General features: G+C 36.9%; 4 protein-coding genes and 1 long non-coding RNA gene across 5 annotated transcripts; 1 reads left to right on the top strand and 4 right to left on the bottom strand.

Annotated features, from left to right (window-relative positions):
- Nucleotides 1-29,373: 29,373 nt before the first annotated feature.
- Nucleotides 29,374-29,709, bottom strand: LOC127143947 (pectinesterase inhibitor-like). Its single transcript, XM_051079254.1, has one exon. It carries the CDS (start codon nt 29,707-29,709, stop codon nt 29,374-29,376), a length of 336 nt encoding a protein of 111 aa, XP_050935211.1.
- A 14,727-nt stretch (nt 29,710-44,436) lies between these two features.
- Nucleotides 44,437-45,097, top strand: LOC127144068 (uncharacterized). Its single transcript, XR_007815687.1, has 2 exons — nt 44,437-44,521; nt 44,866-45,097. It is a non-coding gene; the product is annotated as an uncharacterized LOC127144068 (long non-coding RNA).
- Nucleotides 45,098-56,616: 11,519 nt separating this feature from the next.
- On the bottom strand, nt 56,617-57,408 carry LOC127143946 (uncharacterized). Its single transcript, XM_051079251.1, has one exon. The coding sequence runs from the start codon at nt 57,406-57,408 to the stop codon at nt 56,617-56,619; it is 792 nt and encodes a 263-aa protein (XP_050935208.1).
- A 1,419-nt stretch (nt 57,409-58,827) lies between these two features.
- LOC127143945 (uncharacterized mitochondrial protein AtMg00810-like) lies at nt 58,828-59,493 on the bottom strand. Its single transcript, XM_051079250.1, has one exon. It carries the CDS (start codon nt 59,491-59,493, stop codon nt 58,828-58,830), a length of 666 nt encoding a protein of 221 aa, XP_050935207.1.
- Nucleotides 59,494-70,265: 10,772 nt separating this feature from the next.
- LOC103496391 (pectinesterase inhibitor-like) lies at nt 70,266-70,784 on the bottom strand. Its single transcript, XM_008458226.3, has one exon. The coding sequence runs from the start codon at nt 70,782-70,784 to the stop codon at nt 70,266-70,268; it is 519 nt and encodes a 172-aa protein (XP_008456448.3).
- Between the last annotated feature and the right edge of the window lie 1,305 nt (nt 70,785-72,089).

The raw sequence follows: 72,089 nt of genomic DNA, 5'->3' as shown, positions 1-72,089 counted from the left end.
GTTGAATTAAATTAATTTTCTGAAAGGGGGCCGGTTGGACAAATTGGTGTTGGAGCATGGGATTCTTTCTCGACTTAAAGGGAGTTAGCGCAACCTTGATTTTGGGGTAAGTTGCTTCAAACGACTCTTGGATCTCTGTTCCTTGAAGGTTAGGTTTTAATTGTTGTTTCTAATCATTTAGGGCCCTGCTGCTTGGAAAGCACATCTTTTCTTACTTTTAGGACTCGACAACCAAATCTCCAGGTAAGAGATTTCTACTACTAGCTCTATGTTTAGAACTACAAGATCACATACACCTTAAGTTGTGCATGTTAAGGACTAGGTTGTATGATACGTGTAATTAATGAGAGCATGATGCGATTGATGACATGGTTACATTATGGCATGATATTGTGATGACGTGAATTGTTATGACTGTACGCCGGTTATTGAGGTGAAAAGTGAGATGATGATTAGTTTGTTCTGATTACATGATAATGCTACGTGCATGTATGTTATGGTTAGGGTACTTGTTAGCTTAACCTATTAGAGTCGTACTTGCATGGGTGTCCTTCGGGATCACCACCTATTTAGGACTGTGTGGCCCGACGAGGCACTAGTCTAGCATGGATATAGATATGACTCGAGTGACTCGACGGGGTCCACGCATCCCGATTGTCCTAGGTGCTCCTCCGGGACACCGAAGACCAGATTCGTGTTCGGGAACGTGCCAGAGATTGGGTACCATTTACAGGACTCTAATAGGAAGCTAACAGGCACCTAGTGGGACTAGTAGTGGGTCTCTTACTGAGTATTTTATACTCACTCTCTTCATGTCATGTTTTTCAGGTAGAGGCCGAGGCAAGGGCAAAGGCAAGCTGGCGAGCGACCAGAAGTGACCGTGGCGAGCCATAGGGATTCCTGCTTCCGCCTACACTTGTTTTTTTTTACGATTAGTGCCTGAGTTTTGTTTTCTTCACCATTTACTATTTCTTTTCCTTAAAAGTAGATAGGGCCCGAGTAGAACTTTAGTATTTGATCTTATTTCGCATATTACCTTGATTGATTTTCATAAATAAATTTCCCAAACTTTATTTGTTTTTACTAAATTTTATGACTTAAACCACGTGTTTTACATTCAGTAATGACTATGACTCAGTATAAGGAGTTGGGTTGTTACAGTTGGTATCAGAGCACAGTGTTTTAGGTTCTGTAGACTGACCTACGATGTAAGTCATTGTTTTATTTTGGTTTTACTTCACCCTATGGCTATACGGTCCTTCGGCACTTCACCCTAAAGCCTTGCTAATGTTAAGATTATAATTTTGCCTGAATAGACTAGACCTAGAGATAGGAGTGTTAAGTCCTTGTGGTGAAAAGTTTTGTTGGTGAATTTTAGGGAGAATGCCGCCACGTAGAGGTGCACGCCGAGGAGGTGGTAGGGGAGGCAGAGGAGCCGGTCGTGGCCAGCCGGAGGAGCAACCTGCTGTGCCAGCGGTCGACCCTAACGCACCGGTCACCCAGGCGGATCCCGCCGCGATGGAGCAGCGTTATCAGGACATGCTGCAAGCTGCTCTAGTGCCTTTCCTCGCTGCCCAGCAGAACCAGGCCGCTCTTGTCCAGGCCCAGACCGTCACTCCTCCAGCCCCTGTGGAAGCTCAACCCGTGCCAGTTCAACTATCGGCTGAGGCTAAACACTTAAGAGACTTTAGGAAGTATAATCCTAAGACCTTTGACGGATCCATGGACAACCCCACAAAGGCCCAAATGTGGTTGACGTCCATAGAGACTATCTTTCGGTACATGAAGTGCCCAGAAGACCAGAAGGTGCAGTGTGCAGTTTTCTTCTTGGAGGATAGGGGCACCGCCTGGTGGGAGACTGCTGAGAGAATGCTGGGGGGCAACGTCAGCAAGATAACTTGGGAGCAGTTCAAGGAGAACTTCTATGCTAAGTTCTTCTCTGCCAACATGAAGCACGCCAAGCTGCAAGAGTTCCTAAACTTGGAGCAAGGCGATATGACTGTGGAGCAGTACGACGCCGAGTTCGACATGCTGTCCCGTTTTGCTCCCGATGTGGTAAGAGATGAGGCTGCCAGGACGGAGAAATTCGTTAGAGGACTCAGGCTAGACCTTTAGGGCATTTTCCGAGCTCTCCGGCCAGCCACTCATGCTGATGCACTGCGTATAGCACTGGATTTGAGCCTGCATGAGAGAGCTGATTCATCTAAGGCTGCCGACAGAGGGTCAGCCTTGGGACAGAAGAGAAAGGTAGAGACGCAGCCTGACGTAATACCGCAGCGAACTCTGCGGTCAGGAGGTGTCTTTCAGAGACACCGACGGGAGCTTGTAGCAGCCGGGAGGACTTTGAGAGAGCTACCCGCTTGTACTACCTGTGGGAGAGTCCACGGAAGTCGTTGCTTGGCTGGGAGTGGAGTCTGCTTCAGGTGCAGACAGCCGGGGCACACTGCTGACGCGTGTCCTCGGAAACCCTTTGAGACGACACCGCACCAGCCTTCTGCTTCCCAGTAGGGGAGAGTTTTTGCCACTACCCGGCAGGAGGCCAAGCGAGCTGGTACCGTGGTGACAGGTACGCTCCAAATCTCGGGGCATTATGCTTTCGTACTATTTGACTCTGGGTCATCCCACTCGTTCAAATCCTCTGTATTCGTTCAGTATGTGGGTTTAGAAGTAGAACCTTTGGGTAGTGTTTTGTCTGTTTCTACTCCATCTGGGGAGGTCCTGTTGTCCAAAGAAAAAATAAAGACATGTCGGGTAGAGATAGCAAATCATATGTTAGACGTGACCTTACTAGTGTTAGACATGCAGAATTTTGACGTGATTTTAGGCATGGATTGGCTGTCAGCTAACCATGCAAATATAGACTGTTTTGGTAAGGAAGTTAAGTTGTCTTTAACCCTCCCTCCGGGGCTAGTTTCAAGTTTAGGGGCGCAGGCATGGTATGTGTACCCAAGGTCATCTCAGCCATGAAGGCTAGTAAACTACTCAGCCAGGGTACTTGGGGCATCTTGGCAAGCGTAGTAGATATTAGAGAGCTAGAAGTTTCCTTATCTTCCGAACCAGTGGTAAGGGAGTACCCTGATGTCTTTCCCAACGAGCTCCCAGGACTTCCGCCTCCCAGAGAGGTAGACTTCGCCATCGAGTTAGAACCGGGCACTGCTCCTATCTCGAGGGCACCTTACAGAATGGCTCCGGCCGAGCTAAAGGAGCTGAAAGTCCAGTTGCAGGAGTTGCTGGACAAGGGTTTCATCCGGCCCAGCGTGTCACCTTGGGGAGCCCCAGTGTTGTTCGTGAAGAAGAAAGATGGGTCGATGCGCCTTTGCATTGACTACCGAGAGCTGAACAAGGTGACAGTTAAAAACCGCTACCCCTTGCCCAGGATTGATGACTTGTTCGATCAGTTGCAGGGAGCCACTGTCTTTTCCACGATCGACCTGCGATCAGGCTATCACCAGTTGAGGATCAGGGACAGTGACATTCCCAAGACGGCCTTTCGATCCAGGTACGGACATTACGAGTTCATTGTGATGTCTTTTGGCTTGACTAATGCCCCTGGAGTGTTCATGGATTTGATGAACAGGGTGTTTAAGGACTTCCTAGAGTCGTTCGTCATAGTCTTCATTGATGACATCTTGATTTACTCTAAAACTGAGGCTGAGCACGAGGAGCACTTGCACCAGGTTTTGGAGACTCTTCGAGCCAACAAGTTGTATGCCAAGTTCTCCAAGTGTGAATTCTGGTTAAAGAAGCTGACGTTCCTTGGCCACGTGGTTTCCAGTGAGGGAGTTTCTGTGGATCCAGCAAAGATCGAAGCGGTGACCAACTGGCCTCGATCGTCCACAGTTAGTGAGATTCGAAGTTTTCTGGGCTTGGCAGGTTACTACAGGAGGTTCGTGGAAGACTTCTCACGTATAGCCAGCCCGTTGACCCAGTTGACCAGGAAGGGAATCCCTTTTGTCTGGAGCCCAGCATGCGAGAGTAGCTTCCAGGAGCTTAAGCAGAAGCTGGTGACTGCACCAGTCCTGACAGTGCCCGATGGGTCGGGAAGCTTTGTGATTTATAGTGATGCCTCCAAGAAGGAACTGGGCTGTGTTCTGGTGCAGCAAGGTAAGGTAGTTGCTTATGCCTCCCGTCAGTTGAAGAGTCATGAGCAGAACTACCCTACCCACGACTTAGAGCTGGCAGCTATAGTCTTTGATCTGAAGATATGGAGGCACTACCTGTACGGTGAGAAGATACAGATTTACACTGACCACAAGAGCTTGAAGTACTTCTTCACCCAGAAGGAGTTGAACATGAGGCAGAGGAGGTGGCTCGAGTTGATGAAAGACTATGACTGCGAGATTCTGTACCACCCAGGTAAAGCAAATGTAGTGGCTGACGCGCTGAGTAGGAAGGTTGCACATTCAGCAGCGCTGATCACCAAGCAAACCCCCTAACTCAGAGATTTTGAGAGAGCCGAGATTGCAGTCTCAGTAGGAGAGGTTACCTCACAGTTGGCTCAGTTGTCAGTTCAGCCAACCTTGAAGCAAAAGATTATCGTTGCTCAGCTGAATGATCCTTACTTGGTCGAGAAATATCGTTTGGTAGAGACAGGGCAAGGTGAGGACTTCTCCATATCCTCTGACGATGGTCTTATGTTTGAGGGACGCCTGTGTGTGCCGGAAGACAGCGCAGTCAAGACAGAACTTTTGACTCAGGCTCACAGTTCTCCATTTACCATGCAACCTGGAAGTACGAAGATGTACTAGGACTTGAGGAGTGTCTATTGGTGGAGGAACATGAAGAGGGAAGTGGCAGACTTTGTTAGTAGGTGCTTGGTGTGCCAGCAGGTGAAGGCACCTAGACAGCGTCCAGCCGGGTTGTTGCAACCCTTGAGTGTGCCAGGGTGGAAGTAGGAGAGTGTGTCGATGGATTTTATTACGGGACTGCCCAAGACCTTAAAGGGCTATACAGTGATCTGGGTTGTTGTTGACAGACTCACGAAGTCGGCCCATTTCGTGCCAGGGAAATCCCCTTACACTGCCAGTAAGTGGGGGCAGTTATATATGACGGAGATAGTGAGACTGCATGGAGTGCCTGTATCCATCATTTCAGACAGGGATGCCCGTTTCACATCGAAATTCTTGAAAGGACTTCAACTTGCGTTAGGTACGAGGTTAGACTTCAGCACGGTCTTCCACCCTCAGACTGATGGTCAGACAGAGAGATTGAACCAGGTTTTGGAAGTCATGCTGCGAGCCTGCGTGCTAGAGTTTTCAGGGAGTTGGAACTCCCATCTGCATCTGATGGAGTTCTCCTATAATAACAGTTACCAGGTTACTATCAGTATGGCACTGTTTGAGGCTCTGTACGGTAAGTGTTGCAGATCTCCCATCTGCTGGGGCGAGGTTGGTAAACAGAGGATGCTAGGCCCCGAGTTAGTGCAGACTACCAATGTAGCCATACAAAAGATCCGAGCTCGTATGCTGACAGCACAGAGCAGACAGAAGAGTTATGCTGATGTACGACGTAAGAATCTCGAGTTTGAGGTGGGAGACATGGTCTTTCTGAAGGTAACACCTATGAAGGGTATTCTGAGGTTCGTGAAGAAGGGGAAGCTGAGTCCACGCTTCGTAGGGCCGTTTGAGATACTGGAGCGCATTGGCCCCGTGGCCTATCGCTTGGCGTTGCCCCCATCTTTTTCTGCAGTGCATGACGTATTCCATGTCTTCATGCTGAGGAGGTATGTCGCAGACCCGACGCATGTAGTGGACTTCGAGCCACTGCAAGTCAGCGAGAACTTGAGCTATGAGGAGCAGCCTGTCGAGATCTTGGCAAGGGAGGTCAGGAAGCTTCGTAGTCGAGAAATTTCACTGGTCAAAGTCCTTTGGCAGAACCATGGAGTGGAAGAGGCCACGTGGGAGAGAGTAGAGGACATGAGGGCTCAGTACCCCGAGCTGTTCGAGGATTAGAACTTTCGAGAACGAAAATTTCCTAAGGAGGGAAGGTTGTAACGCCCCAACAGATTAGGGTTTTCATTTGTTCATCGCAAGAGTAAATTTGTAACTTCGAAATTGTTATGGAATTGGATTATTTTTTACCCTATACTTAATTAAGGTTAAAGAGTTACTTTGGTTGATTATTTAATTATTGAAGTTTAAGGATAAAATAAAATAATTAATTGTGAAGGTAACAAAATTAATTAATGTCTTGGAAAGGGTAAATTGTTGGGTTTAATGAAGAGAGAGAGTGGATGGTTGTTATTGGATTAAAGTAGAAAAAAAAAGAAGAAAAGGAAGTAATAATTGTTATTTTTTTTATTTATTGTTTCTTTTAAAAAGGGGCATTGGGGGGCGTGTAATTCATCACCTTCCCAAGAAAACCCTAGCCCAAATTTTTCTCCACCCTAGCCGCCGCCACCCTCCTCGCCGCCGCCGATCGATCGCCGCATGCCACCGAGCCGACGCCATCCTCCCAGCCGCGTCGAAGATTCGTCCAAGCCGATCCGCGCACGCCGAGCGTCCGCCGCACAGCCCGTCTCTCGCAGCCGTCGCCCGAAGCAGAACCACCCGCACGTCTGCAAGCCGAAGCCGTGTCGGCCAGCCGAAGCTGCGTCGCGCCGCTTCGATCCGACGCAGAGCAGCCGAAGCCTCCGTCTGCAGCCGTCACAGAGCGAAGCCGTGGTTTTAGCCGGACCATCGCAACCCGTCGCACCACCCGAGTCCGGAAGTCAGCGCCACGTTGCGCGAAGACCCGACCCGGCCGAAGCTCCCGCCCCGCGGACCGCCCCGCACAGCCGCTCCGCGTAGCCCAGCCGCGCCGTGTTCACCCGCAAGCCGAGCCGCACGCGTGCAACTCCTGCGCCTAGCCGAACCTCGACGCGTGCAGCTCCTGCGCCCGAGCCGAGCCACGCCTACTCCTGAGCCGAGCCGCGCCTGCGCACGAGCCGATCCTTGCTCTTCCAGCCAATCAAGCCGAGCCGATCTCTACCTTTTGTAGCCACACAAATTTTGGTCGTTTCCCACGTTCCTTGGTAAGTTTTGGAAGATAGTTGGGATTTGGTATACCCAACGAAGAGGAATTTTAGTTTCTTTAAATAATTTAATGGTTGAATTAAATTATTTTTCTGAATGGGGGCCGGTTGGACAAATTGGTGTTGGAGCGTGGGATTCTTTCTCGACTTAAAGGGAGTTAGCGCAACCTTGATTTTGGGGTAAGTTGCTTCAAACGACTCTTGGATCTCTGTTCCTTGAAGGTTAGGTTTTAATTGTTGTTTCTAATCATTTAGGGCCCTGCTGCTTGGAAAGCACATCTTTTCTTACTTTTAGGACTCGACAACCAAATCTCCAGGTAAGAGATTTCTACTACTAGCTCTATGTTTAGAACTACAAGATCACATACACCTTCAGTTGTGCATGTTAAGGACTAGGTTGTATGATACGTGTAATTAATGAGAGCATGATGCGATTGATGACATGGTTACATTATGGCATGATATTGTGATGACGTGAATTGTTATGACTGTACGCCGGTTATTGAGGTGAAAAGTGAGATGATGATTAGTTTGTTATGATTACATGATAATGCTACGTGCATGTATGTTATGGTTAGGGTACTTGTTAGCTTAGCCTATTAGAGTCGTACTTGCATGGGTGTCCTTCGGGATCACCACCTATTTAGGACTGTGTGGCCCGACGAGGCGCCAGTCTAGCATGGATATAGATATGACTCGAGTGACTCGACGGGGTCCTCGCATCCCGATTGTCCTAGGTACTCCCCCGGGACACCGAAGACCAGATTTTCGTTCCTACGGGAGCGCATGTTGCACGTGTCCGGGAACGTGCCAGAGATTGGGTACCATTTACAGGACTCTAATAGGAAGCTAACAGGCACCTAGTGGGACTAGTAGTGGGTCCCTTACTGAGTATTTTATACTCACTCTCTTCATGTCATGTTTTTCAGGTAGAGGCCGAGGCAAGGGCAAAGGCAAGCTGGCGAGCGACCAGAAGTGACCGTGGCGAGCCATAGGGATTCCTGCTTCCGCCTACACTTGTTTTTTTTTACGATTAGTGCCTGAGTTTTGTTTTCTTCACCATTTACTATTTCTTTTCCTTAAAAGTAGATAGGGCCCGAGTAGAACTTTAGTATTTGATCTTATTTTGCATATTACCTTGATTGATTTTCATAAATAAATTTCCCAAACTTTATTTGTTTTTACTAAATTTTATGACTTAAACCACGTGTTTTACATTCAGTAATGACTGCGACTCAATATAAGGAGTTGGGTTGTTACACCAAAAACTAGCCTCAGCCTTGATCCTTAACTCCAAAATCTGTAAACGAAACAAAAATCAAATCAATGGATTTTCTTCTTTTCTGTGATTGCAGAAGGGGAAGAGTCCCATTTCTTTTCTCTTCTTTTTTTTTTCAAATACACGTGTAAGGGATGTGTGGCCCACTGCATGCATTTCTTTTTTTTTCTTTCTCACTTTCTGGCCCACTACATGCATTTCTTTTTTTTCTTTCTCACTTTCTCATTTTCTTTTATGTTTTCTTTCGCTGGCTTATATTAAATTTTTATTTCTTTTTGTTACCACTTTTTTTTTCATTTTCCTTTCCCTTCCCGTCTTTGTTTTCGTTTTCTTTTTCTTTTCTTTTTGATTTTTTCTTTATTTCTTTATCTTCTTCTTTTTTCAATAATTTTTTTCACTTAAGACTTTTTTTTAGTTTCCTATTTTTTAAAGAAGTATTCTTTTCTCTTTCTTCTTTTAAACTATTTTGTTTCTAATATTTTTTTAAAATTTTTTTTTGCAATTTTTTTTTACCAAATTCTTTTTTCCTACTAACTTATCTATTTTATGAGCTTGAACAAATTTGAAGATGGAGCGGCGCATATATTTAACAAATTTGAAGCACAATTAACAAATTTGAAGATGGAGATGATGATGATTCTATTGAGATGATGATTCTATCGACTGCGCCGCATTGAAGATGGAGATGATGATGATTTTATCGAGATGATGATTCTATCGACTTCGCCACATTGAAGATAGAGATGATGATGATTTTATTGAGATGATGATTTTATTGACTGCGCCACATTGAAGATGTAGATGATGATGGAGATGCATTGAAGATGGAGATGATGATGATTCTATCGACTGCGCCGCATTGAAGATGGAGATGATGATGACTCTATCAACTACGCCGCATTGAAGATGGAGATGATGATGACTCTATCGACTGCGCCGCATTGAAGATGGAGATGATGATGATTCTCTTGACTGCACTGCATTGAAGATGGAGATGATGATAATTCTATCAACTACGCCGCATTGAAGATGAAGATGATGATGATTCTCTCGACTGCGCTGCATTGAAGATGAAGATGATGATGATTTTCTCGACTGCACTCTACTAAAGATGGAGATGATGATGATTCTATCAACTGCATCGCATTAAAGATGGAGATGATAATTATTCTATCAGTTGCGCCGTATTGAAGATGGAGATGATGATGATTCTATCAACTGCGTCGCATTGAAGATGGGGATGATAATGATTCTATCAACTACGCCGCATTGAAGATGGAGATGATGATGATTTATATATTGAAGATGGAGATGATGATGATTCTATCAACTGCACTGCATTGAAGATGGAGATGATGAAGATTTTATCGACTGCGCTGCATTGAAGATGGAGATGATGATGATTCTATCGACTACGCTACATTGAAGATGGAGATGATAATGACATATTGACTGTGCTGCATTGAAGATGGAGATGATGATGATTTATCGACTGCATCACATTTAAGATGGAAATGATGATGATTTATCGACTGCGTCACATTGAAGATGGAGATGATGATCACCTGCATCGCGCTGCCTTAAAGATGATGCTTGCCTCTACTGCCTTGAAGATGATCTTCGCATACGCCATATTGAAGATGATGCTCGCCTGCGCCCCATTGAAGATGATGATTCCTTGTGCCGCATGAAGATGATGATCGCTTGTGCTACATAAAGATGAAGATGATGATTGCCTCGGCTGCAACACATGTGGGAAAATGAAAATGATGATTATCTCAGCTGCAACAGATTTAAGTCGATGATCTTCTTTGCCGCAACATATTTAAGACAATGATCTTCTCGGCTGCGACATATTTAAAACGATGATCTTCTCGGCTACAATATATTTAAGACGACAATCTTCTCAACTACAACATATTTGAGACGACGACATTCTCGGCTGCAACATATTTGAGACAACGATATTCTCGGCTGTAACATGTTTGAGAGGATGACATTCTCGGCTGCAACATGTTTGAGATGATGACATTCTCGATTGCAACATGTTTAAGACAACAACATTCTCGGCTACAACATATTTGAGATAATGACATTCTGGAGTGCAACATATTTGAGACGACGAAATTCTCAGCTACAACATATTTGACACGATGACATTCTCAAATGTAACATATTTAAGATGACGACTTCTCGACTGCAACATATTTGAGACGACGACTTTTTCGGCTGCAACACATGTGAGAAGATGAAGATGTAAATTCTCCCGACCGCAACACATGTGAGAAGATGAAGATGAAGATCCTCTTGGTCGCAACACATGGGAAGATTCTTATCTGCAACATATTGGAGAAGAGTAGATTTTGCTGGTCAACATTTTGGAAAAAAGCGAAATCGCACCTAGGATGATGAAGTTTAGCCTTTGAACTTGAACTTGAAGAAGCAACGACAAAGTTTCTTGAGGAAGACAAAGCTAGCTATCTTAAGAAGGTAGATAATTAAACATCTCTGTTGTCACCAAAGAAGCCACCGAGGCCTTAGCTATGATTCATAAGAGCCTGGAGGCTGCATACGAAGAATTTAATAACTTCAAGGGAAAGCTTTAACTTTGTCCCCTTTGCCTCCATTCTTTTTTTTCTTCTTTGGTTGTATTCTTGTAAATGCAAGATTTTGTTGAATGGTAATGAAAATGTTCTTATTCCGCTTGATTACTTCTGAATTTCATTTTAGGTTGTTTATGCATTCTTTACTATGAGCTTACATCATCACAATGCATAATTTTATTTTAATTTTTTTGCGTGCGGTTGAACCTAAAGTAAACTTTAAGTTACCTATGTACCCTTTTTATAACATAAGGAATAAATCATAACGTAATTCAACTTTTTTATTTTTTATTTTTCCATTCACCTTTTAAGCTTTAGTGGGCTAGAAGCTCCATGCAGTTTAGGCTCTTACGATAAGGAGCTTTGTGTATTTAGCAGCTTTTATTTTCATCAAGAAGTTGCTCATCTCCTTTGTTTGTAAGATTGGTGAATACAATAAGTCTTGATTTCATGATCAACGAACCTTTTGTATTTATGTCAATAGACAACTTCCTTTTCATGCATGTTGGGGCATGATTGTGAATCTTATCGTGATTGTTTTCTTCATGAAACAGTTTTGCCTTCAAAGATTTCATCTCTATTTGTTGTTGATCGTTTATCATCTTTAGCCGATCAAAAGCAGATGTTGAAGGTCGATCTTTCTTTGATGTGGAGATACTTAGCCTTTTGAAAGCAGAAGTTCGAGGGAAATAGACGTTGTTTTCTTATTCTTTCGAGTCCATACTCAATCTTTGAAAGATAGAAGATCGAGTAGTTGAAGGCTTGATACAATCGAAGACAAAAGTCCTTTTCTTAATTTCATTTGAATTGTCGACTTCTTCTGAAGATCCATAAATGTTGTCGACTTCTACTATGCTTGCAGCATGACATGCAGTAACTTCAAATATTTCTTCTGGATGATCCTTAAGGAAGCTTCTTAGGAGAAATTTTGTCAAAGTTATCGACCGTCGAGATTGGAGGAAGTCCTCATCTTTTCCTTTGGTAGGCTTAGGCTTCCACATCTTCTGGTTCCTTCTTCCCTTCTTTTTATGGGAGATGCTTCCTTTTGCATACTTTTGATGGGATGGTGACTTCACCATCATCCTTACCATGCCGCTTGTCGATGTCGCTGAGAGCTTTGGAAGTGTTGCCTTGAGATGTCATGATTTTTTTTTTATGTTCTTTAAAAAGAGAGAGAGATGAACGGTAGAAATGGTCAAAGTAGAAGTATAATGTTAAGTTGGGGGCATTATGATCATTTCTCACTATTACTATCATTATTATCTAATTCTTCTTTCCTTTTAGTGGGGTTTTTTTTAAATAAAAAAAAAAAGATAACATTTCTTCTTCTTCTTCTCCAAAAACATCGTGAAGCCCCCTTCTCTCTCTAGAACTTCTCTTCCGCTCACCCTATCTCTCAGTCTCTCTCTCGCATGTCGACCACAGCACAACTTGCCGTCGACAACGCGGCCGAAAACCCGAAGACACCGATTCTCCCTCTGTCTCACTGATATTTCTCCCTTCTCTTATCGACCATCACCGTCCATTGATCGGAGCACGTTCGATGCATTTGCCACCGTCAAACTCGAGGTCGGAAGTTTTGGTTGGAATTTGGTAAGCTTGGTAGCATCTCATTGTTTAATTAGAAAAGTTTCGAATACCCATTAAGTTTCCACTTTATTTTCACAATACCCATTACATTTCATTGTTATATTTGGATTCTTGGACGATTTTACTGTTGTCCAGCGGAAGCTCAGAATTAGGCATTTTAGCACAACTTGGGTAAGATTATAGGCTCTATGGAGTGGGTCTTGAGTACCCATCTAATTTTAGTGATAATATTGAGAAATCCATGATGGTGGATACTTGATTTAGTTAGGATGTTGTCCATTGAAGTTGAATACTTTTCTTTCTTGGTAAAGTTTATTTGTTAAAATTAAACATCCATGATACTTGGGTCCTAGAGTTGAAGTTTAGAGGTTGAAAATGAGTTTTCCATTAACTTTGGAGTTCATTTTTGTGTTATTCTATAAGGTTCAGAACATAAAATGTTTTAGGTAATCTTAAGAAGTGTTTAAGGTTGTTTCACTCACATTAATATAACAGAAGTGTGGTAAACACAGACCACCTCTGATGTTCTAATCGGTTTGAGCTACACAAAAAGAATTAAGAGGTGAGGTTTAAACTTTCTGAAATCTAATTCATTTTTGAACAAATTGTATGAAGGAAGCTTAACCAAATTCTGAGGTTTATTGGGTGAATTCTCACACAAAAGACAGAGCGAGTGTTTTCACGCGAAATCAGAAGATCTCTGTTATTCTTAGTATTTTAGAGTGTACCAGTGTAGTTCGGATCTCTATTTAGTATGGTTGGAAACATTATTCAATGTACTACAACTTTTATAATGAATTTGTGAGCTAAATATGATTGGAAGTAAGTTTAATTTCATAAACAAGTCAGGGGATAGCAGAAGATTTCGTTTTTGAACACTCTCTATTTCGGGCCAATACTGTAGCAATCTATTAGGGATCGTATTGTCCTTCCTTCAGGTAAATTATAGAGGACATCAAAATGAAGATTTTGACATAAAGAACACTCATTTTGGTTAAGTAGTGGAAGAGTTATGATCATTTGAAGTTTATGTTGCGAATCTGGAAAATTTTGAGAAATGTGTTGTCGAGGTGATTTTGATATGGTTTTAGATAAATTTTAGTGGGTTCTCTCATGTTTGGGTGCTTGTGGAATTAAGAGATTGATGTGATGCTAAGGGTCCAAAGTTGGAATTTTTTAGAATAGATTAAAGCATGAAGGGATAATTCAATTTAAGTCTTGGAAGAGAGAAATTGGAGACTTTGGAGCATAAAATAGTTTGAGTTGGCTTTATAAAGTATGTTGAAGATTGTTGTGTCGTCTTGCTTTGTAAAGTTAATTGATAAACCTTATCTTGTTTCAGGCTAGATCGAAGTGGGGAAGGCGTAAAATCCCGAGGGATCGAGTAATTGATTGTGAATAGCTTAAATTCAAGTATTTTCATTATAAATCTAGTATAATTGTTCTAGTATGAAAATTTAGAATATGATTGCCTTATGATTTATGTGTCATAAAGGTTTTCAAATGTGATTTTCGGTTTTCCATGAACTCTTGTATTTCGAAACTGTGGTTGAACCAAAACTTATTAAGTAAGTTTAGATGACAACTTGTTTCTAAACATTCATTGATTTATAATTAGATTTGAAGGAGTTATAAAAGTATGTATTGATGGCTAAGGATCCAAATATGTGAAAACGTGTTTCTAACCATGTTTGATTTGTTTTCAAACTTGAACTGTGTGACATTATGGATGTTGGTGATTACCCTTAAGGCTACAAGAATGTGTTTCTGTAGCGCCACCTACGGTTGTGAGGGGATTCCGTGGCTGAAAGAGGTCGTGACCGGAGATCCGAGAACCTGAGCTTAGGTGAGGACGTGGATGGAGAATTGTGATATGGCTTCGGTCCTAGCTTAACCCATGGTTGGGTGGCTCTATGTGCACATAGGAGCGGTATGTTGTTACCATGGTAGGTGCTAAGTATGCGTGAGCTCCTTTTGGCCGCGTGTTTCCTTGTGGATTGGATCACGTGTGAGCTATCCTTGGGCCGTATGCTTAGTATGCTATCATGGTTGGATTGGATTGGTTGGATCAGATTGGATGGAGGTTGTTATCGTGGTAGGTACTAAATATGCGTGAGCTAGTTTTGGCCTCATGATTTTTAGTCATGTGCGAGCTATCTTTGGCCGTATATTTAGATGCCTTGCCATGGTTTGTTTGGATAAGGTTTGTTGGCCTTACTTATGGTTTATGGTAATATATGATCTAATATTTTAATTATCATTTCGGTGTTGATTTTATACCTAAACCGTTAAATGTATGTTTTATAAGTTTTTTTTAAAAAAAATAAACAAAATTGCCACTCACTGAGTTTCAACTCACGTTTTCAATGTTTTCTCCCCCCACCCCCCCAGGTTGCGAACCAAAGGCCAAGTGTTGATTTAACGCTCGTCATCAGTCGTAGATCTCCATTATGCTTGTATGCTTATAGTAAATTTTTGCATCATGGAGTAGTTAGATGTGATGAGTGTGAGGTTAAGAACTTGTGTTGAATTTCCCTCTTAGAACGAAATCATGTGTATGTAACTTTTAAGCTGATTGTGAACTTTACTAAAACTCTGAAACTGTTTGGATAAGTGTGTGGTAAGACACACTTGCAGCGTTGTGGAGTTTTGAAGTTAAGTTACATATAGAAGTGCAAAATCTCTCCTTTCCAGGTTTGGCTAACTCATATTTTAGGGGAGATGCTGCCGAAATTTTTAATGAAATTTTTTTTCAAAGGTGTTTTATAAATCTTATCTTTGAGAATGATTGTTTAAGGGAGTAAATTCACACCACGATCTAAGTTAGAGGGGAAAACTTAGAACGGGGTGAGACTATATGACATTTGGTTTTCGTTTTCCAAAGTAAAACTTGTAAAACTATATTTCTCAATCCATCTTGGGCAAAATTGACCATCGAGATTTTTCTAAAATATTTTCCTACTTATCAATTTGTTTGGTTTTTTGCGATGCATCTTAGTATACATTAGATTGAGATTCTAAATTTTTCCAAAATTTTCAAAATTTTAAGGTTTGGATTAATATTTGAATATTTTTTTCTCAAAAGATAAAAAAATAAATAAATAAGATTTGAGAAGATTTGAAAAATAATAGAATCTCAATCTAATATCTACCGAGATGCATCAAAAAACCCAAAATAATTGATAATGTGAAAAAATTTAATACCTTAGGAAAATCTCGATGGTCAATTTCACGATGGACCAAGAAAACAGTTTTACGAGTTTTAAAAAGGTGCTACTTTCAACAACAAAAACCAAAAGTATGCTAATTTTTCCAATTTTACGATATAATATTTGTTTCACATTATGACATATGTACTCTCTTGGAATTCACTTTTCATATTCGATCAATATTATTTTGGAAACTTGCCTTATCGATATTAAACAACCTTTTTTTGTTTTTTTTTAGTTTGTCATTTATAATCTGTTTTTCCTTTTATCATACATTTCCCAATAGTGCTAAAATAGCTTCTATACGTGGAGATTTTCCTCATCTTACAAATATTTAAATTATCCATTTGTTACTTATTTTTTAAAACTAAATTTATTTTCAAATATAACATTTAAATTAATAAAAGCATCTATATATATTATAAAATTTGAATGCGTAAATCTAAGAGATTATATGTGTTGAATAAGAAATTTTGGAACCAATCACAAATTGCCACATCATTTACTAAAATAATTATATTTGGAATTAACTAAAAATTGGCATGTGTCCCAAATTAAATTTAAAGACAAATTGGACAATTCTAATGATGTCACGTGTCTTTATTATGACAATTGGGTCAAATTAATTATTTTGGTTCAATTAAATATTATTTAGTTAGGCTAAAATTCAATTGAGCCCAAAAATAAGCTTAATTTAGTCTAAAATAAAATATGACCCAAATCCATGTGATTGAGCCCATGGGTATGATCCATGGACCAGAACAGGCTCAAGTCCATAAAAGCCCACCAGAGAACTCTATAAATAGAGGAGTTCTCTTCATTTGTGGAGGTTGGAAATTTTTGACTCTAGAAGGTCGAGAGAGAATTCTCCCAAGAGATAGAAGCCTCCTCAACTCCTGAAGTCAACCATCCTCGAAGATTGAAGCTCTTGAAGATACAAGCTTTCTTCCAAGACTCCAATTTCAAGAATACCTTCGAAGATTGAAGCTCCTTTGAATGTCCAAGCTTTCTTCCAAGTCTCCAACTTCAAGAACACCTTTGAAGATTGAAGCTCCTTTAAAGATACAAGCTTTCTTCCAAGTCTCCAACTTCAAAAACACCTTCGAAGATTGAAGTTCCTTTGAAGATACAAGCTTTCTTTCAAGTCTCCAACTTTAAGAACACCCTCGAAGGTTGAAGCTCCTTTAAAGATACAAGATTTCTTCCAAGACTCCAACTTCAAGAACATCACGTGCTTCGCTTCCTCAAATCAAGCATAAGCATCCAACCGAGAGAGAATCAGAGGATTAAGTTCTAGAGATCGAACCACATCGCATCAAATCAACGTAAATACAACATCAACACAAGTTCAACTCCACAAATCAAATTTCTTCGGAAATCTCGTGTGAACAAATTGGCACGCCCAGTGGGACCTCTCTACCTCTCATCTCTCTCTCATCATTCAAATCTACAAAAAAATCAATGGCATCAAAGAAGGTTGCGTCTAACTCTTCTGTTGCAAGCGACGCTTACACAGGAACCATCACCCGCAGTCGTTCTAAGGGAATCATTCAAGAGCAGGATCAAGGTTCTAACGTCGTTCAGAGCATTCTCAAGCAATTGATGGAGTCTTCTAAAGCTGGGATTGTCATCAAGGAAAATCCTTTGTATGATAATTCTGATTCAGCCTCTAGCATGTCAAAGAAGAAAGCACATCCTGACGTGATGTCTGTCACGATGGCTGATATAACGGTCGAAGCTGCCATGGCAGAGATGGAGAGGAAAATTAACTTCCTGATGAAAGTTGTGGAGGAACGAGACCATGAAATCACAGCTTTGAGGGAGCAAATGCGGACTCGTGAAACTGCTGAGTCAAGTCAAACTCCTGTTGTCAAAGCTACTGATAAAGGAAAGAATGTGGTACAAGAAAACCAACCACAACAACAATCAATCTCTGTTGCTTCTCTTTCAATTCAGCAGCTACAGGATATGATCGCGAATTCCATTAGAGCTCAGTACGGAGGACCGCCGCAAACTACTTTCATGTACTTTAAGCCGTACACCAAGAGAATCAATAACTTGAGAATGCCACTTGGGTACCAACCTCCAAAATTCCAGCAATTCGATGGAAAAGGCAACCCAAAGCAACATATCGCCCATTTCGTCGAAACATGTGAAAATGCAGGATTAAGAGGAGACCAACATGTCAGGCAATTCGTTCGTAGCTTGAAAGGAAATGCCTTCAAGTGGTACACCGATCTGGAGCCAGAAGTCATTGACAGCTGGGAACAATTAGAAAAGGAGTTCCTCAATCGTTTCTATAGTACTAGACGTACCGTAAGCATGATGGATCTTACAAACACCAAACAGCGGAAGGGAGAGCCAGTCATCGATTACATAAACCGATGGAGAGCTCTAAGTCTTGACTACAAAGATCGACTCACCAAACTGTCAACGGTAGAAATGTGCACCCAAGGCATGCATTGGGGACTCCTCTACATTTTACAAGGAATAAAGCCACGCACATTTGAAGAGTTAGCAACTCGCGCTCATGATATGGAATTGAGCATTGCCAGCAGAGGAACCAAGGATTTTCCTGTTCCTAAAGTAAAAAAAGATAAGAAGGAGACAAAGAGTGCCAAAAAGATAGTAAAGAGCTATGTGAAAGAATCTATGGTCGTACATACGACCCGACTGAAGTTCTCTAAAAGAAAAGAAGGGAGAGCTGAAAAGAAAGATGATGGAAGCGAGAGACGACGTCTGACTATAAATGAAAGACAGGAAAAAGTCTACCCATTTCCTGATTCAGATATTGCTGACATGCTAGAGCAACTATTGGAGAAGCAGCTGATCCAACTGCCGGAATGTAAGCAACCTGAGCAAGCAGGAAAGGTGGATGATCCCAATTACTGCAAATATCATCGGGTCATCAGTCACCCGGTAGAGAAATATTTTGTGTTGAAAGAGCTAATTCTAAGTTTAGCTCGTGAGAAAAAGATCAAGCTGGATCTGGAGGAGGTAGCCCGAACAAACCATGTTGCAGCAATGATAATGTCAGAGGATCTTTCGCCAAGATTGATTTTTTAGCAAAGGGAAAGCTTGGTCCAGTTCGGAACCTTCGAGCCTGTAGTGGTCCGATTCCATCAAGAAGTTGCACTCGAGGATTCTCAAGAAAAAGAAAGATTGATCGAAGAAGACGATGAAGGGTGGACTATTGTGACCCACTGAAAGAAAAGAAAGTCAACTCCGATCCAAAAAGAGCCTCGCTTCTACAGAAATTATAGAAAAGGGAATAAGGCTTAAAAGAATAAGAAAAAGAAGAAGACTCGAAAGCTTAAGCTCATGCACGAGGAAGATAAGGATTTTCCTCGAACTCAGCGCTTAGTAACCTTGGCAGACTTCTTTCTAACAAGATTCCTTGGTGATCATCAGGATGAAAACCCAGGAGTTGTTGCATGTCATGCTATTAATGCAACCAAGGAAGAAAGCATCCCGCTAAGATCATTAGAGGAGGAAGGAGTGTCAAAAGACCTATCAAGGTTCAATGTGGATGATTTGTTATCACTTCCTCAAGAAACCAAAACCATCCTCATTAATGCATTATTGAATTCAGCAGCATCAAGTTCGAGTGCTCCAATTGCGACATACGAGAGTACTCCTTACTGCATGTCTATAGACTTCTCAGATGAGGTTTACTATTGGGATCTAAACTTCATAATAGACCCTTGTATGTTTCTGGATATGTTCGAGAACAGAAAGTCGACCGAATTCTCGTCGATAATGGATCAACTGTCAACATAATGCCCAAATCGACTGTGAGGCAATTAGGCATCTTAATGGAGGAACTCTCAAATAGTAAACTGGTAATTCAAGGTTTCAATCAAGGCAGCCAAAGAGTAATAGGTATGATACGCTTAGAACTCATAATTGGTGACCTGAAGGCTAGTGCATTATTTCATGTCATAGATTCGAGGACTACTTATAAGTTGTTACTCGGTCGTCCTTGGATTCATGGAAATGAAGTAGTACCATCGACACTGCATCAATGCTTTAAATTTTATCAAGATGGTGTAAAGAAGGTTGAAGCCAACTTCAACCCATTCTCAAAGGCTGAATCTCACTTTGAAGTTGCAAAGTTTTATTTAAAGAATGATAGTAGCCCAGAAGCCGTGTCTGTAGAAGTTCCTCTTGTAAACAGAGAAGATAATTTACAGCTGAAATCACTTGCAAGCAAGGAACCACATAAAAGTACAGGAACTTTTCATTCTAGAAAGAGTGAGGCGTCCACAAGCACCGCAAAAAGTGTGATCTTGATGGATGAAAAGATTTCAAACCCACCGATTTTGCGCTATGTCCCCCTGCCGAGGCGCAAGAAAGGTGAATCACCATTTGTGGAATCCCCACGAGCCTTGAAAGTTGGTGACATTGAAGTCCTAAGAGAAAGCTTCACTACACCGCTTACCAAAATAACTAAGCAAGAAATAAAGACAGACCAGACAGAAGCAAGCTTGCCTCAGAGGCAGACGAAAGACAGGTTCGACCCCAAGGCTTACAAATTGATGGCAAAAGCTGGTTATGACTTCACAACTCACATCGAGTTTAAAAGTTTGAAAATTCACGAACAACGTAGCTTTCCTCAACCCAAAAGAAGCTGTTACGGGAAGGACATGTTATACCCATGTCAAGAAAAGGACTCGGATACAAGTCACCATAGCCAATTTGTATAACTAGAAAGGGGAAGGAAAAAGTGGTTGACAATAATCATATAACTGTAAAGGAGGTCGATAGCATGGAAGAAAAAGAAGGTGACAGACAAAGAACCTCAACATTTGACCGAATTAGTCCACATGTTGCACGCTCCCCAGTATTTGAAAGACTAAGCATGATAGAGGTAGAAAGAAAAGATCATCAGTCAACATCTAACCTTAATCGACGATCGGCCTTTCAAAGGCTAACTATAACCTTTAAAGAAGAGAAAGGTATATGTCAAGCCTCGATGACTACAAAACCATTGGCCTTTGAAAGGTTAAGCATAACTAAAAAGAAAAATGCACAAACACCTCGTGCTCCAATCATTAATCATCTTAGGGATGGAGGCCTACATGTCTAGATTGATTCTAGCATAGACAGAAAAAAGAAGGAATCAACATCTTGCGTGTCGGTTTGGTGCTGAATTAAGCATATAAACGTCGAGAGTCGCCATGGTAAGGAGTTTCCTTGTGAGGTAAAGGGAGAAAGAGAAATTCGTAGCAACGTTCCTTCCCGAATGAAAAGAAAAACTTTTGTTACTCTCAATACAAGTCAAGGTTCCTTGAAAGTGAAAAGACATGATGTTATATTAACTAATCTTGAAAATGAAGACTCAGAACAAGGAGAAGGTAAAATCTCATGTCATCACATCACCATTCTTGAGGAATTAGAGATTGAAACTCCTGAAGAAGACGCGGAAGATGCCCCACAGAGTCTAGAGAATAGTGGTCAATCTACCGTAGACGAGCTGAAAGAGGTAAACCTTGGTACAATAGAAGAACCACGCCCAACTTTCATTAGTGCATCTCTCTCTAGTGAATAGAAGGGTAAGTACATGAGTTTGCTTACAGAGTATAAGGACATTTTTGCTTGGTCCTACAAAGAGATGCCAGGACTTGATCCAAAGGTAGCAATCCATCATCTTGCAATTAAACCAGGGTATCGACCGATTAAGCAAGAACAACGACGTTTTCGACCAGAGCTTATTCCCTAGATCGAGGTTGAAGTCAACAAGTTGATTGAAGCAGGTTTCATTCGCGAAGTCAAATATCCCACATGGATAGCAAATATTGTCTCTGTCAGAAAAAAGAACGGGCAGCTTCGTGTTTGTGTAGACTTTCGTGACCTGAATAATGCGTGCCTAAAGATGATTTTCCTTTGTCCATCACAGAAATCATGGTTGATGCAACTACTGGACACGAGGCAATATCCTTTATGGATGGGTCGTCTGGATATAATCAAATACGAATGGGCCTTTCAGATGAAGAAATAACAGCTTTCAGGACCCCAAAGGGAATATATTGTTACAAGGCGATACCTTTTAGATTAAAAAATGTTGGTGCCACTTATCAACGTGCTATGCAAAAAGTGTTTGACGATATGCTACATAAGTATGTCGAGTGCTACGTTGATGACCTTGTGGTCAAATCCAAGAGACGACAAGACCATTTGAAGGATCTAAAAGTTATGTTTGACCGCTTGCGAAAATATCAGTTGAGGATGAACCCTCTCAAATGCGCATTCGGTGTAACTTCAGGAAAGTTTCTTGGCTTTATTGTAAGGCATCGAGAGATTGAGATAGACCAGTCCAAGATTGATGCCATTCAGAAGATGCCAAGGCTAAAGAGTTTGTATGACCTAAGAAGTCTTCAGGGACGATTGGCTTACATTCGAAGGTTCATCTCCAACCTGGCTGGTCGGTGCCAACCTTTTCAGAAGTTGATGAGAAAAGGAGAAAATTTTGTGTGGGATGAGGCTTGTCAGAATGCTTTTGATAGCATAAAGAAATACTTGCTCAATCCCCTAGTATTAGGAGCTCCAGTACCTGGCGAGCTATTAATATTGTACATTGCTGCACAAGAAAGGTCTCTAGGCGCATTGTTGGTGCAAGATAAGGAGAATGGAAAGGAATGTGCTCTCTACTATCTAAGCAGAACTTTAGTTGGGGCCGGAGTTAACTATTCTCCCATTGAGAAAATGTGCTTTGCACTTTTCTTTGCCATCGATAAGCTGAGGCATTATATGCAGGCCTTCACGGTTCATCTAATAGCAAAGGCGGACCCTATAAAGTATGTTCTGTCTAGGCCGATTATCTCTGAACACTTAGCCAAATGGGCGATTATACTCCAGCAATATGACATTGTCTATATTTCCCAAAAGACGATAAAAGGACAAGCGTTGGCAGATTTTTTGGCAGACCACCCAATTCCTTCAGATTGGAAGTTATGTGAGGATTTTCCAGATGATGAACTTTTCTTCACGGAAATGGTGGAACCTTGGACTATGTATTTTGATGGCGCAACGCGAAGGAGTGGTGCGGGGGCATGCATCGTCCTCATTTCTTCTGAAAAAAATATGTTGCCTTATAGCTTTGCACTTGCTGAATTGTGCTCAAACAATGTGGCTGAATATCAAGCCTTGATAATTGGCCTTCAAATGGCATTAGAAATCGGAGTATCATTCATAGAAATTTACGGTGATTCAAAGTTGATAATCAATCAACTCTCGCTTCAGTATGACGTGAAACATGAAGACTTGAAGTCATATTTCACTTATGCTAGACAATTGATGGAAAGGTTTGACAGTGTGATGCTGGAGCATGTCCCTAGAACAGAAAACAAAAGAGCAAACGCATTGGCAAATTTAGCCACTGCCTGATGATGCCGGATAACGTAGCTCTAAATATACCACTTTGTCAACAATGGATTATGCCTCCATTTTTGTCTGAATGTCAAGAAGCGAACGTAACGACATCTCATTTGATTAATGAAGAAGATTGACGTCAACCCATCATAGAGTATCTTGAGCACAAAAAACTTCCGAAGGATTCTCGTCATAAAACCGAGGTACGAAGAAGGGCTGCACACTTTATTTATTACAAAGGAACTTTATATCATCGTTCTCTTGAAGGACTCTTTCTTAGATGTCTTGGAAAGGAAGAGTCGTTAAAAGCTTTAGAGGAAGCACATGCAGGTGTCTGTGGAGCACATCAAGCGGGAACAAAGCTTCAATTTCAGTTGAGAAGAATGGGCTATTATTGGCCTAAGATGGTTCAAGATTCAATGGACTATGCAAAGAAGTGTGAAGCTTGTCAATACCATGCAAACTTCATACATCAGCCTCTAGAGCCTCTACATCCAACTGTGGCTTCTTGGCCGTTTGAGGCTTGGGGACTCAATCTGGTTGGTCTTATTACACCAAAATCATCAGCAGGACATTATTTCTCAAAATGGGCTGAGGTCATTCCCTTGAGAGAGGCCAAGAAGGAGAACGTGGCAAACTTTATTCGTACCCACATCATCTATCGATACGGTATTCCTCACCGGATTATGACAGATAATGGAAGACAATTCTCCAATAGCATGATAGTTAAATTATGTGGAAAATTCAAGTTCAAACAATACAAGTCATCTATGTACAACGCAGCTGCGAATGGTCTAGCAGAAGCATTCAATAAGACATTATGCAATCTTCTAAAGAAAATTGTCTCCAAGTCGAAGAGGGATTGGCAAGAAAGAATCGGTGAAGCATTGTGGGCTTATCGAACCACTCATCGCACTCCTACGGGGGTTACACCAAATTCTCTTGTTTATGGTGTAGAGGTTGTCCTTCCCCTTGAAAGAGAAATCCCATCATTAAGAATGGCAGTGCAAGAAGGGTTGACTAACGAAGACAATGTCAAGTTACGTCTTCAAGAGTTAGAAGCACTTGATGAAAAGCGATTAGAAGCTCAGCAAGCATTGGAATATTACCAAGCCCAAATGTCTAAAGCTTTTGACAAACATGTAAAGCCCCGATCATTTCAAGTTGGTGATTTAGTGCTTGCAGTAAGAAGATCTATCATCACGACAAGGCATACGGGAAATATGTTTACACCTAAATGGGACGGACCCTATATTGCCAAAGAAATCTACACAAATGGTGCATACAAGATTGTTGATCGAGATGGATTAAATATTGGCTCAATCAACAGCAAGTTTATCAAGAAATTGTATGCTTAACGTCATTATGTAAATAAAAAAATTGAACTACGTTATGACTTAATCCCTATATTATAAAGGGTACGTAGGCAGCTTAAAGGAAACTTTAAGTTCAGTCCAGTATAAAAAAAAAGAAAAAAAGAACTCAGTTGAGAAGAATGGAAAGCAAGAGTAGTGTCATGATCACATAAAGCATGGCATTAGCAATTGATAGTTTTCGCTCTCATCAAAGAATATCAACTTAAAGTTAAAGATGCCTTACTGGGGGCAATATAACAAAATTAAAAAAAAAAAAGGTGTGGTACTAGAAGCAAGTTGTTGATACTTATAAGGTGGCATCATTCTTTTGAAGTTCAGCACTCCATCGCCAAGTTTAGAAGTTCCTCAAAATCAAATTCGGGGGATTTGTTAATGTTTCTTAAAATTTAAGTTCACAGAAGATTAGAAGTTCCTCAAAATTAAATTTTGAGGCTTTGTTGATGTTTCTTCAAATTCGAGTTCAAAAATTTCATAAAGAATCATTCAAATGAAAAACTGAAGACTTCACTAGTGCTCCACCGACTTTAAGGATTGCACTGTTTTTTTTTCATGTACAAGATCGAAGATTTCATTGATGTATCCTCATATTCTAGCTCAAAGGATTCTTCTTCAATTTAAATTTAAAAGTATTGTCTTCTTCAAGCAATAAATAAATAAATAATAAAATAAAATAAAAAAAGACTTCATCATTGCCTTTTCAAGCAAAGTTTGAAGACCTTAGGCTTCAATGGTGTAGAGGTGGCTTTGCATCCTCTAAAAGAAATGTCACAACAAAAAAATAATAAATAAAATTTTAAAAAAAAACTCTACCTCATTTCTAATATGTTGTAGTGTTGAGAGGATGACAACGGTGCAGCTCAACCTTTGCTTCTCCAAAAGGACGTCGATGGTACTATTTTGCCTCCACCTCTCCAGACGACGATGGTGCCCGATCGCTCCTACCAAGGCGGTGGATCTGACGGCAAAAGCCCGATCGTCCCCCGATAGAAGTTGGATCCCTGATGGCCTCTCCAAACGACGAAGGTGCCCGATCGCTCCTACTAGGGGGTGAATCTGACGACAAAAGCTCGATCGTCCCTCGATAGAATTTGGATCGCTGACGGCAGTATCACCTCTCCAAATGACGAAGGTGTCCGATCGCTCCTCTTAGGGGGTGGATCTGACGATAAAAGCTCGATCGTCCCCCGATAGAAGTTGGATCGTCGATGGCAGTATCACCTCTCCAAACGACAAAGGTGCCCGATCGCTCCTACCAGGGGGTGGATCTAACGGTAAAAGCCCGATCGTCCCCCGATAGAAGTTGGATCGCTGACGGCAGTATCACCTCTCCAAATGACGATGGTGCCCGATTGCTCCTACCAGGACGATGGATCTGACGGTAAAAGCCCAATCGTCCACCGATAGAAGTTGGATCGTTGACGGCAATATCACCCTTCCAAAGGATGAAAATGCCCGATCGCTCCTACCAGGGGTGGATTTGACGGCAAAAGCCCGATCGTCCCCCGATAGAAGGTTGATTGCTGGCGGCAGTACCACCTCTCCAAACGACGAAGGTATCCGATCGCTCCTACCAGGAGGTGGATCTGAGGGCAAAAGCCCGATCGTCCCCCGATAGAAGTTGGATCGCTGACGGCAGTACTACCTCTCCAAACGACCAAGGTGCCCGATCGCTCCTACCAGGGGGTGGATCTGAAGGAAAAAGCCCGATCGTCCCCCGATAGAACTTGGATCGCTTACGGCAGTATCACCTCTCCAAACAACGAAGGTGCCCGATCGCTCCTACCAGGGGGTAGATCTGACGGCAAAAGCCCGATCGTCCTCCGATAGAGATTCGATCGCTGACATTAGTTTCACCGCTCCAAAGGACGAAGGTGCCCGATCGCTCCTATTACAGTGTGGATCTGACGGCAAAAGCTCGATCGTCCCCTAATAGAAGTTGGATCGCTGACGGCAGTATCACCTCTCCAAAGGACGAAGGTGCCCGATCGCTCCTATTACAGTGTGGATCTGACGGCAAAAGCTCGATCGTCCCCTAATAGAAGTTGGATCGCTGACGGCAGTATCACCTCTCCAAAGGACGAAGGTGTCTGATCGCTCCTACCAAGGGGTGGATCTGACGGCAAAAGCCCGATCGTCCTCCAATAAAAGTTGGACCGCTGACGGCAGTACCACCTTTCCAAATGACGAAGGTGTCCGATCGCTCCTACCAGGGGGTGGATTTGACGACAAAAGCCCGATCGTCCCCCGATAGAAGTTGGATCACTGACGGCAGTATCACCTCTCCAAATGATGAAGGTGTCTGATCGTTCCTACGAGGGGGTGGATCTGATGGCAAAAGTCTGATCGTCCTCCGATAGAAGTTGGATCGCTGACTGTAGTATCATCTCTCCAAATGACGAAGGTGCCCGATCGCTCCTACCAGGGGGTGGATCTGACGACAAAAGCCCGATCGTCCCCCGATAGATGTTGGATCGCTGACGGCAGTATCACCTCTCCAAATGACGAAGGTGCCCGATCGTTTCTACCAGGTGGTGGATCTGACGGCAAAAGCTCGATCGTCCCCCGATAGAAGTTGGATCGCTGACGGCAGTATCACCTCTCCAAAGGACGATGGTGCCCGATCGCTCCTACCAGGGTGGTGGATCGAAGGCAAAAGCCCAATCGTCCCCCAGTAGAAGTTGGATCGCTGACGGCGGAGTTACTTCTACAAATGATTTAAAAAAACAATAAAAAATTAAATAAATCCTTACCTTTTGACAATAACTCTAGTTCCTAGAAAAAAGATGGAGAGTTTAAACAAATTATTATTATTATTATTATTAAAAAAAAAAAAGAAGAAAAAAAATAAAAAAGGGAGAAGAGAATTTTTTTTTCTTTTTTTGTTTCATACCTTTGTTCTCCTTGGTGAGAAAAGAATGGTCATGGTATGAGTTTATTTATAAGGCTAACAAGTCCAATTCCTAATAGGATATGGAAAGGTTTTAATTTCTTTTTTATTAATAAATAAAATTAAAATTCAATTAAAATCCAATTCCTAATAGGATTTGGAAAGGTGTTGATTTCCTTTTTAAGCATAAATAAAATTAAAATCCAATTATCTTATGATATTTCATTTTGGAATAAAATTTCAGATTCCACTTTTAAAATATTCAAACATATTTTAATATTTTAATTTTTAAAATAAAATTAAAATTCAATTATCTTATGTTAAAATTGGTCATTCCAAATTCTTAAAGTCAAATCAAACCATCTTCAAACTTAAATTTTTATCCTCAAATTAAAGTAAATTCTGGATAAAACCTTAAATTTTTCTAAATTAAGGATTGGCCATATCCCAACTATTATTTTAAATTTAAATCAAACTCATGTACTAAATTCATAGTTTGATTAATTGGATATGTCAAATTGAGCAAAAAAAATGTCCATATTTGGACTTTAAATTTATCTTTTCGAGATTGACCCACTCATACACGTGCATAAATCTCAAAAGGGGCATTTGTTGAATAAGAAATTTTGGAACCAATCACAAATTGCCACATCATTTACTAAAATAATTATATTTTGGATTAACTAAAAATTGACATGTGTCCCAAATTAAATTTAAAGACAAATTGGACAATTCTAATGATGTCAAGTGTTTTTCTTATGACAATTGGGTCAAATTAATTATTTTGGTTCAATTAAATATTATTTAGTTAGCTAAAATTCAATTGAGCCTAAAAATAAGCTTAATTTAGCCTAAAATAAAATATAACTCAAATCCATGTGATTGAGCCCATGGGTATGTGGACCAGAACAGGCTCAAGTCCATAAAAGCCCACCAGAGAACTCTATAAATAGAGGAGTTCTCTTCATTTGTGGAGGTTGGAAATTTTTAACTCCAGAAGGTCTAGAGAGAATTCTCTCAAGAGATAGAAGCCTCCTTAGCTCCTGAAATCAACCATCCTCGAAGATTGAAGCTCTTGAAGATACAAGCTTTCTTCCAAGACTCCAATTTCAAAAACACCTTCGAAGATTGAAGCTCCTTTGAAGATCCAAGCTTTCTTCCAAGTCTCCAACTTCAAGAACACCTTTGAAGATTGAAGCTCCTTTAAAGATACAAGCTTTCTTCCAAGTCTCCAACTTCAAGAACACCTTTCGAAGATTTAAGCTCCTTTGAAGATACAAGCTTTCTTCCAAGTCTCCAACTTCAAGAACACCCTCGAAGGTTAAAGTTCCTTTGAAGATACAAGATTTCTTCCAAGACTCCAACTTCAAGAACATCACGTGCTTCGCTTCCTCAAATCAAGCATAAGCATCCAGTCGAGAGAGAATTAGAGGATCAAAATCTAGAGATCGAACCACATCGCATCAAATCAACGTAAATACAACATCAACACAAGTTCAACTCCACGAATCAAATTTTTTCGGAAATCTCGTGTGAACAATATGAATCATGTGAAGAAGCATTTTCAAATATAACAAATTGAACCAAAATATTTACAAAATATAATAAAATATTAATAATTTTTTATTTGTTGGAATTATCAATTAATATAAGTCTATTAGTGTCTATTACGAACAATTTCTTCCAAGTCTAATTATTTATTTATAGTTATTTTGGTTTGTTAGAATTATCTATTAATTAATACTTTTATCATATAAAAATTAACCAAAATAATCAATTTCAATCACCCTCGAATTGTAATGTTATTGTTTTAAAAATTAAACTTCATTTTATTTATCGATAAAAACCTTCAAGTACGTAGACCTTAAAGAAGATTAGATGTAACCAAATAATGTTCCATATATCATTCAGAGTGTTTTCATTCTTCAAAAGCAACGATGTATCCTTTAGTGGTTGCACGAACTTATCCTCAAAGTCATCAATCTCTGTCATTGCACTAAAAGTTACAACATTGACAGCATTAAAGTCACCAAGGGCCAAGTCCTTTTAGGCATTCTCAGTGTCACCAACGACTTCATCATAGCTCTCAGCACAAGACGAATATCGTTGCTTAAGTTGAGGATTGGTGGTGGTTTTTGCCAGTGAATTGGCTAATGTCAAAGACTTGCAAGCATTTGTATGGGCAAGGTTTACAGTGTATACAACCAAGCCTTTTAGATCTGTAGTGTCTGCAGATTTCAACACACTTGAACAAAATTGTGCTTTTGAAGTTTTTGGATAGATGGTGGAAACGATGTCGTTAGATGATGCCGCATTTGAAATGATGGTGTACAAAAGAACTCCAGTGAGAGTGATAATAATGAGACAAGAGTTATAGGCCATTTTAATTTCTTTGTTGTTTGATAGTATTGTGTCCTTATTGGTATGGGTCATTTCATGAATACATACATATATATATATAAATGAAATCTAGAGAAATAGTTTCTCTCTTATGAAGGAGAAAGGGAAGTTAAAATTGTTGGATTTTATGTCATAAAACTCGTAGATAGTAAATATAATCCATTGACCGTTATTAATAAAGTGTTTTAATTTCAATAAGTGTTATTGATTATATTATTAGTTTTGTCTTAATAATCTAAATCCAATAAACTAACATCCTAAGTTGTTTGATGAGTCTTGAACAGTATCTAGAGACATACGTGGATCAATGTTCAAGATCAGCTTCAAGGGTTTATAGTATAGGGTTAACGCTCTATGGATACAACTCACTTTGTATTTGATACAAACGCATTGATCCAATGCGTTCATGTATGTGACACGTGAGTAAAGGTATCCTATGCATTGAGTTTGCATAAGATCGGACCACGAAATAGTAATCACTATATGTAACTCAATTAACTAGTTGGCTTTTATTTCATTAGGATGACCTAGGTAACTTAGTCTTAAATTTAAGTATATTATGAACTCTTGTTCGCAAGGGATTGTCCTTTGATTTTACGGGTGAGAGTGGCTAGATTGCCAACTCAATATGCTTATCATTTTGGGAACAAGGTCGAGTGCGAAGCTGGGAATATAATCACACAAGATGAAATTCACTCCTTCCCGACTTTAGGGTAAGTAGATAAGTGTTTCCTTAAATGGTGTCTCCGACACTTGAACAAAGGGCCCTACCCTCTCTATGGCACGAGAGGGGTTTCTGTTTAGTGGTTGGACCATAAACAAGTTGTTCATTAGAGGAGCACTAGTGTTTAAGGACTAGAAGTAATCCATGGGTAAAATGGTAATTTGACCCTACTAGTGTTACGAATACTTGTGAAGTACTAACTTACTGGTATTGGTCTATATCCGTGGACACAGAGATATATCTACAATGAGAAGAGTTCAGTCGTGAGTCTTTAGTGGAGTGTACACACAGTTAACGAATATTGATTAATGTGGTTAATGAGTTTAGTCAATTAATCTCATATCGTTGTAGCTTATTATCTGTAGGTTCATTAAGTCCCCTTCCTAGCTCGTAAACGGTAATGAGATTTATTTATATTGGTCGTAATTTGAAATGTTCAAATTTACTTTGGGAATTAATATAATGTATGATGATACATTATAATATAAAATTTATATTTTAATTAGACTTTAATATTTAAATTTAATTTTGCAAATAATTCAAATTAATTTTTGAGAAAATAAATATTTAAATAAGTTCAAATATTAAATTAATGTAAATTAGATTCATACTAAAACTTTATGTTAAAATTTAATGTGTATATTATATATTAAAGGGAAACTTACATATATAAAAAAATACCAAATTATTTACGGCCAGTGTAACAAAGCCCATAAAGTTAGTCATTTTTTAAATATTCCAATTTTGCTCTTCCGTTTTTTTCTCCTCCTCACGATGAAATCATCTTCGTCCTCCTGTGATTTCTTTCATCGTTTTCTTCTTTTTCTTTTCTTTTTTCTGCGATTTCTTTCCATAATCTTTCTTATTTTTCAATTCTTTTTTTACGTCGTTAAATCTTTCAATCAAATTTCTTCTTTTCCTCTTTTTTCTTTCACTGCGATTTCTTTCCATTATCTTTCTTCTTTTCTTATTTTGTGATTTCTTTCAATTGTCTTTGCTTCTTTTTTTATTCCTTTTTACATCGTTTAATATTTTTTTTCATTCCAAATTCAAGAATACGACCGATACGATTGATCCCCTCCCGACCGGAAGCTCCTAGGTAGGCGCCCTAGATCTGAACCCGGGTGGAGATCCAAAGAGGCGAAAAAGAAGGACTCCTTTCCTTTCGCCCTGCTACTATAGAAAAATCAAGATCCTCTTTCTTCTTTTCTCATTATTTTTTACGTCGTTTAATCTTTCCATCGTCTTTCTTCTTTTCTTCTTCTTCTTTTATGTTGTTTAAATTTGGATAACCAAATCTAAACGATCGTGTACAAAAATCATTTAGATTGAAGTAGCCAAATCTAAACGATCATGTACCAAAAGAATTAAAAAATCATTTAACCAAATCTAAACAATCGTGTAGACAAATCTAAACGATCGTGTATACAAATTTAAACGATCATATAAAAAAATAAATGATCGTGTAGCAAAAGAATTCAAAAAAATCGTTTAGCCAAATCTAAACAATCGTGTAGACAAATCTAAACGATCGTATAAAAAAATAAACGATCGTGTACCAAATTTTGAAAAAAGATCATCTAGATTTGAGTCCCCAAATCTAAACGATTAAATCTAAACAATCGTGTAACCAAATTTAAACGTAGCCAAATTAAACGATCGTGTAACAAAATTAAACAATAGAATTGAAAAAAATAAATTGTAGCCATATCTAAACAATCGTGTACCAAACAATGACCAAATCCAAATCTAAACGATCGTGTAACCAAATTTAAATCTAACCAAATTAAACGATCGTGTAACAAAATTAAACGATAGAATTGAAAAATAAATTGTAGCCATATCTAAACGATCGTGTACAAAACAATAGCCAAATCTAAATGATAGCAAATATATTACACGTGCGTTATTGAAGGCGTAGTTGACGGGTCATTTTTGGTATTTTACATTGTGGGCCTCTAGGCCTTTTTCATTTTCGAAATTGTTCTATATAGTATAAATACTTTGCCACTTTTTTATATTTTTTAAAAAACCTCTATATTAAAACTATAGGTTATGAAATAAATTTATATTTGAATATTATGCAAATTTGTATTAAATTAAATATAAGATATTTAGTTTATAAATTAATTAATTAGAGAATTAATTAATAGTTTAGTTTATTTTGATTTAATTAAATTAAAACTATAGGTTATGCAAGAAATATTTATTTAAATATGATTTAAATAAAATATTAATTAAATATGATTTAATTAATTATTCAATTAACTATTTACTTTAATGAATTAATTAATTTAATATTAATATTAATTTATTAATTTAATAGGGAACATGGGTGGTTTTCCCACGTTTCCATTTTTCTCTCAATTTTCTGAAGAAGAGAGAGTTACTGGTACGCATTCACAGAAGAGTTCTATGACTTTTACGTACGTAAGATTCTCTCATTCTCTCTAAAAGATTTTTTTTCTCTCTGCAAAAATTCCCACTTTCAATTTGGTTCCCACAAATTATCTCAATCCAGAGAATAAGAAGGTTTCCAAGTGGTGGTGCCCTAAATTGGCGTTTGCTAGATTCAAAGTCGTCAACTCACATAAGTTTTTCTTCTCTGTAATATTTCTTGTAAACATATTTAGTCATAGTTAAATTAGGTTTTACAAATGTACTCGTATTTTTAGGTTCCAATTAAATTGGGTTAAGGTCTCTGTAATTCCTCCATTATGCAAAGGGCTTTCATCCCTTCAGTAATTACATTATTAAAGTGCCTATTTTAGTCTTTTGCTTGTTTTATTTTGTTCTTTTGTTATTTTTATCTTTAAAAAGTTAACCAAAATCAATTCATGAATAATTACATTGTCAATATTTTTTTGACATAATAACAACTAAGGTGGGTTTTGTTTTTACTTTTTTTTTTTAAAGGATACAGCTGAGATGTTAAGAGGTGCTATGTAAAAGTACTAGGCAATAGAGTAAAGTTAATGATTATAGGAAAAAAAAATTCTGTTGTGCATGTCCTTTTGCTTATCGCCTACAAGTTCTTAAGTTAAGCAATAAGAGCTATGCGACAAAGCTAATGTAAGCCCTCATTCCCTTCTCCTTATATGTATATTAACATTCTTTAAGTTGTGAAATACCAGTTTAAAATCCAAGTGTAAATTCTTTATGAGTTGAATCATTTTTTATGAGTTGAAAAACCAGTTTAAAATCCTCCTCCTCCTCCTCCTCCTCCTCCTCCTTCAAACACACGCCACTAGTCGTAGCAAGTCACACGAAGTTGCGTTGCTGTCCATCGTTCTTCAAGCAATGTCTTAGCTACCGTTTGTCATTCTTCAAGTTCTCCTCTCGCCTATTGTGACGTCGTTGGTACAAGCCTTATCTTAATTGTAGTTCAAGGCTCAGTTTAGTACTTTTTCAATCGGTTTTTAGAACTAGTTAGTTGTGGTATAGCCACTATGTGTGGTAACTCACCAGAAATCAAGTCAACCGCCATTCATATCTAATAAAATAAACCCACAAAAGCAAAAGCAATAAACTAACATCCAAGGTTATCTTCTATAACCTAAACATGTATGTGGAGACATACAAGTGGATCATGTTTAAGTGATAACCTAAATGGTCTGTAGTAAATGGATAAGGCTGCATATCTTATCCTGGTGTGACACTACGAATACAGCATGCTTTGGAGTTGTTACAATTGTACAAATGGTTTGATCCTAATCATTCATGTTGAGACATTAGAGCGGGAGTATTTTATATAAAGAGTTTGTATGAGACCGAACCATGAAATGAATGATCTCTCTTATTAACACCGTTACTAGTTGAGACTACATTTTACCAAGATGACCATAAGTGACTTAACCTAAATCCTGAGTGAGTTGTGAACTCCTGCCTAAGAAAGCGGTCCTTTAATTTTGTATGGGTGAGAGTGGCCTATGTTGCCGACTCAATATGCGTACCATTTTGGGGATTCGTCAGATTGGGAAGCTGGAAACATAGCTACACAAGAAGGAATTCACTCTTTCTTTATAGATAGAGTAAGTAGAGAAATGGCTCTCTTAAAGGCTGATTCCAAGGCTTAAACAATGTGGCGCCACACCTTCTCTTGGCCTGAGAGGAGTTTAGTTATAGTAGGACTAATTATTGTTCATTAGAGGAATCAGTGGTACTTAAGGAGTTAAATGTAATTACAGGGGAAAAATGGTAATTTTTGGCCTAGTTGTACTTACGAGCAATTTGTGAAGGGTCATTGCACTGTTGATTGGCTATATCTAATGGATACAAAAATATATTTACAGTAAGAAGAGTGCAACTATTAGTCTTTAGTGGAATTACTAATAATTAATGAATAGAGATTAATTTAATTAAAGAGTTTAATTAATTAATCTCATATTATTGGAGCTTCAATATGTAGGTTCATAAGGTCTCCTTGTTAGCTCAATATGGATAAATTAGAATCAAATTTATTTTGGTTTAACTTGAATTGTTAAAATTGATTATAGGGAATAAATTGTATATGATACAATTAATATAATGTATTTGATACAATATAATATAAAGTTTTTATGAGAGAAGTTAATATTTGAATATGATTCAAATAATAATAATAATAATAATAATAATAATAATAATATGAATAAGATTCATAAATAAACTATAGGTTAAAATTAATATGGATTCGATTCATAATAGAACTATAAATCATATGAGAGATCTAAACCATTGGTTATATTATATATGATATAACATAGAGTTTATATTATATGAGATATAATATAGATTAAATTTATATTTATTTTATTTTATTTTAATTAATATTGAAGCCCATAACTCTCTATGATTCTTTACATGGAGAATAACAAGGAAGACTTCGTGGTGTTCTTGAAAGCTTGGAAGAAGAGTTCTTTAAGGTTCTACAAAGGTTAGTTTCTTTAAAACTTTTCCTCCATAGAAGCATACTTACGCTTTAGTTTTTTGTTTTTCTTTGAATTTGTTGGTTTGACAAATTGAATTTCACTTGCACGGCGTTCATACACTTCCGCTTTAAAAATTCAATTCCTTCATATTCGACAATGCAAGGAATCTAGAAATATAAAATAGCTCGAATGCTCAAAATGATGTGTTTTTGTAGATTGTTGTATCGTCTTGCTAAGTGAAGAAAATTGACAGACTTTAATCTTTGTTTAAGCCCAAATAGAAATGAGGAAAGCATATAATTCTGGCAGATTGAGTCATTGATAGTGAATCGTTTGTTTTCAAGATCATGTGAATTATGTAAAGAAGCATTTTCAAATATGAAAAAATTAACAAAAATATTTACAAAAGATAGTAAAATTTTAGTAATTTTTCATTTCTTGGAATTATCTATTAATATAAGTCTATTACGGACAATGTCTTCCAAGTCTGATTTTTTATTTATAGTTATTTTGATTCGTTAGAATTATCTGGTAACTGATATTTTTATCATCTCAAAATTAACCAAAATAATAAATTTCAATCACCATCGAATAATAATATTATTGTTTTAAAAATTAAACTTCATTTTATTTATTGATAAAAATGTCCAAGTACATAGCCCTTAAAGAAGATTAGATATAACCAAAATAATGTTGCATATATCATTCAGAGTCTTGTCATTTTTCAAAAGCAAAGACATATCCAAGGTTTAAGGTGTATACGACCAAGCCTTTTAGATCTGTAGTGCTTGCAGATTTCAACACATTTGAATAAAATGGTGGGTTTGAGGTTTTTGGAGTCAATTATCTTAGTTTTGTTTAATTAGATTTAATTTATTGGGTGTTATTTTGAATTCATTTAATGAGAATTATTTGATTTATGTGGGAATTGAAATTAATTAAATATTTTTTGGATGAATAGTTAATTAATTAAAGGCTTTGGTGTGTGGTGTTTGTTGAATTTTTTATTAAATGGTAGGTTAAGAAGATTAAGTAAAGTGAGTACGATCTTTATCACGCAACATAAATACAATGAAGTTTTCTTTATTTTACATAATAAGTCACCAAATCAGGCATTATAACAAAAGAATCAATTTTCACAATATTTATCACTCGTATGCCTCTTGCATCTAACGTTTCTCTTGCAAATTTATTCTACAAATTCAATTACGTCTTTATACCCTCTCTTTGGCTCAAGTGTTTACCACACTCTCTTGCCAAGTTACGATCAAGCAAAGAAATCTCAACGCATTTGAAAATTAAATACCATCAATTCCCTTACACATAAAGCACCTTCCAATGCCATATCACACAGCAAACAAAGGGCATCCTATACCAGATCACACAACAAGTAGACGCATCCTATTCAACGTCCCACAACATGAATAGGGCATTATATTTTAGATCACACAGCAAGAATATAGCATTCTATTGCAGTTGACACAACAAATAGAGCATCTTATCCTAGGTCACACAACATGGATTAGGCATTACATACCATAGGGTACAAAGATATTCTCATTTTTAGCCTTTTAATATCTCAAAAGAATTTTCATTTTCTTGAATAATACTAACCTCATCAATAATGTACGTCGCAAGTCACATGTTACAACATATTTACCATACAAGGTCCAAAGGGATTGGTTTTCAAAACATTTCTTTCTATTAGAAATCCACAAATTGTCCCACATAGATAGTTTATTTCCTCATTCTAGTTTTTCAGTTTATTCATGTAATTTTGAGATTTTAAAAGCATGTGCAACTTCATATCATCTTGGTTTACATGGAAATAGGTTTAAGGATTTAAATACATTTGTGAAATTCTAATTAATAAGAAGAACCACTGACAATCATCATCGACTTGCTCCTAGGGTAGCTTCCTCGGCAAAAGTCTTCCTTACACTCCTCGGAATCTTATCCGAAAATGAGCTCGTTCCATGCCTTGAATCCTTGGATACTTTACCAGTTCCTTCTTAACAAATTCAGGATAAAAGCAACTTCAAATGAAATAAAATCTTCTATTTATAGACCTCTCTAGCGAATTTCTCCATGCCGAAATGATTTCTCTTGCCAGAGGCGAGAAGTGGTCCAATCTCAAAATACCACGTACCTCTGTCAATCCCTTATCCTGACTTTCAATTGGGCGGTTGGGTCCAATCAATCGCCTACCTGCTAGCATCTAGGTTACGTCACTGTTTCTAGGTGAAGTAGCTCAACTTGCCCACTTGTCCACCGTGTAACTCTCTTGTCGTAAAAGTCTTTCACTGTAGGGCCTTCAACGCAGAGGTGGCATGCAATCAGGGCCTTACATAAGGAGTGTTTGAAATGCATTTTCAAATATTTAATATAAAAATAAATCATTTTGCAAAAAAAACGAAACATTTAACAAGCTAATAACTTTTAAATATATTTTAATTCGTTTTTTTTAACAAAACAACTTCAATAAAATGGGTTTTTTCTTTTTTAAAAAATATTTTTTTCGAGTCAACCCAATCATAACCTTAGTCAACTTAAAAGTATATGCATAACCTTAAAAAGTAAAGTCTTTAACAGTAGGTATCTCTTAGTATTTTAATTATAATCGTGCATACAGTTTTTTTTTTTTAAGAAAAAATCAATTATCATGTTGTTTTTGTGTTTTTTTTTTATTTTAGAAAAAATTCAATTGTTCTTGACATTGGTTTGAATCCATTGTTTGGAAAACTATTAGTTTGAATTAGTTCTTGGTTCGCCCAAAATTGACAAAAACCAAATTGACTATCACTCTTAATGGAAGCCATATGAAAAAAATGGTTATTATACACAAAAGAAAGTAAATTTTCTAAGATTATTTAAGAAAGGAAAATCTAACGTTCCTAGTTTAGGGTTATTGATTTTATTTGGATTGACTTAAGAAAATGTTTTTCAAAAACTCATTTTTATCTTTTTATTTTAGAAAATTATTTAAACTACACTTTAGTTGATTACCAAACACTCCAACTTTCTTCCAGAAACGCACATTAAAATTAATTATCCAATTTTTTAGTTCAATAATTAATTCTCTATCTACATGTAAAAAAAAGATTAATAAATATTGCGAGTTTAAATATCAAACTTCATATATTAATTATGACAAATTTCAAGTGTAAGTTTTTATCACATAGTTTTTAAAGAAGATTAGAGAATATAAACAAGATAATGTTGCATATATCATTTAAACCCTTGCCATACTTCAAAAGCATTGATGTGTCAGTCGGTGGTTGGTTGAACTTATCTTGACAATCATCAATCTTTGTCATAACCCTAGAAGTTGCAATATTAACAACATTAAAGTGACCAACCGTCAAATCTTTTTTGGTAGATTTCAATGTCACCAACAGCTTCATCAAAGCTCTTAGCACAGGACGAATATTGTTGCTTAAGTTGAGGATTAGCAATGGTTGTCACTGATAACTTGTAGACATACAAGTTATTGTAGCCTTTTAGGTAGAACAAAGAAGCCTTAATGCATAAATTTGAAAGAAAACATGTAGGAAAGTGAGTAAATTAATTGTGAGTTGCGCATTGAGAGTCACAAAAAAGCCTTATGCCTGTTTATTGCATTTTAGTTGTCTTATTCCAAGATTTTAAGCGAAATGAAGAGCAGTCCGACGAAATAATGTAAAGCGAGGAAGATGTGCACAAACCAATCAGGCGACCACTTTAACAAGCTAGGCGAGATGAAGCACTAGCAAACAAAAGAGTGGTTGGCATGAAAACCTCCAGCTGGTGCAAATATCTGTAGAGTTGATAAAGGACCTCTATGCCACCGACTCAGGTTTATCAGAATTAAATAGAGCTCATGTTGCCTCCTACCCATACCGTCCTATCACACCACAATTCGCCTATAAATAGAGGCTTTTTCTTCAATGAACGTGTGTGAATTTCGGCAAACTCATTTTGCAGAGATCGAGATCCTTTCCTCCATTTCTTTCTCTGTTTTAGGTGAGAGTCTAGAAAAGAGAGAGACTTCCCCCTTTCATTTCCCCTCTGTGTAAAGGCAAAAATCCAGAGCCAAAGAGTATGAACACTCATATTATGCGGCTTAACTCATTTTCTTTGTGTCCATTTCTGTATTTTCTTGACATAACTTGTAATATTGACTCTATGGCCAAGAGGCCTAAAGTTTTATTTATGATAATGTTTTTCTTCTATCATTCTCTCTTATTTCTGTCTCTATTCATTCATTGCACATTTAGTTAATTGTTTGCATAATGTAGGATGTTTTAACACTAGAGATTCTGCTTGAGTGCATTATAAGTGATGTTTAGCCAAATACAGCCATAAATACCTTATCTCCTTTGAGAGAAAAGATAAAGTATCGATTGTCCTTACTTGACGCACAATGACCTAAGTTTTGCTAACCATATGGAGAGGAGATTTTACATATGATTAATTAATTTTCCTTCACTTCCACGCTAAAGCACTGATTTCATGTTTCATCACATTTCACCGTCACATCCACATTGTTGCTCTTATTCGCACCTTAATGTAAATAATTAGGAAAACATATTGTGCATATTTTATAATATACACCCATCTCATAAGATTTTGTTGCAAGATAGATTCATTTAGAAAACTAATTTGCTGTGTTTGATTATGGACTTATCAAGAAACCTATTTCGCGGCTTGCACTTAGGCAACAAAGAGGAAAACTTGTACTCATATTAATAATCATGTATTTGGCGATGCATAGATAGGATATGTACCTTTTAACGCATAATGCTAACCTAAACTCCATAATAGTCTCATTATTAGAGCTTCGCATGAAAAATCCACGAATAAATTTTGCACATAATGTATATCGCATAATAACATAATAAGCAAAAAATCAAGTACCAAGTTTTGGGTGCCATTACCGAGGGATTAGTAATTTTTCCATTTTTGATTTAATCGTTGCATTAAATCTTATGCAAAAGTTCTGTTTCAGCTGAATTGCACATTTTAGCCAAAGAACGTGTAAATAAGTTTATGAGTGACGGTGACAACCCGACATTCGTGTTTGACCCTAAAATCGAATGAACCCTTTGGAGGAACAAAAGAATACGATAGACGAGATAACAAGCAGATAGAATGAACAACTAAAACAATCAAGGTGTCCCTGTTAATCAAGATGCCCAATAGCCTAAACCTACTTATTTGGCTCATGACTTGGACAGACCAATAAGGTCTGACGCTTCACCTAAACTATATGACTATAACCCTGAGATCGCATATCTTGAGTTTAGTGAAAATTCACGATTTGAAATCAAACCTGTTTATGCTGCAAATGATTCAAAACATTGGAAAATTCGATGGATATCTAGACGAAGATCCACACGAACATATACGCAGCTTCTACTCTATCTGCGCGTCATACCATATGTCTGGCATATCTATGGATTAATTGCAGTTCATCCTCTTCCCGCTCTGCTGAGGGATAAGGCGAAAGGATGGGCCAACTCCCTAAAACATAGGGAAATAACAACATGGGAAGACTTGATTATGAAGTTCATGAAGAAATTCTTCTCACCCATCGAGAATGCTAGAAGAAGGCAGGACATGATGCTCTTCAAGCAGAGGGATAAAGAGAAGTTGCAAACCCGTGGAACAGATTCAAAAGGATGGTGAAGTTGTGCCCCCACAAGGGCATTCCCAAATATGTGTTGACAGAGGTGTTCTATTTTGAGCTCAGAAAAGATACTCAGCAAACGGTTGATACATTATTTGTAGAAAGAATGCTAAAGAGCTCCTACAACTAGATTAAATCTACGATGTACTCTATGGCTAGCAACAGTCAAGAATGGGATGATGATGGCTTTGGTTCTAGCCAAAGAGGACGAGGAAAGATTGAAGAGGAGGAAATAGAAATGCAATGATGGCATTGCAAGATAAAGTAACCGCGATGAACAACCTGCTACAATCTATGGCATCATCACAAGTTAATGTCGTAGGAAGTTTATATATCAGGTGGCAAAACATGAGGATGAAATATATTACATGTGATGTGGCGACCTGCATAACACCGATGCGTGCCCACTTAATCATGAGACAGACACATACGTCAAGCACTACCCATACTCTGACACTTACAAACCAGGTAGGAGGAATCACCCCAACTTTAGGTGGGGAGGATCAGCTCAAAAGTCAAAGGCGACAAGATCGTCATCGTGACCAATGTAGTGAAGCACTTGTTTATCACCAAAGGCACCACCATAATAGACCACATTATTCTCCACCTTAACAACAACAAGCCACCACTACTTCATCCTCCTCATCATCAAAGGAGAGCCTTCTCTGCAAGTACATTCACAGGAATGATGTCCTTTTGCAGACCCAAGCCACAGCCATCAGAAATTTGAAGTTGTAATTGAGGTAGCTAACCAACTATTTCTCTAGTAGACCACGGAGATCCCTCTCGAGCAACATTGAAATGCCTAGCAAGGTGGGAGAAATTTGACCATCTGCGAACCAGACTTCGAACGTAGAAATTCTACTTCTACTTCTAATGCCAACAATGGCACTCCAAGAAATATTTCTAATCCTTTTGTTATCTCTTTAAAGAATGATACTTCTTTTTTTGTAGAACAATGACGTATAGAAAAAAAAGGAAGTGGAGGACACCAGGCGAGACGAAAAATCAAGGATGGCATCGAATCAATCGTCATCTTTCAATCCTACACTACCTCCTCCTTCAAGAGTTTTTTCTTTAAGACGAAGAACCCAAGAAGATGAAGGATCCTGGAAGTTCCTATTCATCAAGCGACATAGATCTAGGTCATGCATTATGTGACCTTGGAGCAAGTATCAACTTGATACCTCTCTCAATCTTCGAGAAATTACAAATAGAAGAGGCTCAACCAACAAAAATAGCGCTCCAGTTAGCTGACAGATCCATTGTGCGTCCTGAAGGTAAAATTGAAGATTTCTTGTTGAAGGTGGACAAATTCATACTTTTCGTAGACTTCATTATACTGGACTACGAAGCTAATATGAAGGTTCCTATTATTTTGGGGCAACCATTTTTGCCAACAGGCCGTACCTTAATAGATGTCCACCAAAGGGAATTAACAATGTGAATGATTAAGAAATAACTTTCAACATTGCAAGCGCATTGAAATTTCACGTAGATGTTGAGAACTGCAACGCAATTGAAACCCTTAGGTAGAATATTGAGGATAAAGTATTGTGTGACGTATACAACCTTGAAGAATTCTTTGAAGATGAAGACCTCAAAGGCATCTTAGAGGAAATCAAAGTCGTATCTGACACAAGGAAGTTTAAACTTTTGGATCTATAAACCAAAAGCAAGAAAAAGAATAAGCCATCAATTAAAGAGCCACCAAAGTTAGAGGTAAACCCATTGCCCAACCACCTGAAGTATGTATATTTTGGGAGAATGACACTCTGTCCGTCATCATCTTCTCCCAATTGAATGTCGCAGAAGAAATGGTGTAATTGAATTTGCTAAAACGCCACAAAAGGCAATAGGATGGACTCTAGCGAACATTCAAGGCATAAGCCCGCCTATTGCATGCATACGATCATGTTGGAGGAAGGATTTGCAGGCACCATTTAATATCAGAGGCGATTAAACCCCACAGAGAAAAAGGTAGTAAAGAAAGAAATCATCAAGTGGCTTGACACGGGGTGATTTATCCAATCGTTGATAGTGAATGGGTCAGCCCAGTACAATGCGTACCTACACTAGAAGAAATATGGTCTTTAATGTCGGTTGAAAAAAATGAAAATGGAGCTTTAATGTCGCTTTTTAAAATGTGGATGTTTAATGTCGGTTTTAATCCAACATTAAAGAGAGAGCTTTAATGTCGGTTTCAAACCGACATTAAAGGTATAATTAATTTTTTTTTATTTTTTAAAAACTTAAGTATCTTCTCTCTTACTTTACTCTTTTCTTTCTCATGATGCCATGCCACATGATTTCTTCCCTCTCCTTATCAATTTCTTCCATCTCTTCTCAATCTCACTTTCAACCCTCTCTTCTCTGGCGAATAGTCACTGCGCACACAGTTGTCGTCGTCCCTCGTGCCCAGCCACCGTTGCGTCTGTCACTGTTGTGCTCGTTCGTCATCCATTCGTCGTCCTCGTTCCTTACATTTACGCATTCGTGTCCAGCCTTCGTTACCACCGTGCCCAGCCCTTTCGTCGACCTCTAGTCGCTAAATAGCTTTTCCTACTCTTTCGAGACTTCATCGGCATTCTTTCTTCTTGTTCTTGCTGTGAAATCTCATTTTCTATACTTCAGTTCTTTTTCCATACGAAATTGGAGAACATAGTTTCATTCGAGGTTAGGGATTTTCTTTTGTGTTAAAGCATTTATGTGTGGTTTTATCCTTTTAGGTTTAATATATACATATGTTCCCTTAACTCTGGAAATTGAAAATTTGATATTCAGATGTTCTTCAACTTGGCGCTGAATTGTTTACAATCAGGGAAGCTTTATAAATCTTCTAGCGAAGCTTAGAAAATGGTTAGTAACTTTCTTACGTTCAGATTTCAACACTTTTCTTTTGTATGCTAGTTTAATTTAGTTGCTACGTTCGTATGTAAACTCTAGTTGACTTATTTCTTATACTTTCATTAGGCTTTTCGACTTGGTATGGTGCTTCTTGTTTTGAATGCTTCTTAGATATTGTCATTTATCTTGTTTGTTAATTTTCAGATTCTTTTCTTGGGTTTGTAGGCTACTTTGGTTGATTCCTTTCTAGCATATCTTGATGGCAATTTCAAAGGTTATGAAGAAAGACAAATAAGAACATGTCATTGTGATAGCTTTGAAGTAGTAGTTTTACCGTTTGATCACACACTAAAACTTTCAAACCAAGACGACAATCAAGGCAGCGAAAATATTTTCCACAACCAACCTGTTTTGGGAATTAGATGAGGTTGCTACGTGTGAGACAAGTTCAAAAGACTCTCCACTCCAATGTAAGCTTCTTCTCTAAGTCCTTACTGCACACTTTAAAACGTGTGGGAGGAGATATCAATTGAGATGCAGAAGATGGTTACAGGCGTTCAGCAAAGAAGTGCAAAGAAAAATGGGAAAATATGAACAAATATTTCAAAAGGACCATTGTAACTGGGAAGGCTAGTATTGCAAATGGTAAGACGTGTCCATATTTTCAAGAATTAGATATTCTTTAAAGAAATGGAGTGGTAAATACTGGAGCTGTCTTTGATAGTACAAATATTGAAAATAATTCCAAGGCTGAAAGAAGTATAGATCCTTTTCATGAAGATGTTTTTGTAGAAGGTGAAAGAGAGCATATAAAATAGAAGCAGGCATTGGATATGGTACAATTCTAAAAAAGAGATTTTAAGTACACTAAAGATCCCTTTGGTTGATTTTTGCAGCCCATATTTATGATAATGCAGACTCTTCATGTTTACTCTTAATCTATTCATGGCTGATTTCCCAATTGGCTCGCTTTTCGGGATATGTTTCAGACATTATTTGTGCCCCTATAGTGACCAAAAGAAATGTCAAGTTTTCAGTTCGATGTCAGCAGGAAATGAGGGAGTAGATTGAGGAGATACTTGAATCAAGTTTCTGAGCTGATGATGCTTGAAATTCTTGTAAGTAAATGGATAGTAGTTGAAGACATATCATCTTTCTTCCTATGGATTTGTGTAGATTTAATGCTTAATTTCTCTGGTTATTGAATTAGTTAGTTTGTAAGAGGAATAGGTCGATATTCTGAATTCTCCAATAGTTTCTTTAACTGAGGTTAGTTATTGACGTCAAATGATTTCGTGATATGTTACAGTATATATGTGTGTGTGATATGTTAGAATAAGTCACAACAGTATATGCTGCTGCTGATGATTAGTTCTTAAAAAAAATTCTAAGAATTGAAGCAAGTGATATGAAATCTTTTTTTAGTTTCAAATTTATTTTGGTTGGAAGTGTGGGTTTCTTTGCTCTGTTTAGTCGAAGATCGTAATTAAGAGTTATGCCTTCTTTTGTGTTCTCCCATCTACTATGTTTTCTCAACAATAATATCCTGGTATATGATAGTTTCTTTAAAAACATAGCGCACCATGGATTTACTACGTTTCGTTTAGTTTTCTTACTGTTTTATTTCTTATCCAAATTTGAAGGTTGCTGCAGAATAACAACATTTTCGATCCAATTCCCATTGAACTTGGAACTGTCCCATTGCTTCAAACATTAGATCTCTCAAACAACCGGTTCTCTTGTCCGATACCAACATCTTTTGCTCAGCTAAACGGTCTACACTATCTGTAAGTGTTTGAAAATTTTCGGCAGTCATTTTTTCTGTTTGGGTTTCTGCAATATAGAGGATGTAAAAAACACCTCAAACTTTTCACTTTTTCCAAAGATTTCATCATTTTACATGTATGACTCTAATAAAGTTTTGATTTCTAAAGTTGGATTTTTTTTATATTATTTAATGCTCTTTATTCTCAATTTTTCTTAGAGCTCATGTACTTGATGCATAAGTTGTTGCTTGTCTGTTTGCTCCTTTTCTGTTATTTATAAAAATAACTTGCTTTTTCTTACTTTGTCTTGTAATGAGTAGTAGACTGAACAAATATCTTGACGTTGTCTTTCTAAAGCTTGATTACAACCAAGACAATAAGGTTCATCTCATGATCCCTAATTTCTTGCTGGAAATTAGAAATGTATTTGCAGAATAGTTCATATAAGAAGTAAGAACACTTAAATTGTCTTTATCTGGCAGCCATTGGCAAAGGAACTTGGGATAAAAGTGGTGCCAACTTTCAAAATTCTAAAGGATAAGAATGTCGTTAAAGAAGTAACTGGAGCAAAGTTCGATGATTTGGTTCATGCCATTGATATTGTAAGATCCAGCTGAAAACTCTCCTCTCTTGTCTTCTTTGTAAATTTAAATAATATGATGCAAGGAAGAGTGTTCAGGGCAGTTATTTATTTTACTCTATTAGTTTAATGATTTTGTGTACTGTTAAGTGTTAAGGAAGAAGCAATTCGACCATGGAAAATGATTCTGTATATAAAAATGTTTGGGAGATAGACATTTGAATGTGTACAATGACAATTTCTACATATTCCAAAAATTATTTTGATATATACATTTCTTTATGAGTGGGTTTGAATGTTTTTGTAATTGGGTTTGGGTATGTTTATGGTTTTTTTCTAGTGATAAAACTGCTTACTACTATGCTTGACATGTTTGTTTGTAATAATGGAGATGATAGAAATCAGAAGTTATCAGATTAAATGGTTTATTTTGATATTGCTTGTAGAATGATTGAAGTCATCAAATTGAAAGCTAAGCGATTGTGTAGATAGCCAGGCGATCGTTGAAGGTTGAAGACTGAGAAGACGTTTAGAATTTCTTATTTAAGTCTTGTATTAGGATCTTGTTTCATGTACTATTGTAGAATGTATATATAAACACAATATTAAGTTTTCATTTTGTGTATACAAATTTAAAAGATAAATATTATAGTTTCTAAAATAATATTAATTTTATTAATTTGTTGGAGCGAGAAAAAAATATTTATCTATATGGATTCAATGTTGGTTTATAAAAAATGGACAATAATACAACAATTAAATAAATATAAATTTCTAAAAATGGACAAAAACAAGCCTTTAATGTTGGTTTTAAACTGACATTATTAGCCTCTTTAATGTCGGTTTTAAAACGACATCATAGCCCAGTCGACATTAAAGGGCTTAAATAACACTATCAAAGATGTCGGTTTAAAACTGACATTAAAGCCCAATCGACATTAAAGGGCTTCAATAACACTATCAAAGATGTCGGTTGAAAACTGACATTAAAGGCCTTTAATGTCATTTTTAAACCGACATTAAAGGCCTTTAATAACGCTCGCAAAGATGACGGTTGTCAAGTGACATTAAAGCCCTTTAATGTCGGTTCAGATTTCTTGCAGTGCTAAGAAAGGTAGGATGACTATTGGGTAAAATGAGAATAATGAACTAATCCCAACGTGAACAGTCACTACTACAAAACTTGGTTTACTTGACGCTTTTATAATTGATATACTTGATAGTTTTAATAAAAACTGTCAAGTAACATAAAAAAACGTCAAAAATAAGAAAGAGTGAAAAACCCATATTTTTGTTTCTTTTTTTAAATACTTGACAGGTTAAAAGAGTCAAAATTTATTTTAATTACTTGACATTTAAAAAATGTCAAGTAATATATATTGTTCAATAATTTTTCCTTCTTTTAATTTAACTTTCTCAAATTTCCCTTTTTTTCCAAATTTAATAAAAAAACCCTAATTTTTCCCCCACATTTTAATTTCACGAATTGAAGACACACACAGGCCACCAATATCGATCTTCCGTCTGCCCCAGTTCGCGTTCGCCATCTCTTCCGTCTGTGCGTGGTGTTCATCGTCACTCGCAAGCCGTCGGTGTGGCTTCCGTCCGCGTGTCGTGTTCGTCGTTGCTCGCTTGCCGCCACTGTCTCTTCCATCTACGTGTTATCTTCGTCGTCGCTTGCAGCGCATTGTGTTCGTCGTCGCTCGTAAGCCGCCGCCGTCTCTTCCCTCTGTGCATGTTCGTCGTCTCTCGCAAGCAGCCGCCGTCTCTTCCATCTGCGCGTTGTGGTCGTCTGTGCATTGTGTTCATCTTCCGTCTACCCATTTTGTTCGTCGTTTGCCCATTGCGTTCATCCGTCACATATTAGAATAATCTAATAATAGATTTTATTGTAGTCGACACCGCGTTCAAACGTCTGTCTATCTCTGTGTTCTCAAACTCCCCCAGATTTTGAATTTAGGGGAATTATAAATCAAATTAGGGAGATTTAATTTGATTTGGAACGATGAGCATTACCGTGAATCAAAGAGGGTCCCGATCATGGGCCACTGCCGAGGAGTTACCGGTGTCCAGTAGGGCTCCGATATCGGCCAAGAAAAAATGGTCAAATGCGATGCCTCTGTTCATCGCTCTTGTCGTCGTAGCAGAGATTAACTTTCTTGGTCGCCTTGATGTCGCTAAAAATGTAGCTATGGTCGATTCATGGGCTGATTTGTTCTATCGTTCGCCGCCTTCCTTTGCACTGATCGACAGAGGTGATGATTTGAATTCCCAGTTCATTGACGGTGATCGAATTTTGGAATTGGGGATTTGTGAGGAGTGGTTGGAGAAAGAAGACACTGTGACGTGTTCTAGTTCCAAAAGGAGTCGATATTGGTTTCTGGGTCTGATGAAGTTTCTTTCCTTTTACCTCTTCACTATGCTTCATTTATCGATTGCATATAAATTATACCTTATGTACTCGTGTATTATTATGATGTACTGCATCGATATGTTATCTAATGTGCTGTTAAGACTTTGTTCTGCATCAACGTAGAAATCCATGTAATGCTACACGTAGCACCTATGGATCATTTCATATGCAAACTTTTCATTCCATACAAAACGTTTATTTTCTCATACATTTTACCTTGCAGTTTAAATCATTCCCGAAATACTATCTCATTAGTTGAAATAAGATCTCCTTTAGTTTTTCTAAGATATAGAATAATACATTTAATATTATGAAACGATCATATATATCTTAGTATTTGTTATGTTTTCTTTTTTTATCTTTAATTCAACCCATAGTGAGAGCGAAGAAGAACTAAACTTACTTTTTATGTATGGATTAAAGTACAAGTTGGGTTTATATATATATATATTGTAGTTAGAAAAGAAAATCTTCATGTATGTCACTATTTTTGTTTGTATTGAAGTAGTTTTGTTGATATTGGATATAGGGGAACTAGTTTTGTTGTTATTTTGTTGATATTTAATATAGCTAAACTAGTTTTGTTGATAGTGGATATAGGTGAACTAATTTTGATATGGTACACCTTTAGGCTACAAATATATTTTGTTTATATCGACATTGATGGAAAGTTTAGGCTATTGTTAGAAGTTTATGTTTATATCGACATTTATAGTGGATATAGGTGAACTAGTTAGGGGTTCAAGTTTATGTTCACGACTTCATGGAAAGAGAAAGAATGATGAGAATCTTCAACTACAAAACCCGAAAGCATAAATCTGTAATGTTTTTTCTTCTCCACTTTTAGGTTTTTCATTTGCTTTAGCCTATGTTCTCTTAAAGAAGTTATTGATTTTGTTTAAAACAAAGTCTTTTTTTAAAAAAAAAAAAAGCATCTAAGTACTATGACATCTCATGTGTTCTCTCTTATTCTTTTGATAATTGTGTGAGCAACCATCCACTAATTCTTAATGTATGTTTGTAAGCGTCCAATACTTCATAGAGATCCTACATTTTGTGTCTATTTCAAGGACATAATTATAGTATCAAAGGTCTTAGACTTAAAAGTTAGAGTTCTTAGTTTTAATGTTGTTCTCATTTTGTTTGTAGATTTCAAGAAGTTGATGATAACAATCATGAGACTTTGAGTTTGGAGTTATCTAAGAGTGTAGGGCTTGAAGGACGGTGATGTCTTTGTTTCTTATTATTACATATACTTTGTGTTTTATACTTAAGAATGATGATCATAACTTATTTTTGTAATATGAATAAGAACGATGTTCCTAATTAGTTATAAGTATGTAATGACTAACTATATGTATATTCAAGGATATATATGCAATTTGTTAGTTCTTTGATTGAAAGTTTGGGTTGATTCAATTTTTCAATTGATGTGTATTTTAATATTGCTGGACTTCAAAACAGGTAAATGATAAAATATATGGATATTTTCAAATATATAATTTTTTATTTGAACAAACCTTATATACTTGATACCTATAAACTGTCAAGTATAATTTCACTTGACGTGTAAAACCTGTCAAAAACAAAACCCCCTTATTCTTGACACTGGATTAGTTGACGCATAAAAACTGTCAATTATAGTTATATACTTGACGTTTTTTCAATGTCAAGTATAATTATACTTGACACTTAGAAACTGTCAAGTAAACCTTCCTTATTCTTGACACTGGATTAGTTGACATATTGAAAAGCGTCAAGTAAACCAATACTTGACATATTGAAAAGCGTCAAGTAACCCCAGTTTTGTAGTAGTGAGTCATAGGGTGGAGGATTTATATGGACTACCATAAATTGAACACGACAACTAAGAAAGTCTACTTCCCCCTGCCTTTCATTGTCCAAATGTTGGAAAGGCTTGCTTGAAAGAAGTACTACTACTTTATGGATGACTACTCTGCTTATAACCAAACAACTATTGCACCCAGAGGATCAGCACTAAACAACGTTTACATGTCCCTACGGCATGTTTAAGTTTTATCACATGCCATTTGGATTATGCCACGCCTCAGGGACATTTAAAAGGTGCATTATAACGATATTCTCAGACTTTCTTGAGAGATCAGTGGAAATGTTTATGGATGATATCTCAGTCTTTAAGGCCTCATTCACTGAATGTCTAAATAGCTTGAAGAAAGTTTTGAAGAGATACAAAGAGTGACCCGACTCGTGCTTAATTAGAAAAGTCTCACTTCATGGTAAATGAGAGAATTATGCTTGGGCACAAGATATCCCATGCGGAACGAGAAGTGGATCCTACGAAGATTGGGATATGGGTTCTATAAAAGATTCATCATAAGATTATCTCAAATAGCTAAGCCATTCAGCAACCTACTAAGCGTGAAACAACCCTATATTTTTTATGAAAAATGCCACCAGGCGTTCCAAACACTCAAAGACACGTTGACCTCAACACCTATCCTCATCACTCTTAATTGGTCGCAACCCTTTGAATTTATATGCGACATAAGTGATGTAGTGATAGGGGCTATGCTTGGACATGAGAAAGATAAAGTGATCCATCCTATTACTATACGAGCAAGATTTTGAATGAAGCTCAAGAGAATTATACCACAACAGAAAAAGAATTGCTCGCGGTAATATTTGCAATTGAAAACTACAGAAGTTACATTGTTGGCTCTAATCAGATATTTAATGGTGAAGAAAGATGTTAAACCATGGTTAATCAAATGGATATCCTTGCTCCAAGAATTTGATTTGGAGATTATAGACCGCAAAGGTACCGAGAACTAGGTAGCAGATTACTTATCGCGTCTAACAAATAGCCTTTTCAACACAAAAAGAAGTACAATGAAGACTTCTTTCCTGATGAGCAGCTATTCCACGTTAAAGAGAGGAAACCCTAGTTCGCAGGCATAGTCAATTATCTAGTATCTAAAACATGGTCACAAGACTTCAATAGCTAGTAGAGAAAGAAATTGTTTCATGAATACATATTTTATAGATGGGACAAACCTTTTCTTTATAAGTTGGGGCCAGACCACATCTTAAGACAATGTGTTCTAGAATATGAAACAAAAGAGTTCCTCACCAAGTGTCATAACGCGCCTTATAGAGGACACTTTAGCGAGCAAAAAAGGGTTGTAAAGGTTTTGCAAAGTGGGTACTTTTGGCCTACTTTACTTCAAGATACGAGGAAGTTTTTGGTCAATTGTGATTAGTGCCAAAGATTAGGAAATATCTCCAATCACAATGAAATACCCCAATGGTTAATCTTAGACATTGAGCTCTTTGGCGTGTGAGGGAATAAACTTTATGGCTCCTTTCGTGCAATATGGTGACCATATCTACATCTTGTTGGTCGCTGATTATGTCCCTAAATGGGTTGAAGCCATATCTTGCACAAAAAATGATGCAATTACGATTAGTAAGTTTCTAAGAAAGATTATCTTCTCATGTTTCAGGAAGCAAAAAGCCCTAATAAGTGATTAAGGTTCACAATTTATTAATCGCACCATAGCTAAACTACTTACAAAGTACACTATAACCCACAAGATTGCCACTGCCTACCACCCTCAAACAAATGGTCAGGCGAAAGTCTCCAACCGTGAAACCAAGAATATTTTGGAGAAAGTGGTGAATTCTTCCCACAAGAACTGGGCTAGTAACTTGAATTTGACAATATGGGCATATCGTACCGCATATAAGATACCAATTGGAATGACTACGTATGCATTAGTCCTCGAGAAAGCATGTCAATTACCATTAGAGTTCGAACATAAGGTAATGTGGGCATGCAAAAAGTTGAACTTGGATCATAACGCCGCAGAAGAGGCGAGGTTGCTCCAGCTGCATGAACTTCAAGAGTGGTGTTCTCAAGCCTAGGAGAACGTCAAAATCTACAAGAAAAAAGCGAAGGCATGGCATGATCGCAACATCTGTAAACGCGAGTTGTATCCTACGCAAAAGATACTACTCTTTAACTTGTGTTTATGTCTGTTTCGAAGAAAACTTGTTCGCGATGGTCTAGGTCGTTTGTGGTCAAAGAGATCTTGACACATGGTGCTATGGAGATTGCATCACTAAATGGAGATAACATGTTCAAGGTTAACGGACAAAGGCTCAAGGTGTATTATGAAGACGAAGATTGCATCAAAATCTCTGTGGATTTAAAGTAGAACGCCTTCATTTATATTTCCTTGACGCGATGATGCATTTGTATGTTTATCGCGAACACATTTTAATGCGGATGTATCATTTTTAGCATCAATTTTCTCACTTTATTTTTCTTTCTTTCTTTTCATTTTATTCCTTTTTCTTTTATTCTTTCATTTGTCTATTTATTTCACAAACTTTACTACTTTCTTTACCGCTTTCTTTTACTGCTTTTTAGATACAAAATTTTGTGTCTTTAAAGCAAATAGGAGAAGGAAAAAAATTTTGGCTAAGTACTAGAGTGTGACATGATAAAAGGCACATGAAATGATTCTAGACGAAAAGACCATGATTAGTTTCCCGCTCAAAATTGGAGATGTCCAGGAAAAAATACCTCGTGGGGTAGAAATCGAAGAGTTGCATTTAATGCAATGTCATTCCTCAATATTGAAGAGATGCACCGCCTAGGTGTCAGAGATTATTAAATGCATTACACGCTAATGATGACCTCGTCAGCGTATTTTGGTAATAAATAGCAAACGAAATCTTCAAAGAGCCTCATTTTGCATTCTAGCCCTTAATCCCTCTCTAGACTTTCTCTCGTTGTTCTTAAGCTTCACTGAAAAATTCATCAAAAACCTCAACCTCCCTTTTTCATCCCAAATGGCCGATCATCAAAAATCTACTCTCGAATTTTTCAAAACTTCCAAATTACTAAAAAGGAAGGAGGAATCCTCAAATACCTCACCCCGCAAAAGGACCTTTACAAGGAAACCCACTCTATTTGACCAAAAATCCACCACACCCTCCTCACAAAGTGCAAGGCCTGAGGGCTTTGCAAGGAAGGATTTTGTGAAGACTAAAATCATAGAAAACCCTTCAACGGTGCGTTCTGATAACCTGCTTCAGAATAAGGTCAACGTCTATTGAGGCAAATCCAAAAACCAATCATATATGGCGATTTTAAGAAGAAGAGAAGAAGAAGAAATATTTGGGGATCTAAGCAATTTGGATCAACAAGAGGAACCGAGGGACGAGGAGAAATCGTCAACCAACCTCTCCCAGATTACAAGCATTTGAAGCATGGGAAAAGAAAAGTATTAGTGGGTAAGGGGTTGGCAATTGACACAACCATTGAAATTGAAGTAAATGAAGATTGGGAGGCCTTAGTCTCCTTCTTATAAGGTAGCAAGGAGGGAAGGGAAAAGGTTGAAAAAAGAGCAAGAAAACATAGAGAAGAGGAAGAACGAGGAAGAAAGAGAGAGGAGAGTCAGAGGAGAAGAAGAAAGAAGGAAAAGGGAAAGAGAAGATACCGGGAGGATGATGGAGGAACACTGAGAGAAGGGTGAAGAAATCCGTAGATAAAGGTTTACACGATGAGTATCGCACTAGCCTCAAATTTAAAAAAAAAAAAGTAAAAAGCACTTGAGCAATGGCAGGGGTGAAAGAGAAATTGGCGAAGAGTAAAGATACTAGAAAAAGAATAGAGGAGAGAAAAAGGATGTGCTCGCAACAGATGAGCAAGTAGAAAAAGTAATGGTCAAAAGGAAGGCCATAAGGGAGCAAGGGGCAAAACGCCTAAAAAAAGTGGCAGACGAAAGAGACAAAGAGATGAACGTGATAATCCCAGATGAAGGAAGGCTATCGCAAGAATGTAATGGATTAAAAACCGCAGAAACCAGAAAAGTAAAGAAATTCAAGGCAGGGTCATCAAGACCTAAAGAGACCCAAGAAAGGTAAAGATAGAAAAATCAAAATGGAGAAAGGTATATTCACTTTCAATGGAACCCTCCCAGATTTTCTCTCTTCCTTAATTCAACGTTTGGTTGGAGAAAATTCTTCACTAGGGTCACCAAGATCAAAATGGATGTGGTCCATAATTCTATAATGCAGAATTAAGCCCTTCCAATATATTCGTCACGATTGAGGGCAAAAAACTTCACTTCAACACGAAGGTCATAAATGAGTTGTATGACTTCCCCAACAACGTGAAATATCTAGGGCAAGAGATTCTTACAAAACCTACAAGGGGTTTGGCCAGGGAAGCGTTGAAGGTAATAGCGTGTTCAAGAGTAAAATGGGAAGTGACTCCCATAGAGAAATTTCACTCCAGCTGACCACTGAAGCGAGTGTCTGGTTATTCTTCATCTTAAAAAAATATTCTCCCCACGTGCCACGATAGTACAATTTTACCAGACTACGTCATGATTAATCGCGCCTTGATTGGGGCATTTTTGGTATTTTTCATTGTAGGCCTGTGGTCTTTTTTTGTTTTCAAAATTGTTCAAAATTGTTCTATATGGTGTAAATATTTTACAAGTTTGTTATATTTTTTAAAAAAAAATCCCTTAAATGAATAGCTTAAGGTATTCTTATAATTTCATGTAAATTTAAAAGGCTATGTGAATTTTATAAAGAAGCATTTTAAAATATAAAAAATGAACCAAAATATTTATAAAATATAGTAAAATTTTAGTAATTTTTCATTTGTTGGTTATCTATTAATAGAAGTCTGAAAAACCAATGTGAGATAATCAATTTAATCCTTGAATTAATACTAAAGCTAATAGCTAGAGGGACAGCATAAGAGATAAACATAAGAAACTCTGATAACCCAGTTCGACCAATATTGCCTACGTCTGGGGAGCTGCGCACAGCCCTAATCAGTAATCTTTATTAATATTCACTTAAGTCAATATACATCAATACAGCATGTAGTAATCTATTCAATTATATGACTTAATAGCATGTGTCTTGACATCAGATTCCAAGCTCCCCCTGAATGCTTGAATTACTATTCTTCATGATGTCTGTCTTCAGGCTCCCCCTGAACACATGAACCAATAACTTCGACGACTTCTTTAAATCCCTCTAAAGATCTTAGTGATTACACATACCATTGTCTTGTCTTCACATTACTCATCTATATTCTCAACATAGATCGACAAGATGATCTTATAGTCATAAGATCATTATACCTTTTTGTTCCGGTAGTCAGCAAGCAGTTCTTCACAAATAAAACCTTCTGCTGTAAATGAATCTTTTCCGCTTTTTCTTTTTCACACACTCAAGTCCTCAATATACCAACCTATTTATACACATATATATGCATAAATTAACAAGATTCCTAAAATAATGGGAAATCTTTTATCCCTTGAATATCTCATCTTTTAATTAATTCATTAATCAAAGATATATCTTATCTTTTAATTAATTCATTAATCAAAGATATTTAGTCAAAGATATTCCCATAAAATCTTTTAGACAAAATCTTCAACAAAATCTCCTTTTTTTCTAAAAATAATTTCTTTTCTGGTTCAACTGTTGAAACTAACGAATGATAACAATGTGTCGCATACCACAAACTTCAGCACTTAAAGAAACTGATGAATTCATTTTCAAAATTGACTTCTCATAACACGAACAGAACATTTTCAATTACTTCAGTCATAAAAAAAACAACAAAACTACTTATGTTACTAAAAAACAAACAACGCATAAAACAAACTTCAAACGATCAATAAACCAGCCTGACAACAATAACAGCAGCCTGCACACCACTCCCCCTTTGAACCAGAAAAAAATACATCAATCAGAACTAGGGTCCCCTCGACTTGAATGATGGAGCAAAGATCTTCAGATGACGAATAAGAGAATCAATCTCCGAACGACGTTCAAACAGCATACTAATGGCAGTAGATAGCAAACAAGACTCGCCTCTAAGGAAATTAAGAATCCTGGAAGCTAACTCCCTATCAACAAAGAACCGATCAGTAGTTTCATCCCAATCCGTCGTATCAAACAATTAAGGCCCTCGAGAAGGATGCATATCATGATCTATATCGGGCATATGACTGCCTTGAAAGAGTCTGTAGCTCAGGGATAAAGTCTTAGGATCAGAACTAGGTGCATCAGAGGTGGTTAACACAGCAGCATTTAAGTGTAAAAGTAAACAAGAAAAGAACCTTGGTAGAGCAATCGGAAGCTTGACCCCAAATGATCCAACATGCCTTAACAGTTGATTATATATAAATGCACCAGCGTTTACCCTGTCGTTATTACAGATGCGATACAAGAATGTGCCTAACGCAGCAGAAACACTAGAAGCATGGGATGAAAGAAACCAAATTGCAATACCAATCTCATGCAGAATGGCATACTTGACACTTAGAGCAACTGCAGGTATACCATTAATAGGCCAAGAAGATAATGTCCCTCCAGATAATACAGAAGCCAAAAAATCAGTTGACGGAGATGATGAAGAAAAGTTTATTGAAACAGCATTTTCCAGAAAACCATTTATCATAGTAGGAGAAATTGTAAATTTAAGACCCCTAATATGAACAGTCTGATAATTTGGGCTACTCGGTTCATTAAAATCAGCTGGCAAGTTAACTATAAATTCTCTAATAAGCTGAGGATAAAACGGGCCCACATCTGAAATAGTTTTTAACAACCCAGCCTTCTCAATAAGATTCATAATACTAACACACGAATGATGTTTATCTGAAATATTTACCTCGTCAGCTATTCTCCGTTGCACGAAAAATTTCCAACGCTGTACGTTTTCCTCGAGATGAAACGATATACCATCCATTGGGACTGATGGAATATTTAAAGAAACTTTCTTTCTACCAGTTTTGGTAGTAATGTTTCACCGATTTTGCTGAACCTTCTTCCTAGATGGCTTTGGTTCTGTAGGAACTGATTGAGTTTATTGTTGAGCACTCTGATCCACATTATCATCAATAGGAACCTCATCATTATGATCATCAGTGTCAACAAGCTCAAGAACATCTTCATTACCAACAGGGGAATTTTCACATCCAGCATCAGTTCCTCCTTCAGGTACAACAGATGCATCAACCGGAGCAGCATGTGGATCAGTCGAAGCAGTATTGTTCGGAATAGGAGACTGAATTGGAGAAGAATAATGTGATGGACTTGGTTCTATAAAAGAACTTTGACGAAGTTCAGGGGTAGGGACGAACACACCTTCAGACGACAAACTCTCTTGAGAGTGAACAGACAAAACAGGATCAGCAGATTTTTCAGGAACGACATCAAGAGCAGCAACCTTCTTCAATAATCTGGCCAAAGGAACGTCATCTAGGTCATCGAAGTTCATGTCAGAGAAATGAGCCTCAGATGCAATTGGTACAGTTTCAGCATCTTTCGTAACATTCCCAGAATCAATTTCTTCGTGTAAGGATTTAGTCAAACCTCTAGGAATATATGCATGTGATTTCTCAGAAGGAACTCTATATGGTCTTCGGGGCAGAGTGCTTTTGAATCGTCGCCCACGTACTTGTACACCATGCACAGCTGCTCTTGGACTCGGAGCTTCAAGCACTTCCTCAGAGGACTTGTTAGTGTAGGTTCCCTTACGAGTGTTCACCATTGTTGAATCTGCTTAAAGATAATAGACTTCAAATGAAGTCACAGCTGAACATAAGAAGATGAAGAAACTTAAAGATCTGAGAATCAAACGTGCAGCTTAAATAACCCTAAAGCCTTCTTAACTATACTCTCTTACCAAGAAGAACTACCACACAAGCCGAAGAGATAGGTGTTAATCCCTATTACGGCGCTGACAAATCCATCATTACGAAACATGTAAAAGCGCTCTGTCTTTTTAGCTAATTAAGGAGCTATATTTTACAAATTCCTAAACAGGCAAGTAAATGCTCAAACGTGATTGCATCAAGGGGTTTAGTAAAAATACCAGCCAATTGTGAGTTCAAGCGAATGTGTTGTAATGTAATAACCTTATTTTCAATGAGCTCTCTAATAAAATATGTCTTGTATCAATGTGCTTAGTTCGACTATGTTGGATTGAATTTTTTGATATATCTATAGCACTCATATTATCACAATATAAAGTCATAACATCTTGGATAATCTCATATTCATTCAACATGTTTTTCATCCATATCAATTGAGTACACCCACTCCCTGTAACTATATACTCAGCTTCTATTGTAGAAAGAGATACACAATTTTCTTTCTTACTGAATCATGAAACAAGATTATTTCCAAGAAAGAAACATCCCCCAAAGGTGCTTTTCCTATCATCAGCAGAACCAGCCCAGTCAGCATCACAATATCCCACCAGTTCGAAAGATGTATCATAGAAATACAGAATTTCAAAATATGTTGTTCGGTGAACATATTTGATTATTCGTTTAACTGCATTCAAGTGGGAGATATGAGAATCTGACTGATACCGAGCACATATTCCAACAGCATAGGCAATATTAGGTCTGCTTGTCGTTAAATATAAGAGGCTTCCAATCATACTCCTGTACAGTTTATGATCTACTGCAATACCAACAATATCCTTGGTAATTTTAGCATGTGTCACAACTGGAGTCCTTTTGTATTGTGACTGATCCAGACCAAACTTCTTGACTATGTTCTTGGCATACTTCTCTTGCGATATAAATATACCTTCACTTCTCTGTTTGATCTGCAACCCTAGAAAGCAAGACAATTTGCCTACTAAGCTCATTTCGAATTCTGATTTCATTATGTCAATGAAGTTATTAACAATTGTTTTAGGAAATCCACCAAAGATAATATCATCAACATAAGTTTGAGCTACAATGAGATCAGTGTTGGTTTTATTAAACAGTGTCTTGTCAGTTTCTCCCCTGGAATATCCTTTCTCTCCCAGATACATTGTTAAACGTTCATACCAAGCCTAGGTGCTTGCTTTAATCTATATAGAGCTTTATTACGCTTGTATACATACTGAGGAAATTCATAATCAACAAACCCTTTAGGTTGTGCTATATAAACTTCTTCATTCAAGTATCCATTCATAAAAGCACTTTTAACGTCCATTTCATACAATTTAAATTTTTGAAAACAGGATATACTGAGCAAAAGGTGAATAGCTTCAAGTCTAGCCATAGGTGCAAAGGTTTCATCAAAATCAACACCTTCTACCTGTGCATAACCTTGGGACACCAAATGAGCTTTGTTCCTTATTACACACCCAGATTCATCAGTTTTATTTTTAAAGATCCACTTGGTTCCTATGATGTTTGCCCTATACGTTGTTACGCTTGAACTGTAGTAACTTTTCTTGCATGACATTTATCCAGTATTCATCTTTAAGTGCAACCTCAACTGATGTAGGTTCAATAGTTGAAGTATAACACAAGTTAGCTATCATTTTCAAATAATCTACTTTGTCCTTCCTTCTAGTGATAATTCCAACAGAGGGATCACCGATAATTAAGCTTGAGGAATTATTTTTTCCGAACATGTGACAAAGGAATTGTTAACGTCCCTTCAGCAGTGACCCTTATTTATATAGACTTGAGGCTTAACTCTATATTAGTTGCCTCAGTATCCTCTTTGGGTACAACAGTAAGTGTAGATGTTGGAGCTATAGTCTCTCAGATGCTTCATCCTCCTCATCATCAATTTGCTTACTAGTATTGTTATAATCATCAACCACAACATTGATTATTTCCATAACCATTTCAGTTCGATTGTTGAAGACTCTGTAAGCTCTGCTGTTCTAGGAATATCCAAGGAATAGTCCTTGTTCTGACTTTGCATCCCACTTCTGATGATATTCTCTGTCAGCAAGAATATAATATGTACTTCTGAAGATATGAAAATATTTAACATTAGGCTTCCTACCCTTCCACAGCTCATATAAGGTCACATTAGTTTCAGATCGAATAGTAATTCTGTTGTGAATATGGCAAGCTGTGTTAACTGCTTCTGCCCAAAAATGCAGTGGTAAACTTTTAGCATGTATCAGGACTCGAGCCATCTCCTACAAAGTTCTGTTTTTCCTTTCGACCACACCATTATGTTGAGGAGTTATAGGAGCTGAGTATTCATGGTGTATTTCTTCAGCATCACAGAAACTATTGAGATCTACATTTTTTAATTCTTTGCCATGATCACTTTTAATTCTAATAATATTTACCCCTTTTTCTCGCTGCAACTTCAAACATAGGCTCATGCAAACTTTAGGAATGTCAGACTTGCCTCTCAAAAATCGAACCCAAGTGAATCTAGAAAAGTCATTTACAGCTACAAGTACATATTTCTTTCCACCAAGACTTTCACTCTGCATTGGACCCATAAGATCCATATGTAGAAGTTCAAGAACTCTATTTGTGGAACATTCTTTTAGACTTTTGTGAGATGCTTTAGTTTGTTTCCCAATTTGACAGTCTCCACACACAAATTTGCTATTCACATCAATCTTTGGAACTCCTATCACAGCCTCATTTTTTACGGCTCTGTCTATGCTTTTTAAATTAATGTGTCCAAGTTTCCTGTGCCAAAGCCAGGTTTGATCTTCTTTAGTCGAATGACACACATCTGAATTATTTGAAATCCAGTGATAACAATTATTCGCTTGCCTATAACCATTCATAAGAATTTGATTGTCTTCATTCAAAACCACACAGCTGTTTTTACTGAAATTTACACTATAGCCTTGGTCACACAACTGACTCACACTAATCAGATTTGCTTTTAGCCCATCTACATATCTTACATCATTTAGGCATGGTAGATTATTGTTATTAATATTTCCTTTTACAACAATTCTTCCTTTGGCTTCATCTCCAAAAGTAACATGACCTACAACACATTCGTTTAATTCAGTCAGGAATGATCGTTTACCTGTCATATGTCTTGAACACCCACTGTCAAAGTACCAAACATCATTTGTGGTTTGAACTGTTGTAAATGCAATCTTGCAATTCTCAGATGTCTTCACTACCATACGAATTCCTCTTAAGCTTCTGTTACCTTTGGCAAATAAAGTATTATCCTAATGGTTATCAAATTTTACCTTCTACTGATATCTCCTGTCTCTTAGTAATTTGTAGCAAAAAGATCGAATGTGACCTTTTCGACCATAATAATAACAGATACTTCTGAAAGATTTAACAAGTGTGTTGGTAATCACAGTAGTACCAGCTTGTTTAGTTTTTACTGAAGCAGGAACAAATCTTACTTCAGATGTAGACTTGGCACTTTGCATGGAGGCATCAAAACCAAGACCATATTTACTTACACCATTTTTTCCTGAGTTCAGAATCGAGTATAAGTTGTCAGTGCCTGAATTTAGCATCTTCACAGACTTGATTGTCTAATCATACTCATTCTGGACCTCTTTCAGTTTCATTTTTAAAGATGATATGACTCCCATCAATCGTTCATTTTTTTCCAACAAATCTTGAATTCTCTCTTTTTGAATAGTTCTAGCTTTCGAGTCTTCCATCCTCAGCATCTTGAGTTGTTCGAATGTTAGATCTTCACCTTCATCATTGACAACACACTCACTATCATCATCAAGACTGATATCTGTTATGCATGCTGTGAAAGCATTCATGCCATGATTCACTTCATCATCATCAGAGTCCTCATCAGACAAGGTAGCATAATAGTTTTTCTTTTGTCTTCTGAGAAAAGTGGGACATTCAACCTGATATGACCAAATCCCTCACATTCTCTACACCTAAAGGATCTCCCTACATCTTCCTTTTTCTTACCATGGTCACTGTTTCTTCTTTGTGAAAAATCATTGACCTTTCTTGTAGAGTTCTCACCATCGTATCTTCATGTTTTAACTGTTTTTCCAGCAGTATTCATACTTTTGAACTTCCTGGCCATCTTAGAGAATTGTTTTGTTAAGTGAGCTATTGACTCATCCTGATTCACTTCATTATTCGACTGATTTTCAATAGTTTCCTGTTCATATGAAGATGTAAAAGCAACCCCCTTACTTTTCTTGCTTTCTCTATTTGATATAGTCATTTCAAAAGTAAGAAACGATCCAAATAGTTCATCAAGCTTTAAAGTTGTAATATCCTGGGCTTCTTCTATGGTAGTGACCTTCATGCATGTCAAATTTCCTTGGTAAAGAACACAACACTTTGCGAACAATTTTAGACTCAGGTATCTTTTCACCAAGTAGTAGAGAATCATTAGCTATCTCCAGAACCCTCCCGTTATATTTAGAGACAGATTCATCTTCAGTCATTCTCAATGCTTCGAATTTTGAAGTTATCAACTGTAGTCTGGATATCTTTACTTTAGAAGTTCCTTCATATGCAACTTCCAATATTTTCCATGCTTCTTTAGCAGTAGTGCAGGAATTAATTAGTTTGAACACGTTTAAATCCATACCATTGAAAATTGCATTAATAGCTCTAGCATTCCCAACTGAAGCTTGTTCTTCAGCATCTATCCAGTCAACTTCAGGTTTTGGTACTGAAACTCCATCCACAATAACCATTGGAGGTTCATATCCATACACAAGAGCTCTCCATGCTTTTCCATCTAATGTTTTAATGAAAAATACGAGGTTTCCAATATGAGTAATTTTTTCCATCCAGTACAAGAGGACACAAAACTGATGGTCCCTCTCTGATTATCTCTATGATCTAGTAACCCGCTCTAATACCAATTGAAAAAATAATGTGAGATAATCAATTTAATTCTTCAATTAATACTCAAGCTAATAGCTAGAGGGACAGCATAAGAGATAAACACAAGAAACTTTGATAACTCAGTTTGGCCAATATTGCCTACATCTGGGGAGCTGCGCACAGCCCTGATAAGTAATCTTTATTAATATTCACTTAAGTCAATATACATCAATACAGCATGTAGTGATCTGTTCAATTATATGACTTAATAGCATGTGTCTTGACATCAGACTCCAGGCTCCCCCTGAATGCTTGAATTACTATTCTTCATGATGTCTGTCTTCAGGCTCCCCTTGAACACATGAACCAATAACTTCGACGACTTCTTTAAATCCCTCTAAAGATCTTAGTGATCACACATACCACTGTCTCGTCTTTTACATTACATATCTATATTCTCAACATAGATCGACAAGATGATCTTATAGTCATAAGATCATTATACTTTTCTGTTCTGGTAGTCAGCAAGCAGTTCTTCACAAACAAAACCTTCTGCTGTAAATGAATCTTTTTCGCTTTTTCTTTTTCGCACACCCAAGTCCTAAATATACCAACCTATTTATACACATATATATTATATGTATAAATTAACAAGATTCCTAAAATAATGGAAAATCTTTTATCCCTTGAATATCTCATCTTTTAATTAATTCATTAATCAAAGATATATCTTATCTTTTAATTAATTCACTAATCAAAGATATTTAGTCAAAGATATTTCCATAAAATCTTTTAGACAAAATCTTCAACAAAGTCTATTAGTGCTAGTAGGGACAATGTCTTTCAAGTATGATTTTTTATTCAGTTATTTTCATTTGTTAAAATTATCTATTAATTGATTTTTTTTATCATCTAAAAATTAACCAAAATAATCGATTTCAATCACCATCGCATTTTAATGTTTTTGTTTTCAAAATTAAACTTCATTTTATTTATTGATAAAAATCTTCAAGTACATAACCCTTAAAGAAAATTGGATATAACCAAAATAATGCTACATATATCATTTAGAGTCTTGCCATTCTTCAAAAGCAACAACGTATCCTTCAGTGGCTATGTGAACTTATCATGATAGTCATCAATCTCTGTCATGGCACCAGAAGTTACAATATTGACAGCATTAAAGTCACCAAGTGCCAAGTCCTTTTGGGCATTTTCAGTGTCACCAACAGCTTCATCATAGCTCTCAGCACAAGACGAATAGCATTGCTTAAGTTATGGATTGGTGATGGTTTTTGCCAGTGAGTTGACTAGGGCTAAAGACTAGCGAGCATTTGTATGGGTAAGGTTTCAAGCATATACAACCGAGCCTTTTAGATCTGTAGTGCATGCATATTTCCAACACACTTGAACAAAATGACGAGTTTGAGGTTTTTGGACAGATGGTGGAAACGACGTCGTTAGATAATGCACCATTTGAAATGATGGTGAACAAAAGAACTTCAATGAGAGAGATAAAAGGATGGAGAAATTAAAGATACGTCGTTCCTGAATGCTTGTTGATGGAGGTGTTCTATTTTGGGCTCATAAAAGATACTCAGCAGACGGCTGATACATTACTTGTAGGAAGAATGCTGAAGAGCTTCTATAACTAGATTAAATCTACGATGTACTCTATGGCTAGCAACAGTCAAGAATGGGATGACAATGGCTTTGGTTCTCGTCAAAGATGATGAGGAAAGATTGAAAAAAAGGAAATAGAACGCAATGGTGGCATTGCAAGATCAAGTGATCGCAATGAACAACTTGCTACAATCTATGCATTATCGCAAGTTAATGTCATAGAAAGTTTATACACTACTACAAAATATCGTTTACTTGACGCTTGCAACTTTTCATACTTGACATTTTTATTAAAAAAAAAAAGGTCAAGTATTGACTATCTTAAAGAAAAAATGTCAAGTAAAGTGTTAATAAAGCAAAGTATTCATGAAAAATTGTAAATTATTTTATGTTAGTTATTACTTGACGTTACATGCATGTCAAGTATATGTAACATTTACTTGACACAAAAAAATGTCAAGAGTAATGTTGATTTTTACTTGACATTTTCTAAACATCAAGAAAACTAAAGAATATATTTTATTTGTTTTCCAGCATCAGATGATGAACTTAAAAAAAAAAAGTATTTTTCAGCTCAACCCTTATTTGTTTTGTGAACTTCCCAAGTGTGTACCCTTCGTTTCACGAACTCTCTAAGTGTTCATTGTTGTATCTCTCCTCTCCTCTCCTCTCCTTACCAGTCTATGTAAACTTTTTCGTCCCTCTCCTGTCCTCGTCGTCATCCATCTCCTCTCCTCCTCGTCATCCATCTTCTATCCTCTTCGTCCTTCTCCTCTTCATCCCTCTACTCTTCTCGTCGTTGTCCCTCTCATCTCCTTCCTGTCATCCATCTCCTCTCCTTGTCTCTTTGGGTCATCTACGTCTCTCGTCGATCGTCCCTCTCCTCTCCTTGTCGTCATTGTCATCTGTGTCTCCCATCGTTTGGTTTTGCGTTGATGTCTACCATCTCCCATTCGCAAAGATATCCAACACCGACGACTCTATCTGTCCCTCCATTGGTTGATTTTGTTGACCTGAATGTCCATTTCACTAAGAATTATACCTATTTCAACTTTAGGTGCCAAACCTAACTCCTTTGAAGTTTTATCTTACCCGTTCTCTCGCTGATTCCTGGGCTACCGTCACCGGATTCACTTTCATGGTTGGTCCTCCCTTATTTTTGTTTGAATTTCTTTTAGTTACTTTATTTAAGTGCTTGTTCCAACCATTTCCTTTAAAACTTAGGCGAAGCTGAGTGGTGCATTGGAGACGCTCTGCGGCCAAGGTTTTATGAACTTACATGGGGAGGATTTTTTGTTGAATCATTTTATTACATATTTGTTAATTTAAAACTTGTTTTGCCCTCTGTCTTCAATTAAGCTGCTTTTGAATTCACCTGAAAGGTATGACTATTGTAATGCTAATATTACCAGTAAACTAGCAGAGGTTGTCCTAATTAGAGCCTTAATTCCGTCAATGTTTACATTGTGTTCTTTTTCTATTTAGGGCCTGCCACCATTTGGGCTAAATGAATTTTAAATCTTGATTAGTTGATTTTTTCTAACTAATAAGAGTTATTGGATGTTATACTCTTGCACAACAAGAGTTCATTTTTTTTTTTAACTAAATGAATTTTAAATGTTGGTTAGTTGGTAGCTGTAAATTTGTAGTCTCTATGGTTGTCGAGAAATGTACTCACCTCTTCATTGCATTAGCCTGCTTCATTGCTTATTAATGGTTTGAAGACTTTTTTGCAGGTTTTGGAGGTTGATAATTGTAGTCTTTTGACTTCCGTTTCTCTGGATCTTCCTGATTCACAGAATACCAAACTTGTCTATTGCCGCAAGTATGTCTTGATTTTCTTTTCTTAGACAATTAATGGTCAACATTGACCTACAATTCTTGTACTTTAACTTGTTAAATACTTCATTTATGATCGTTCTTGTCTTTCTTTTATACTTCCTAATATTGTCATTGTTAAATACTTGACAGATGGTTGTTCTAATAGTTTATCTAAATTTGTTGTAGTGTAAGTGGAGGATTCCTCATAATATGAAGGTTAGTACAACATTTACATCTTCAATGGGCACCCCTTTCATAGTATCGTTTTATATGTATGTGTTGAGATGATCAAACTACAAAATTTTAAAGATGGTTTTTCTTTTTTGCTAAAACTTGATAAATTCTATTGTAGGTTGTTGCTTCAAGAATTATTTGGTGAAACTTACTATGAGGTTTCATGAAGTATTTAATACTAAAAAAATGTAATTATTGAGGGTCATAACATAATTTAATATTTTAGAGTCTTATTGTTCATAAGTTTATTTATATTTGTAAATTGAGAGTAGTTAGTGGAGAAACATGAATAGTCATACTACTTGTATGATATTATTGTAAACTATGTATGTTATTGTAATTATGTACACATATGACTTATTGTTGAAGAATGAAATTATTATTGATTGGAGAGTTTATTTTGTTGATGAATCTGTCTTTATTTTAATGAATGTAATACAGGAAATGGGAAATGAGAAATGTAAAAAGTGTCAAATATACTATCTTACTTGACATATAAAAAGAATCAAGTATATCATCTTACTTGACATGTAAATAGAGTTAAAGTATACTATCTTATTGTACATGTAAATAGAGTCAAGTATACTATCTTACTTGATACGTAAAAGGCATCAAGTACGATATCTTACTTGACACATAAAAAGTGTCGAATAAGATATCTTAGTTGACACGAAAATGATGTTAGAAAATATAATACTTTATGGTTTTTTAGTATTAAGTAATGGGACTATACTGACAGTCAATTACTTGAGGCCTTTTAAAACATCAAGTATAGATTTACTTGACATTGTATCAACCCCAAGTAATCAAATTTTTGTAGTAGTGATACCAAGCAGTAAAACAGGTGGACGAAATAGGTTGCATGTGACGCGATAACCTACATAACACGGATGCATGCCCATTTAATCATGAGAAAATTGCATACATCAAGCACAACCCGTACTCCAACACTTACGACCAGGTTAGGTGAATCACCCCAACTTTGGGTGGGGAGGATCGGCTTAAAAGTCAAAGGCGACAGATCGTCATCGTGACCAACGCGGTAAAGCACCTAGCTATTACCAAAGGCACCACCATAATAGATTACATCATTCTCCACCCTAGCAACAACAAGCCACCACCACTACTCCATCCTCCTCATCATCAATGGAGAGCCTTCTCTATAAGTACATGCAGAGGCATGATGTCCCTTACAGACCCAAGCCACATCCATAAAAAATCTGGAGTTGTAACTATGGCAGCTAGTCAGCTATTTCTCAAGTAGACCACGGGAATCCCTCCCGTGTAACACTGAAATGCCTAGCAAGGCAAGACGATCCAGGAAGGATCATTGTCAAGTCGTGACACTAAGAAGTGGAAGGAATTTGACCATCCACGAACCAAATTCCAAATGTAGAAATTCCACTTCTACTTCTAATGTCAATAATGACACTCCAAGTAATACTTCTGATCCCTTCGTTATCTCTCTCACTAATAATACTTCTTTCTTGCAAAACAATAACGCACAAAAAAAACAAGGAAGTGGAGAATATCGTGCGAGACGAAGAACGCTGAATGGCATCGAATCAAAACATCATCTTCCAATCCTACACTACCTCTTCCTTCATTTCCCTGGTCGCCTTAAGAAGAAAGGCGACAAACAGCAGTTCAAGAAGTTTCTAGATGTCTTGAACCAACTTCAAATCAACATCCTGTTTGTTAATGCGTTAGAGCAAATGCCTTTGTACGTGAAATTCTTGAAGGATATTCTTGCAAACAAACGAAGGATGAATGAATATGAAACAGGGTATCCGAGAAGATAAAGGATACATAAAGTTTTATGATACCTTTTTCAATAGGCGCCATGGATCTAGGTCTTGCATTATATGACCTTGGAGTAAGTATCAACTTGATGCCTCTCTCAATCTTTAAGAAATTAGGGATAGGGGAGGCTCAACCAATGAAAATGGCGCTTCAGTTAGTTGACAATCCATTGTGCATTCTGAAGGAAAAATTGAAGATGTCTTGGTGAAGGTAGACAAATTCATATTCTCTATAGACTTTGTCGTATTGGACTATATGAAGCTTATCAGGAGGTTCCTATCATTTTAGAGCAGCCATCTATGTCAACAGGTTGTACCTTAATATATGTTCACCAAGAGGAATTAGCAATGCGACTAAACGACCAAGAAGTATTAATTATTATTTGTTTTTAATTATTATTGCATTATATTTAACGAGTTTGAGGGGAAATTGGGAAAAGTAGCATACTTTTGGTTTTCGTTTTCAAAAGTAGTACATTTTTTTAAAACTCATAAAATTATTTTTCTCGATCCATCTCGTCTAAAATTAACCGCTGAGATTTTCCTAAACTATTAAATAAACATTAGATCGAGATTCTACCATTTTTCAAATCTTCAAAAATTTTAAAGGTTAGGTGTAATATTTGAATAATTTTTTCAGAAAAGATAAAAAAAATTAAATAAGATTTGAGAAGATTTTAAAAATAATAGAATCTCGGTCTAATATCTATCGAGATGTATTGGAAAAACCCGAAACAATCGATAAGTTAAAAAATTTTAATATTTTAGGAAAATCTTGGTGATCGATTCCATGATGACCAAGAAAAACAGTTTTACGGGTTATAAAAAATATTACTTTTGCCAATTTCCAAAAGTGCTCTCTTTGAATTCAGGTTTCATATACGATCAATATTATTTTGGAAAAATACTTATAACCATTGATTCGCCTTATCGATATTAAACTAGAATTATTTTTTTTTTCTTCTTTTATAAAAGAATTATTGTTTTAGAATCATGATTTGATTTATTTTCAACGGAAAACTTAAAATGCATCATTCCTTTTATTACAAATTTCCATAATTGTGGCTAAAACAGCTTCTGTACTTGGAGACTCCTTTCCTCGAATTATCATTTATTAGTTATTTTTAAAAACTAAATTCATTTTCAAATATAACTTTTAAATTAATAAAAGCAACTCTATATTATATAAATTTAAATCTGTATATTAAATTATAGCTTTAAGGTATTCTCACGATTTCAGGTAAATTTAAGAGATTATGTGAATTATTTAAACAAGCATTTTTAAATATAACAAAATGAATCAAAATATTTACGAAATATATTAAAATTGTATTAATTTTTCTTTTGTTAGAATAATATATTAATATAAGTTTATTATTGACAATGTCTTTCAAGTTTGATTTTTTATCTATAGTTATTTTAATTCGTTAGAATTATCTATTAATTGATTTTTTTATCATCTAAAATTTAACCAAAATAATCAATTTCAATCACTATCGCATTGTAATGTTATTGTTTTAAAAATTAAACTTCATTGATAAAAATCTCCAAGTACATAGCCCTCAAAGAAGATTGGATACAACCAAAATAATGTTGCATATATCATTTATAGTCTTTCCATTTTTCAAAAGCAACAACGTATTCTTCGATGGTTGTGCTAACTTATCCTGACATTCATTAATCTCAGTCATGGCACCGGATGTTACAATATTTACAGCATTAAAGTCACCAAGTGCCAAGTTCTTTTGGGCATTTTCAATGTCACCAACAGCTTCATCATAGTTCTCAGCACAAGAAAAATAACGCTGCTTAAGTTGAGGATTGGTGGTGGATTTTGCCAATGAGTTGGCTAGGGTTAAAGACTTGCGAGCATTTGTATGGGCAAGGTTTAAGGTGTATATAGTCAAGCCTTTTAGATCTGTAGTGCCAGCAGATTTCAACACACTTGAACAAAATGGCAGGTTTGAGGTTTTTGGACAGATGGTGGAAACGACATTGTTAGATGATGCCGCATTTGAAATGATGGTGAACAAAAGAACTCCAATGAGAGAGACGATAATGAGACGAGAGTTATTGGCCATTTTAATTTCTTTGTTGTTTGCCAATATTGTGTCCTTATTGATATGGGTCATTTCATCAATACATATATATATACAGAGATGAAATTTAGAGAAATGGGGTTTTTTTTCTTTCGAAGGAGAAAGGAAAGTTGTAATTACATAATTAAATAGCCTATTTTAGTCTTGTGTTTGTTTTATTTTGTTCTTTTGTTATTTTTATCTTCAAAAAGTTAACCAAAATCAACTCATGAATAATCACGTTGTCTTTTTTTTTTTTTTTTTTTTTGATATATTACAACTAAGATGTTAAAAAAAATTGAAAAGATGCCGTTAAGATGTTAAAATTTGAACTTTATCACCATATATGATGCCACAAACTTGGTGTAAAGTGTAAGTGTACCCATCAAGTTACAAAGTAGTGAAATGGTTAAGACATCAAGTATAGTCTACTTTAGAGATAAAATGTTTGAATTAAGTCTAACTATTCAACAATTTTATGGATTTTATTTAAGAAAATAAATTTAAATGGTGTGTTTTTTAAAATAATGAAACATAAAAAAAAAAAAAAAGTAAAGTTTTAAATTCGGGAGACAATCAAAGATGTACAAATGTGTTGATTGTCTTAATCATTTCATTTAAACCATGCACAATCCTATGTAATATGAGTTTTGGTTTCTTAATTATCAAAAGGCATAATTAGATTTGGTTATCAATGTTTTGTTACTTAGGAGAAAATAATTACATTTTAAATATGGATTTCTTTAGCATATATAATATAATACAATATTTCAAGTTATTTTGTTACCATCAACTCTTCAAAGTAGATAATGTAACAAATTTTATTTGATCATGTTCCTTGTATTATCTTTTAACCGAAGAAAAAGGAAAAAGAATTTCTTCTATTTAGTACAAAGTGGTAAAGATTGTTCTAAGTAATTAGTTTATTGAATTAATATAATCCAATACTCTAATATATATAATGCAATGATTTTTTATTCTAATATGCTAGTCTGAAGTCGCAAGAAATTAAATAGTGCATTGCTTCCCAATTACTTACATTTTTTAGTCGATTAAATCTTTTTTCTTTTTCTTTTTTTGTGTGTTTATTTTCTTTAAACTTTGGATTTCATTGTTTTTTTTTTTTTTTTTCCTAATGTAATTGCAAGTACTTATTTTGTTTTTTCTTTTACACGTGCATTTCATATATAAATTTGGAGAAATAAATAAACCAATTTGATGCATATGCAACCACTTCTAATTTGGCATCTATTGTGTATATCCTATCTCAAAGATCAACTAGTCACATCCATTGTTAGAGACTTTGAC

Source organism: Cucumis melo, chromosome 11, assembly GCF_025177605.1.
Source record: "Cucumis melo cultivar AY chromosome 11, USDA_Cmelo_AY_1.0, whole genome shotgun sequence".
Taxonomy (NCBI): Eukaryota; Viridiplantae; Streptophyta; class Magnoliopsida; order Cucurbitales; family Cucurbitaceae; genus Cucumis; species Cucumis melo.
The sequence above is the reverse complement of the archived record's forward strand: the minus strand, read 5'-3'. Positions and strand labels throughout refer to the sequence as shown.

What these genes read in the sequence shown, in the direction of transcription:
- LOC127143947 (XM_051079254.1), bottom strand. Translation starts at nt 29,709, where the DNA reads ATGGCCTATAACTCTTGTCTCATTATTATCACTCTCACTGGAGTTCTT.
- LOC127143945 (XM_051079250.1), bottom strand. Translation starts at nt 59,493, where the DNA reads ATGTATCTGGGAGAGAAAGGATATTCCAGGGGAGAAACTGACAAGACA.
- LOC103496391 (XM_008458226.3), bottom strand. Translation starts at nt 70,784, where the DNA reads ATGGCCAATAACTCTCGTCTCATTATCGTCTCTCTCATTGGAGTTCTT.
- LOC127143946 (XM_051079251.1), bottom strand. Translation starts at nt 57,408, where the DNA reads ATGGATGGTATATCGTTTCATCTCGAGGAAAACGTACAGCGTTGGAAA.